Source organism: Mytilus edulis, chromosome 13 (genome assembly GCF_963676685.1).
Source record: "Mytilus edulis chromosome 13, xbMytEdul2.2, whole genome shotgun sequence".
NCBI lineage: Eukaryota > Metazoa > Mollusca > Bivalvia > Mytilida > Mytilidae > Mytilus > Mytilus edulis.
The window spans coordinates 25626639-25698727 of record NC_092356.1 but is presented as its reverse complement, the minus strand read 5'-3'; the positions used below and the strand labels follow the sequence as shown (position 1 = coordinate 25698727).

At 31.5% G+C, this 72089-nt stretch overlaps 3 protein-coding genes across 3 annotated transcripts; all 3 read left to right on the top strand.

Moving 5' to 3' along the window:
* Positions 1-4258: 4258 nt before the first annotated feature.
* LOC139501478 (uncharacterized) lies at positions 4259-24456 on the top strand. The gene is made up of 11 exons (XM_071290554.1): positions 4259-4434; positions 7069-7166; positions 8467-8625; positions 11402-11480; positions 12877-12965; positions 17156-17251; positions 17531-17689; positions 18303-18384; positions 19569-19657; positions 22401-22484; positions 22946-24456. Exons 2-11 carry the CDS (start codon positions 7116-7118, stop codon positions 23990-23992), a joined length of 1935 nt encoding a protein of 644 aa, XP_071146655.1. The 5' UTR covers positions 4259-4434; positions 7069-7115; the 3' UTR covers positions 23993-24456.
* A 7248-nt stretch (positions 24457-31704) lies between these two features.
* LOC139501569 (uncharacterized) lies at positions 31705-43089 on the top strand. The gene is made up of 6 exons (XM_071290686.1): positions 31705-31816; positions 32752-32910; positions 34280-34367; positions 36696-36790; positions 38007-38090; positions 40771-43089. Exons 1-6 carry the CDS (start codon positions 31805-31807, stop codon positions 41854-41856), a joined length of 1524 nt encoding a protein of 507 aa, XP_071146787.1. The 5' UTR covers positions 31705-31804; the 3' UTR covers positions 41857-43089.
* A 19760-nt stretch (positions 43090-62849) lies between these two features.
* Positions 62850-70968, top strand: LOC139500887 (fragile X messenger ribonucleoprotein 1 homolog A-like). Its single transcript, XM_071289778.1, has 4 exons — positions 62850-63240; positions 65514-65592; positions 67182-67276; positions 70833-70968. The coding sequence occupies exons 1-4, from the start codon at positions 63103-63105 to the stop codon at positions 70926-70928; spliced, it is 408 nt and encodes a 135-aa protein (XP_071145879.1). The 5' UTR covers positions 62850-63102; the 3' UTR covers positions 70929-70968.
* The last annotated feature ends 1121 nt before the right edge of the window (positions 70969-72089 follow it).

Genomic DNA, 72089 nt, shown 5'->3' with positions numbered 1-72089 from the left:
GAGAAACATTGATAATGAATTATTCACTTGAAAGTGAATAATTTGACCTCATTGAATTCGTATTCATGTGACTTTTAATTTAACCCCTTAGCTAGGGATGGATAACACATAAATTGTGTGTGTTCGGTTACTTAAAGGAAAAAGAATGTCAACATTGACAGTGAAACGAAGGTTAATCATTTATTTGATTGACTCGATCCACAAAAATCGTTTTTACTTGTATAAGGGATCGAGTCATTTATACATATATGTTTGATCTATAATATAAAATTAAACATACCGATAGAATTTAAAATGCGCGATTCAATTTCCATCTATATCTATATGCATGTTCATATCGCTAATTTGACCATCAGCGTTCTTCAGAGGTCAAATCGATAGTTACTTAGATGGCGTCAAAACTAAAATACACACGAAACGAAGCTACAAAAATCCGGTTCATGCCTTGAATCATTTTATATCGTGATACATTATATTGTGTAGTGTACTGTATCATTATTATATGATTCATCGCCCTGTACGAATTATCGTTGGCTATTATATATATAATATATATACAGTTCATATCTTAACTTTATTTATTCCAAACAAAACATCATTTGTCATGAGTGAAATCGCCAAGTATTGCTTGATCATTCCTTTTTCCACTACCACCGGTTCGGTTGTTGAAGTTATGATTTGGTTTATGTTTTTGTGGGTATTATCTAGCGAAAAGACAAACTTTTGGTACTGTTATGAACCTGATAGTACATTTTGTCTACATTTTCAGTTTATAAAAGGGCCCAATTTTTATACGACCGCGAAAATTAAAACATTTTTGATTGTATATTGGTATCACATCGTCTGCGTCGTCATCAGCATTCAGGATAATAACTTTTGTATAAGTAAATAGAAATCAATAAAATTTTGATACAAGGTTGTAACCACTAAAGGACGGTTGGGATTGGTTTTGAGGGTTTTGGTCTGAACAGTTTAGGAATTAAGGGTAAAAAGGGGCACAAATAAACATTTTTCTTGGTTTTCGCACAATAACTTTAGTATAAGTCAATAGAAACCTAGGAAATTTACACACAAAGATTTATGACCACAAAATGAAGGTTGGGATTGATTTTTGAAGTTTTGGTCTCAACAGTTTAAGAATAAGGGACCAAAAGGGTCCAGAATTAAACTTTGTTTGATTTGATAAAAAAAATGAATTATTTGGGTTCTTTGATATGCCGAATCTAACCGTGTATTTATATTCTTAATTTTTAATCCCGTTTTCAAATTGGTCTTTACTAAGGTCCAAATGGTCCAATATTAAACTAAGTTTGATTTTAACAAAAATATTTGGGCCCTGTTTTCAAGTTGGTCTACATCGGGGTCCAAAATTAAACTTTTTTGATTTCAACAAAAATTGAATATGTGGGGTTTGTCTGTCATGCTGAATCTAAGCATGTATTAAGATTTTTGATATTTGTTTTTTTTTATCAAATTGGTCCACATTCTTGAATTTTAAAGGGTCGAAAATTGAACTTTATTTGATTTCATCAAAGGTACCAGGATTATAATTTAATACGCCAGACTCGCGTTTCGTCTACATAAGACTCATCAGTGATGCTCAGATCTAAACACCTTTCACGCCAAACAAGTACAAAGAGCATTGAGGACCGAAAATTCCAAAAAGTTGTGCCAAATACGGATAAGGTAATCTACTCCTGTGATAAAAAAAAATGAATTATTGGGGTTCTTTGATATGCTGAATATAACCATGTATTTATATTTTGAATATTGTACCATAATAGGTAAATGTCCAATGAATATTTAAAGTTCTTAGACCACATTCATTCTGTGTCAGAAACCTATTCTGTGTCAACTATTTAATAAAAATCCAAGTTCAGAGCTGTAAAAAGCTTGAATGTTGTGTCCATACTTGCCCCAACTGTTCAGGGTTTGACCTCTGCGGTCATATCAAGCTGCGCCCTGCGGAGCATCTGGTTTACAGAAGTTACATCAGTTAGAATACTTGTGGTCATATTCAATTATTTTATGCTCTGCAGTTTTACTGACCAGTACATTGGATGTCTAGGTTTTGTCTAATGAAGAAAGATGATCGGTGCATCAGACGATGTATTTCAGTATCTGGGTGTAAAAGGTAACATATATGAGTGAGAAAGATCAGATGTATTGTGTTGTTTTTTTATCCACGATTGGAATCTTTTTCATTGAATTCCTGATTTAACATAATGAATGTGAAAACCGGGTTTACCAAGCGACGCCGGGCATACATATTCTAGTATAAATAATATATACTCAATGTAGTTAAATAATGTAAATAATGTTTGAGATATTTCAGTAGCAGTTGACGTTTACAAAGTACAAATACAAAGAATAAACAAATATGACTGTGTATCTTCATTGCGAGTAGGTGTATTATTACTCTTATTGATATTGTAGACTTGAGTCTACAAGTCTGACACAAATGTTTAACCATTAATCAAAGACATTACATAATACATTATATGAGCTGGGTCGGATAAAAATCGACCTTTTGCAATGGTAATCTATACATCTGTTAAATTATTTCGATTTTCAAACATGTCTATGCAATGTCTGTAACTGTGTGATACTAGATTACAAAAAAGACCGAAAATTCATCTATTTTTTTGTATTTAAAATTGAGAATGGAAATGGGGAAGGTGTCAAAGAGAAACAACCCGATCAAAGAGCAGAAAACAGTTGAAGGCCACCGATGAGTCTTTAACACAACTAAAAAATCCTGCACCCGGAGGCGTGCTTCAGCTGACCCTTAAACAAAAAATGTGTACTAGTTCAGTGATAATGTACGTCATACAAAACTCTGGAATATATAATTAAACTAAAAAATATATAAGCCTTTCAAAGGCCAGAGACTCCTGGCTTGGGACAGGCACACAAAAATGCGGCGGAGATTAATATGTTTTGAGAGATCTCAACCTTCCCCTTTACCTCTAGACAAAAGACAAAAGAAAAACAAAACACACAACAATACGCAAAGTAAAAAATCAGTTTAAAAGAAGTCCGATTCCGATGTTAAAAAAGGTAACAAAACACTATTCTAGTAAGCAAAATGACAATGATACATAAATTAACAAAGGACTACAAGTAGTTAGTAACTTACATGCGCCGGACCTCAAATAAACTGATTGAAAGATTAAGTCTTCGTCATATCTTCAAAGGAGTGATTTTCCTTTAACAAATAAGGATTTGTTCTATCTTTTATGTTTTGAGAAAACACTAAAGATGATAGAGAGAAACTAAACAGACAAAATGATAAGAATTACAATATCAGCAAAACAGATTTTTTTCCAGGAATTCTATCATTGTCAACAATGAAAGAAAATGTCCTTTGTTGAATATGCACATATACCTAGGTGAGAGAAAAGGCCATTTAGAGCCTCTAGTTATTATTATTACACTATAATGACCATTATATTTTTGGAGTTTCCTTTGCGGCCATTAACATGCAGAATATGTATAAACAAGAACTATCTTTAAAAAAGATATCCGACGTATTTAAATTTGAGTATATGTTTAAAACTATCATTTCGATAACCTTCAGAAGCACAAAGATACCATTTAAATAGCGTTTTCTCTGTCTGTGTTCAGTATTCTCGGTCCTCATATCTTTCTGTTTACATTCACTAAAACCCCACGGAAATCTCACATGCGTAGGTGCGTTCTAAAAGTCATGTACGTTCGTACAACAAAGTTTACATTAAAAATTATATAATTGTCCCGAATAAACAGCCGTCTCGGATGCAAAGAGCTATTGGACAATTATTTTAATAAAAATATAAATCTTTGTAAGATCTAGTTCAAATATTTATAGTTTTTCACTTGCTTTCCATCACGATATAATTAACGAGACGTTTCTTCAAACACAACCAAATCACCCACCATGACAGCATTTTGTCCAATCACAGAAAGGATTTTCGAGCAAGCGTATTCTGTTGCCATAGTTAAGCGTCCTTAAGTTCAAAGGGCACAAACCGAAACCAATACCGACTACGTCGGAAAAACGTCTACTACCAAATTGTGTGTTCAATCAATCAAGCATGCATACGTTTGTTGTGTTAACTTTTATTTGTTTGCAAGTTTTAATATATTAAGTTTGTTCAATAGAACATATAAATCATAAAACAAATATTCAATAACATTCTTGCTTTTCACTGTTTAATTACACGCAATGTGTATTTTTATTCATAAAATGAAATTCAATACTATTTAATGCATACTTAATGTGCAGTTATCGATCTCATCGAAAATGTTCGTATTTCAAAATGTTTAAATACTTTTTTCTTTCTGATTTAATTTGGTTCAATACAGTAACAAAGAACTGTAAAGACTGTTCTCTTAGATTGGACAAATGGCCAGTGCATGAAAACTGTGTAGTACTACTTAAACATTAATAAGGTAAGAAATGCGGATGGTTTATTAACTAATTTTATCAAACACAGGATCTTTGTTTTATCATTTGATAACCCTGGAATATACAATCAGGGGATTTGTAAACTAATTCTTAGTTTCATTGATTATGTATGGTAAAATCACTGATAAGTTTCAGGGATTATATAAGATAACTTAATTGATCATCTACTCATTTCTTTAAAATAGCATCTTGTAATTTTAATGAAGAGATGGGTAGATTATAAAATCAAGTAAACATAAAAATACTTCGTTTGACCTAATATGAAGGTAGTGTGTTTTCCAGCAGGGATAAGAATACTTGATATTCTGATATATTTTGTATTGATTACTGAGTGTGTGTAAGTATTTATAAGTTCCAGTAACGTTTTAACACCAAATATTTTACACGGATAGTTGATACAACACTGAAGTTAAGGGCCGGGTTTAATTTGGTTTTTGTTCATAATACTAGTAGTATACACATTACAGTACACCCAATCATGGCAGTAGCTAGTCAGTAAGTTTACAGTGTGTTTCAATTAAAATTACTTTGCAAAGATTTATTCGAGATAAATACAATAAAGTCCTATAGTGAACTCTGAATGATGACTTAGACGAAAACACACACAACACAGAATACTGGTTTTCCGTTCGATTCAACTTCCAAGCAACAACACAAGAAATCCAATAAACATCAAAATGGTAGTACTTCAGTCATTTTTAGTGAACAAGGAAATATGTCACCTCAAATGACATCTGAAAATTTTAAACAAAACCAAGAACAGCAAAGCAGGACATCATATCCGTATCCGTACCCTCCCCCCTTTTCTTTGACCCCTACCTGTACATTTTAGCCAATAAACACCGCCCGTTGCGGATAGTGGTGTTTTCAGTCATATTGAAACAGCAGAAGACTGAGTAAACTTGAAAGCATGGATAAAAAACTGTACTGTCGGCCTCATATCTTGACTTACATCTAGAAATTGACATTTCTAAGTAGCAACATTCCAGCAGCACCTACATTACGGTGTATACATCTCCCAATTGATACGATATTCCCGTGCTTGCATTTCCTATCATGCTTTTCTTGATAGAGGGTTGTTTCTCACAAGGAAGATATTAAATCAAGGGTTCCAAATGGTGATGTTGAAATCATCTCTTCGTAAGTTTTATGGACGCCATCACGAGTTGGGCCATTCCAGTTAATTCCTGACAGGTGGGGATGGATGGGGAGAATTTTGTTTATACGTATCAGAAAAAAACATCATGAAAAACTACCTATCAGATCTAAGAATTAAGACCTATCAGATGTAGAATTTCTGTTCATATTGGGTGGATGGGCTTTCATGGGAAAAAATGATCCTATCAGAATTTTTTACTGCAAGGATTGTACCCATCAGAATTTTAGATACAATACCAGATAATGCATTTTACGTAACTGTCTACATTCAAAAGCACCCCTAAGATCTGACATAGGCATTTTTGTAACCCCTAAGATGTAACTATTTTAAATTATTTACTGCTGCAAGACCCTCAGAAGTTTATTGCATATAAGTGTACGTGTCAGACGAAAAACCCCAAATTTTCACCCCTAAGATGTATAAATTTTACACCCCTCAGAAAGGACCATCCAACCCCCTTTAGCAGATATTAACTGGAATGGCCCGTTGGTTGACCGTTATGGAATAACCGTTTCACAAATAATATCGGATATGTTCCTAACGTCGTAACTACAATTCCCTTTCCTTTCATAAATGTGACCTACCGAATTGGACTATCTACCGGATTTTTTTTATCTCAAAAGCAACACGACGGGTGCCACATGTGGAGCAGGATCTGCTTACCCTTCCGGAGCACCTGAGATCAACCCTAGGTTTTGATGGGGTTCGTGTTGTTTATTCTTTAGTTTTCTATGTTGTGTCATGTGTACTATTTTGTCTGTTTGTCCTTTTCATTTTTAGCCATGGCGTTGTCAGTTTTTTTTCGATTTATGAGTTTGACTGTCCCTCTGGTATCTTTCGTCCCTCTTTTAAAGGGCTCACCGTGCAGTATACGCCAGATGTGCTCGCTAAAAGGAAACAATTGTTCCCAATTCTAAAAGAACTCGTACGTAACAAGCTGAAGCAGCGATGATTAGAGGTAATCTCATCAAACTGCCGAATTCAATAAACTGACTGCTGAAAAGTACTAGTAATTGCTTGTAATGTGAATGGTGGTAATCAAAGTAAACTTGATAAAATTGCAGTTTTGAATATTATTTGCACATACGATATAGTTTTTCCTACAGAATATTGGTTTTATACTGCTTTTAGTATTACTATTCCTGGTTATCATTGTTTTTGTATGCTTGATGAAAGTCTAAGGAGGAGGTATTGTAATTTTAAAAAAAGAGTGTTTTTCTTATTTCATATCAAATGAAAGGTGTATTCATGATACAAGTATATTGTTGAATATTGAAAAGGAAATTGTTACAAATGATAAAAACTTATTAATTGTCTATATTATATACTCCCAGTCAGATCGAATTCTTAGTTTGAACCTTGAATTTAACACACACAACTTTTGAAGAATCAATTTGTGTATTTGTGTATGCATTGTTTCTTTATGAACTTAACTACCTGTAAACCTGTTTTGTTACAGGCTGATTTAACTCTGATTTGTGTTCAGATCATGATATAAAAACTGAAATGGAATATAACGATGCAGAAGTTAATTGGCCAGATGAGGCTGTCTATCAGGTAAGCTTCAGGATTTTAAAAAAGATTTTCTGATACATTTCATTTTAAAAGTAAAAAAAATAAATACATGTACACTATTCAATATTGGTCTGAGTGGTTTTAGTATCCCAGGTTGAAGTGAAGAAATTTTAAAGTATGAAAACGCCTTAAGATATATAAAAGGATAATTGATAAAAAGAAAAGGGCAGGTGGATACAGTCTCACAGTATTTGATGAGGTATGCAACCACCTGATTTTATTTCAATATATATATAATATGTTTAAAACAGCTGGGACAATAAACATATGTAAATATTTCATTTTAATTCTAACCATGTTTAGAAAATTAAGATCATAATAAGGTGCTTAAATAAAAACAATTAAGAAAAACAAGCCAAAAATATACAGAATAGGTGGCTAAATATAAAAAAAATCAAAAAAAAAACAAGCAAAAACTATACAGAATAGGTGCTTAAATATAAAGAATACAGAAAAACAAGCACAAAATATACAGAAAAGAAAAAGGCCTACATATCATACAGAATGCAGAAATGAAGAACCCCTTCCAGACCCTCATGAAAATGATTATTTTCCAACTCTTTTCGTGAAGACAAATCCGTATATATATATATAAATACATAAATAACATCGTTACATAGTGATCAATATGTTCTTTACATTAGCATTATTTTTCACATTTGAAAACATATCACTCGCATGTAATCGATACTTTCATTAGACAAAAGTTCAATTACTGATAACATATTGATTTTTATGTCTTTTTTTAAACCTTGGTTGGTTTTTAAAAAAAAATATAGATATTACTATTTAAAGTAAACCATTACCTTTCAACCGTTGAATTACGAAAATGGATACCAAGGTAGGTTGTGAATTTTAAACATGTTAAAAAAATCATAAACATAATCCTTCAGAAAACAAATTTTGAAGTTTAAAAAATAAGCTCATATAGTATGAATGTATTTTGTTCACAAAGGAAACAGTGTCTGTATTAATAAACACATTCACAGAATTTCCAATTTTTTACTTTAAGAAGAGAGATGTTTTGGATTTGAATAAAGTTAAGACAACCAACATCTTTGGACATTGAATATCCTTATGTTGCTGTTGTCTTCGGTTCGATTTTTCTTTAGACATTTTGCTTGTTTTTGAGAGCTGTTATTGTTGTTGTAATTAATTTTTATATAGATTTTAAAGTATTATGATGTGGATTCAAGGAAAGCAGAACAATCAATGATGTTACATTAATTGCACGCAGTGCACAAAGTTACATTTATGGATATCTTATGATATTTTTTTGTAGGCAGTTTATAAAGAAACATTCACGGTCCCTTTAGACTTGGTAGGACTGGCTATTGGAACAGAAGGGGCAAACATCAATAAATCCAGACAGATCAAAGGAGTGGTGGATGTTCAGAAAAAGAAAAAGGCAGGTGGATACAGTTTCACAGTATTTGGTGAGGTAAACAACCACATGATTTTATTTCAGTATATATATAGTTCAGGTGAAACAATAAACATATGTAAATATTTCATTTTAATTTTCACCATGTTTAGAATATATCAGATTTAATTCCATTGATAATCTCTCTGTTGCAGAAAGTGGATCGTAGTCGGTGAGATCAATATAATATATGGCATAGATTGTTTTGGATTCATATAATGCTATGATGTCTTGGTGGTCGGCGTCGTTGTGTAAGTTAAAGGTGAATAGATCTCTATGAAGTTTTACCAGAAGGTTCAATACAATAAATAATGGTTAGGATTGAATTTGGGGGTTATGGAACAAATGATTTTGGAATTAGGTGCAAAAACTGGGCTAAAAACAAATAGTTTTTAGTTTCCGGACCATTACTTGTAAGTGTATGGTTCTCTACATTTGTACCACAAGTTTCATTTCACAAAGGGAAGGCTTGAATTGGGTTTTGGGGAGCCGCAAATGTACAGTAATTAAGAACAAAAAGGTGTCAAAAGCAAGCATTGTTTTGGTTTCAGACAATAGCTTGTGCATCATGTGTATGGATCTCTCTAAAATTTTGCTACAAGGTTCGATTTTTACGAAAGGAATGCTGAGATTGAGTTTGGCTGTAATGAATCCAAAGAGGGGTGAGACTTTGTTGAATATGCATATAGATTAAGGTGAGCGACACAAGCTTTTTAGAGCTTCTAGTTTGTCTTGCTTGCGATGCATATAAGATGGTTACTATCTGATGGTCGTTAACTATGTGTGTAAGTCTTTTGTTTTAGATTTAGAAGACATGTATGCTTCTCACCTTGTCTGCAGGACTTTTTTTGCAGGTGCCTTATCTTACAAAATTTTCATCTGCACAACTTTTTGGAATTTTGGATCCTAAATGCTCTTCAATTTTGTACTTGTTTGGTTTTATAAATATTTTGATATGAGCGTCACTGATGAGACTTATGTAGACGAAACGCGCGTCTGGCGTACTAAATTATAATCCTGGTACCTTTGATAACTATATATGTCCAATTTCCTGAACCATATACGTTTGGTTTAGTTAATGCATGAAAAAATGATTATAGTGTTTTACTCATGTGATATAATCACTTATTATGAGTAATGAGCAGGTCCGATAATTATATTAGGTATATCAAATGAGTTTCTAGCAAGGTTGATCTGTCTGTCAGACAGGGTTCATTTGAAAAGTAAAATCACAAAAATACTGCCATATTCCTGACTTAGTACAGGCATTTTCTTATATTATTACAAAGTATGAGTGACCTTGACCTCATTTCATATATAGATTTTTAAGTCAACTCCATTTCAAAGATTCTATAAGCAAAAATTCAATTTTATTTGTTGTATTTGTTGTTTTTTGTCATACCAGTCTGGAAGTGTTCATCTGCTCTCAAATTATAACATGGTCGATTAATCAAAGTTTCATTTTCGTGTTTACTTTTAGCAATGAACCAACTATATGTTTTATATAATTTGTTTGAAATATGTAAATATTTGTCTGCCAGGGTTCATCTGACCAGATACTGATTTTCATTATCAAAAATCAGACATCCTGTATGGTCAATTCTAAGACACTATTAGCAATAGGTCAGCTATTTTCAAATGATTGATTTTGGTTTATTTCAGTCTTGTAAGGTTCATCTTACCTTGCCATTATTTTCATGGTGCATTGTGTTTAAATTTAGAGTTTTTTTCATTACTCAGACACTGTGAGCAACTAACGAACTATGTTTCAATGATTCCAATGTGTGTAATGCATGTCTGTAAGAGTGCATCTAGCCATTTACCTCTTTTTATTAAATGTTTTTTTGATAATGTTTGGTTTATGTGTGATTTCAACGTTGAGGGATCTTTATTGTTTGAAAATAAAGTGACGTCTACAAAATGCAAACAAGTTTTGTTTTATGGATAATTTTGACGAAATAATAATCTAAGAATAATGCCAAAAGAATAAAGGTACAGAATAATGCCTTAAATGGGGTGCTCAGTAAAATCATCAGATATACCAGGATTGACATTTTGCATTTGCACTAGACGTGCGTTTTGTCTACAAAAGACCCAACATGGATATATCATATTCAATATCATACTTGTCCAAACACTCATGAGGTTTATGGGTCAATTATAAAAGCAATCATAAATAATTGACATTTTATATTTACTCATCATTAAAATCATCACAAAATAATAATTTATTAAAAAAAATCACGAATTTATATTCATGGACATATTAATATTTTAATATAAACAACTAAAAAACATAATTCTTCAACCTGAATATATAAATAAAAAATGAAAAAAAAATTAGGTTGCAAGCAAACCATCGAGGGGGCGTATGTGTCGAGTGTGAAGTTGTAGGGTGCGAATGTGTATTGGGTCGGAACATACCCGTCATTAATGTCAGAAGGCAGAACAATCATTTACTTGTTTCCTGCTTCCTGGCAGATAAAACAAGATTAGTTATGTGGTAGGTAAAACATAACTATATATTCTTTGGCCTAATTTAGAACTCTTTCTTGCCAATGTCGTGAAGGAACCTTAGTCGGTCTTTAAGTATTATTTTTATCAAAATGACTTTTGGTACTATTTAGCATTTTAATATTACAATATACTGTATGTGTCTCAAGCGTTTTTTTTTTCTGGATTTATCTTCATCAGTTATGTTCAATGCTGAAAGTAAACGATTTATAAGGTACTGAAACACCTAAAACTATGCAGAAATGAGAAAGATTTTTTTTATGTAATTGTCATCTTTCAGTCGCCAGAAGCAATTAAAAAAGCCAGATCTGTTTTGGAATTGAGACAAGAGGATTACACAATACCAAAACATTTAGCAGGTAAACCTTCCACATGTTCAAAATGTAAAGGCTTAATTTAAATATCCTAATTTGGCAACATTATTGAAGTTCGTAAAAATGGTGAGTTTGCAACAACATATTTTTTTACTATTGGCATTTAATGGTATATATCAAAATGCTCTGTGGATGTTCATTATTTGTTACAATATTTACATATTTTGTATCACTCAAAATAAATGTTATGATACATTTTTATGAACTGTTGTTAAATGTTTGTAGAATAAATGTTCTGTATTTGATAATTTGTCATTGTCAATTGAGAATTTTATTGTTGATAATACAGTTTTACTTAAGGAGGCTCGCGGTTATAAAAAATTCAGAAAAAAATTAGACATTTATTTTTCATTACAAATTTTATTTATTACCCTTAGTATTTGTTACTTTATCTCATGGTACAAAAATCATTTAAAACAAATCAATTCGTGTTGTCCCCAGATGACTTTTAAAATGTATATATTATTGAGAAAGCTCCAAAGTATATCCCTTTGATGCAAAAATGCCATTTTTTGGCATACAAATTGAAATTTCAACGGTGACCTTTTTTTTTATTATAATTTTCAAATAAGCAGTACTTCAACTAAACTTTTGTAAAATTTAAGCGATTTCTGTGATTAAGTTCTTTTTTCATTTCGATATTACCTCTATTTTACCTATTAGTTAAATAGAAAAAAGTGCCTCTACGAAAATGTATGTTCTTTCGAAGCCAGATTGTGAGCGTAAATAAACTATGACCCCATGTTTTTATTTTATTTTTCTATGAAGTATAAGATGAAATTCTTTTATGGAAAAATATAGCAAAATCCTATATTTGAAAAACAATTTGATGTAGACCCGCGAGACACTTTAAGGGATGAAGAGTAGAGACGCCAGTACAATACATAATTGCAATTATAAAATCCAAAATTGACAGTAACAACTTTTCAAATACAGTACTGTTATTCTTATTGTAATGCAATACTCCTTAAAATCACAAGAAATAAACATTTCAAATATCCTGACAGTATTGACCGCTGCCAATGACTCCAATCTTCAACTGTGATGTAGCATTATACATGTAAGAGGTTGTGGGGAATTTGTTATGGTAGAAAATCTAGTTTTACCTTTGAAGAATTGCAAGTTGATGGTAAATTATTACATTAACGTGTACATGAATGAACTCCCAAAAAATACAGATTTGAAATTGTTTACGTAAGATAGGGGTTTTGTCTACAAAAGACTTGTCAGTACCTCACAAATAGAAAAAAGGAAAAGGTAAAAAAAAACTACGAATTTGGCGAGCATTTAATAAAACTTATTCAGACAAACAGCTCCTGTAGTATAATGTTCGGGTAACACGTGAAGGAATACAACAGATATTTTTTTTACCCTATTGTAGGTCAAGTAATTGGAAAGTTTGGACAAGCTATTGAGGGAGTGATAAATAAATCCTTGGTGAACAGAATTAGTGTGCAAGATGAAAATGATGTAATATTATATTACATATCATATCAATAGGTGCCACTGCTGAAGTTTAAATATATGCATAGTTAATACAAATGGGTAAAACTCAACTTACTCCTAATGGCTACAACCATATGAATGATCACTTGGGCTTTTAAAACTACCAGTTTGAGGCCTCTTGTGGCCTAGTTTTTTTTAATACAAACAAAACTACCATCATTTGGAGATACTTTAAAAGTTATGTGTCCACTTTTTCTGAAAAATATTGAAATAATTAACTAGTTTCTCGAAACTAGTGTTTGCTTAATTTACCAATTTTAGGAAGAATAAGTTGGCTTGTCTTTGTCTCTTACTGATCTCAAACAACTGCAACTAATGCCAACATCAGTGTACAGCTGTTTAAAGCTTTATATTTCCGAAGGTAAAATACCTGGATGCTTCAGAACTTGTACAAAGTTTCCATAGAGAAAATGTCCAATGTCCTTGACCCCATTTTATATGTCAGCAACTACTTGAAAAATATTTTTTTTTGTCAGGTGAGTTTTAACACTCATTATGAGTAATAAAAGAACTATATTTGGTATGTGGATTCCTTGCACAGTCTTGATGGTCATCAAACAGAGTTACTGACTTTGAATTTATTTTTATGGTTCATCGGTCATTGTTAAGTTTGCATGTTTTGGTCTGAGTTTGCTAGTACTATAAGCAAAAGGTCAAACACAATTGGTGAATGGAATGATTGAAAGGGGTACACATTTTTCTGGCAGGATTCATATGACCTTGAACTTTGTTTCATAGTTCAAAGGTCAATACTATATTTTTGTGTTTTGGTCTCTCTTACAGCAATAAATCAGCTATAGTTTGTGTGTAGTACAATTGTAAGGTGTACATGTCTTTACCTCACCTCATAATGTTTTTGCTAAACACATAATACTGTTTTGAGTAAGACAATGCAGCTTGATATTGTAGTTTTTCAACTTGATTGGGCTTTATTTTTAAATATGTTTATTGCTTTATTAAAATTGAAAGAAAACAATAAAGTGTGTTTTTACTATCCTTATCTTGTATCTGTTCAGTTTATACCTTTTTACAAGAGCACATTGATGTGTCTTAAACCTTAAGCTGATATTTAATTGGTTAAAAAAAATGCTTTGATCTGTACTGTATATTCTCAACATTGGGTTCATGCTCCAAAGTGATAGAAAACTGGTATTACAGGATCTAAATATTTAATAACACCAATATATACAGAGGTTGGGAACAGAAGAAAAGTTATGTGAACTAATCTTAACTATCAGTAAGAGGCCTCAAATTATGTAACATTGTAACAAACAATAAAGTAGCAACATTTGAAAATAGTTTAAGTATGTCCCCACTCAAGATGAAAAATGTTTATTACAACTTTTTATACTGTACGATTTGTTCCAGGGTCTTTCTGTAATTCATCAATTTGACACAATACGAAACATACTTATGCTTTACTTTTGATAGCCTTTTTTTTTAGTTTCAGTGTTTGCAAGTTTTGTCAAATCTTGTTGAGTGGAGTGGGATTTATAAATTTTGTCTGTCCAATACTGAAAGGAGCATCAGCTTTCTTTAGACTTAAAAAAAGTTTTTAAGTTAAAAGTTTCAATATAATCAATATAGTATGCACAAGTGCACACATGATGGCAGATTAATATCTTCTTAAGCCCTGTGTATAATATATATATTGTAGCAAAGTGCCATACTGTGTTCAGTTTGTATATTCGATTATTTGTTAACATGAAGTTATGGTTTCATTAACCTGAGGCATTGTACTATTTATTATTATGTTGTGACCCTTCTAGAATATATACCAAATAATTAGGGTTCAGCCAGTTTTTATCTGCAATTGTGATGTCATAAGGAAGGTATTGTGAACTACTTTCTTTCCTGTTGTTGTTCAGTGCATCTTTTTCTACAAAGTTAGGTGTGTACAGATTGAACTTCAGTTCAGCTGATGATGTGTAAAATAACTTTAAAGGAATAAATACTGAAAAAGAAGTATATTCAACGACAAAATTATTTTCATATACATATGTTTTATATGACGTATTTTTTTTCCAAATTTGATGTCTTTCTAAAATAATGTAACATTTCACATCTGTTTTATACTTTAACCTTAATAATGCATCCCTAATTTTTATTTACTCTGTATTTACATTGTATCACATTTCAAATTTATTCGTAAATTGCGTGTTTATTTGTGTCACTTCGGTTTTTGATTGATTTAAGTCTTTCCAATTAATTTATTATAGTACATGTATGGCTTTCTATGTTGTGATATTATACTACTGTTTCAGAAAAGGGGAGAAGGTTTGGTACCGTTAAAACGTTCAATATAGCTGCAATTGCTTGCACCTTTCCTAAGTCAAAATTCTGATGTTCATTGGTTGTCGTCTGTTAGTGTTGTTTATTTAAAAGTGTTTCTAGTTTCTCGTTTTTGATATAGATAAGACCGTTGGTTTGCATGTTTGAATGGTTTTACACTAGCTCATTTTTGGGAGAGTTGTCTCATTGGCACTCATACCACATCTTCCTATATCTATCAATACTTTCTAAGAATCATATAATAAGTGTGTTTTAAAAAAAAAAGGTACTAGTATTCTTGATACATTATGCATGAAACAGTTAAAAGGTTTAAAAGAGGATTGCTGCTTAATATTTGACTATTCATCCACTGAATTTAAAATCATTAGCAATTTTCTTTATCTCTAAGGGCATCATAAAACCAAGTTTGGATGGAGAGTTGTCTCATTAGCACTCATACAACATTTTCCTTTATCTATTCTACTTGTTAAAGAAGACATATTATGTTTGTTGTTGTAGTTTTTTTTTAGGAAAAACTAAAAATGCAAATAATCTTAGATAACATGGAATATATTTACCAATAGAATAACAGAGGACTGTTACAGAAAAAATAAGTTCAATATTGAGTGGGCAGCCCTTCATTTGTAGTCGCATAGCCCATTTTTCTGTCTATCTGTCTGTCCATCGTAAAATGTTGAACAATAACTCAAACATGATTTGAAACTTGTTGTTGTTAGTGTTACTTTCTATTGACATAAGCTCCCTTTTAATTTTTATAAAGGAGTAGGTCCGGTAAGGACCGATTTTGGCCTCAGGTTTTCAAATTTCAAATTTCAGGTTAATCTAACGAAAGATTTTGGACACTTTTTAATCACTGAAGTGTCTATTTCAATTGATTCAATTAGTTTATGTGAAAGATTTTAACTGATTAAGTCACAACAAACGCTCCGATTCAAGCTTAAATATGAAAAATCTATCAAATATGCCAAAAACGTCACTTTTCAGTTTGTTTTTGTCAAAAATGAAAGAGGCCGCATTCGTGTTCATCCTCAACCTTTATATGTGTTATGTATTATCATCAAATACAACTTACATCTCAATATTATGAATGAGCACGAACGCGGCCACTTTCAATTAAGACGGTAACCGTCGAAAATTTAACTAAAATGCTGAAATTGTGAAGATTTCAGTAATTTAACATGAATTTATGATGCTAGTACCCGATATATGTGCCTTATATTGTAAAAAAAAGCCCATATTTATGTAGCAGAAGCATTCTTCATTCAAATAAATAGCTAAACTATTCTATTTTGGGGCCAAAAAGGTGTCTTACTGAATCTACTTCTTTTTGATTAGTGTTTTCCGCGTTATAGGGTTTTGTTAATTTAAAAAGGGGGGTTTATCAAGTTTGCTGACCATTTTTAAAATTGCTGCACGAACAGTTTGCTTGAATTCTTTTTGAATTGATTTTATCTAATGACGTAAGCTCCTTTTTAATTTTTATAAAATTCTGATTTTACTTTTTGAAATTAATGGATTTTATTGAAAACAGTTTTTTTCAGTTGTCATACAATAACTCAATGGTGCTTGAAGCAGATTTCAGGAAACTTTAGTGAATGTCTATTGGAATAACATTCCTTTAGTTTTTTGTAGAGTTGTCATTGAACATTTTTTTCAGAAAAAGAGACGGGTGTATCATCTCCTCATGGCGCAGCTCTTTATTAATTTGCAAAAAATCAAGAAAGATTACACTGTAACATAAACTAGACATTACAAACATTTTACCCACATTATATTGTATGAATAATATTGTATGGATACTATTAGGAAATTAGGAAATATGAATAATTGAACTTTTCAAAATATTTATATCATAATTTTAGGATGTAATCTTTAATATTATTGGGCCACCAGAAGCCATAGAAAATGCTAAATTTTTGCTGAACAATAAACTGGAAGAGATTTTAAACACGGATGAGGTAAATAGTTTCAAATATTTTGGTAGTCAACATTGTAAAGTCTCTTAGCACTTTACCAGTGGAAGATCTAAAGCAGGATAAAAGCATAATTATTATTAATGATTTTTTGGATGAATGGATCAAAGGTGAAAAGATGACAGTATTTTTTGATTTCTTTATAACTGACTGAAAAGCATAGTCCATTTTAATTATTTAAAAAAAAAGTTCAAAGAAAGCAGAACAAGCAAAACATAATTTTACAATCACTATGCACCAATTGATATTTTATTGTTTTTGTAGTCATTTTTTACTGAAACATTCATGGTTCCTTTGGACTTGATAGGACTCTCCATTGGTACCAAAGGAGACAACATAAAAAAATCTAAACGAATAAGTGGAGTATTCTCTGTTAAATATGAGAATCAGCAAGATAGTTGTAGATTCCGAATACTTGGTGAGGTAAATAAGAGGGTCTTTATATTTCAGTAAAGATACTATATTCAAATTGATTTGGACCATTGAATATGCCTAATATTTCCATAAGATCCATGTTTTTAGAATTAGTTTTGTTTAAAACATAAGATGCAAATTCAGTAATTATGTGTGTACATTTATTACTGCATTTTTTAAGAATGGACAATATTCAAGATTGATTATATTGATTTCAGGAAAATCTGCATATAACTATATAATTCAAAGTAAAAGTTCTTATTATTGTGATACTAGCAAAGTGACATTATTCACATTAACATAACCCTAGCAATAATTTCTGATTTACAGTTTTACATTAATGATATTTTGTATGGATATTGGAAGTATCAACTAACAGTACAGAATGACGTCACTGTCCAGTAATCTTTCTAGATGATTACATCCTTATCTATCTAAGTTTTCCTTTCATTTAGGCATTTACGTGAAAATTACCTTTTGTGGTCAACCACATATTACTAAGTCAGCATAAAATTTATTTTCATAAGTCCTTCTCCAAATATGGCCAACTGATGTGTTCATATTAACTTAAAGTTTTATGTAGTCTGTCATTTATCTTCTCTGAATTTGTATTTGTTTTTAGACATTAGAAGCTGTTAAAAAAGCTAGATCTATATTGGAATTGGGTCAACATGCTTATAGAGTACCAAAACATTATATAGCAGGTAAACATTTTCAGGTATTAAAAATTATTTAAAAGTAAATGAAATAAAAGACTACTATATCTGGCTTTCTTGAATAAATGTGAATGAAACAAATGCTACAATTCATGTAGTAATATCCATGCAAGGATTTGATTTGTTTCAAATTAATGTGATGTTTCACTTTACTTCCTTTAGTTATTGTCATCAATTGTTTGTCTGTGTTTGTTGGATGGTATTTGCATTAGACTGTGTTGTCTGTATTGTATTGTTTATTATATTGTTTTGTTTTATGTGTGCTTGCGGACAAAATTGTAGGGAAAGTATATTTGTAGCGCTTCATTTGAACTGTTATTACATAATATGTATTTTCATATAAAGGTAGATCATAGGTATAAGTTACCTCGCCATAATGAAGATTTTACTATGATCTTTTCAAAAATATTATAATAAGTGTGGGTCACCGTGCTATTTTTCAAGTTGTGAGTCGTTAAATACTGCCTAAATTTGCTGAGAATGATCATGAAAAAGCATATTTTTGTGTATAAAAATAAATCTATGAGACAGAATTTTGAAATAAATTGCGAGAAGATAGGTTTTACAATATGTTTGAAGAAAATAAAAATAAAAAATGGTGTCACGGAACTTGTTTTCTTGCTACAAGTAAAAATTCTAAATTTCCCTATCATTCCAGTATAATTTCTTTACTAAGAGAGTTATCTTTCCTCAAATTGCTAAGTTGAAAAAATTGATTCTAAAACACAAATGTTTGGTATTTGTTTAGATATTTTGATTAATGCTAAAAACAATCAGCAAGTTTTCTTCATATTAATAAACATTCTAACCAATAAAATTGCACATCTGTCTACAAATTTGCAGATTTTGGCAAATAACTAGACTGATTGTGTTCTGCGACATTACAATCCAAGATAGCGGTATACCATGAATCTACCTTAAATGGGTTGCAGTTTGTTTTAACATGAATAAAAATAAAAGACAACTGAAATTTAACTGAAAGTAATGAGTACGCGATAAGAGGGTTAAATGGTTGTTAAATTCATTTTTACTTCAATTAATTGTATATAGTCATTCATTCCACAAAGGGGTAGATATTTTTACGGAGTACTTACAAAGGGCTACTACAGCATGTGTATTTAAAACACTTGTATATTGTTCGAATGAATAATTCATCTATTATTTTTTTTTAGGTCCAGTTATTGGAAAGTTTGAACAAGCTATCGAAGAAGTGTTAAATGAAACCATAATAAGAACAATAACTAAACATAAAAAAAAAGATGTAAGATTTTCATGATAAGTTTATATCATATAAAGAAACATGCAATATGTGCTACTGCAAAATATACGAAAACAAGCAAGTTAAGTTTGTTAACATTATCCCATTTCATTTTGTTACAACTGATAAATGATCAGTTGGCCTTTAACACTACCAATACATGGCCTTACATGGATTATGATTTATTGGAATACAAGCAATTTTTCACAAACATTTGGAAGAACTGTATATGCATTGCAGAACTGTTTATTTTTTCCTATTATCTATTTTAAAAGCTTTACCATGTTTATGATCATATGTTCCTACTTAAACGCTATTTATTCGTTTTTGTCTCATGTCAATAATTAGAGTGGGGATTAAGAAATTCTGCCTGTCTAATGCTGTAAGGACCTCCAGCTCTCTTTGCACTTTCATAAAAATCACATCAGCAATATTTGGCACACGTTCCAAAGTAATGGTTGATATATAAATTGTAATGCCCTGTCTTTAATAGAAAGGGGTAGGCATACAGTTTTTAGTTTCAATAACTGTATGTTCATCCATCATGTGTCGGGTTAACATTTTGTTCCAAAGTTGAACAGGAATTTGTGGTCTCTATACTTTGGAATTCAGTACTTTTGTTTATTATTGCAGATACAATGCTCTGCCTATGATACTCAGAGGCATACTGAACAATCATCCTTTCATCTGATCTGTATCACAATCGATAAAAAAAATGTGTCCATAGTATTCGAATGCCCGACTCGCTCTATCATTTTCTATGTTCAGCGGACCGTGAAATTGGGGTTAATTCTCTAGTTTGGCATTATAATTAGAAAGACCCTATCATAGGGAACATGCGTACTAAGTTTCAAGTTGATTGGACTTCAACTTCATCAGAAACGTCCTGAACAAAAAACGTTAACCTAATGCGGGACAGGTTGACGAACCGCCGAACGGACGGACGAACAGCCGAACGGACGAACAAACCCACAGACCAGAAAACATAATGCCCTTTACTATCGTAGGTGGGGCATACATATATAGATTAGACAGTTTTTATCGAAAGAATCATGTCGCCGATGAGCCGAGACACATCATCATATTGTTTTGGTCAAACAATTTGTGAAGATGACCATACTTATAAAATGTGTAATTCAGTAGATCTTTCTGAAACTTGTGAACATGATTTAATATCCGATGCGTTTTCAAAATTCATTACTCATCAACTAACCTTACGGTTTACATAAGTAGTACAGCGTTGGTACCATTAGTAAGCAGGAACTCAGACATTTACTTTTTTCAGCTCACTTGATGGCTGCAATACCAAATGAGCTTTGTTCATTACTTGATGTCAGTCTTCCGTCGTCTTCATCCTTTAACCTTTACAAAAATATAATCTCCTTTAAAACTATTTAGCCAAATGTAACAAAACTTTGCCACCCACATTTTTTGAATATCTAGTTTTTAAAAGTTTAGATCTACCTTCTGGTTATTTACATGTAAGTCAATATTTTTTTTATAGAAATTATGACCCTTAAATGTAAAATTTTTATCATATTTGGTAAATTTTGTTTTCTTTTTTAAAAACTATCATATTAATTTTTTTTTAAAAAACTATAAACTAGACCAGATCTACATTGCGGAAATCAATTGACAACTCCATATTGGAGTCATTGCTCTTCAATTAAGCGTTTACACATGTGTCTTGCATTTTTGCCTAATATTCTAAAAACTGTAATATACGGAAAGAAACTTTAAAAAGCCCAAATGATCAACAAGTCAAGATATAAAATTATCAAGTATGGCTGATATCTTTTGTCGTATTATTATTGGAGTTATTTTCCTTCAAAGATGTTTTTATCATTTTGAGTTTGTGTCGGTTATCCTGAAAAGTGCATTAGATACAAATGTAGATAGAATCTTTAAAAAGCCAAAACTATCAGCAGAACAAGATCTACAAATATTTCAACATGATTGAAACCGTCAGTGATTTCTTTCATGACGATTTTCCACACAAAATTGCTATTCTCGAAGATGCAGGAGAACAAAAAAAGTAAAATCACAAAAATACTGAACTCCGAGGAAAATTCAATCGGTAAGTCCCAAATCACATGGCAAAATCAAATGACAAAACACATCAAAAACGAATGGATAACAACTGTCATAATTCTGACTTGGTACAGGCATTTTCAAATGAAGAAAATTGTAGATTGAACCTGGTTTTATAGCGCTAAACCTCTCACTTGTACAACAGTCTCATCAAATTTCGTTATATTTACAACGATGCGCGAACAAAACAGACATAATAAATAAAGAGACACAGGCTCTTTATAGCCTCTTGTTTGTATTTTACTAATTCATTGAGTCATGTTATGCAATAATCCTTCCTTACACCTTAAAACTGACAAACAATCAAAGGCGAGACAAAGGTTTCTGTGCAAGCCTTGAAATATTTTACTTGCTGGCTGACGACTTTTTATTACTAAAGAACTATATTCAAAGCTGATATATCAAGTTATCTTTGTCCAGTACCATAGCTGCAATTATACGCCCAATCTTCACATCATTTCCATCAGTGTTTTGAGTTTTGTCATTACTTTTATGTTATCTTGAATTCTTCATCAAGGGAAATTTAAAAGAAAGGGTATTGCAATTTAAGTAAGAAAATACATTGGTTTTAATGAAATCATGTCATACTAATATTAAGAATCTGAAAAATGCTGATAATTAGTGTTTTTTCAATATATCAAAATTGTAATTTTAGGATGTAATTTTGACAATAATTGGTCCACCAGAAGCCATAGATTATGCTAAATGTTTGTTGAAATACAAACTGGATAAAACTAAGGTAAGCATGACAGTTAAACATGTTAAATATTTGTTTATATATGTAAATAACATTACGTCATATTCTTTACACCTTAACATGTTTATCAATGGAACATTTAAAGACGGAGACCAAGATTAATTATTTTGGGATAATAGATTAAAGTTCAAGATAACAAATACTAAACTTGAAAAATTTGGTCCCTTGATGACTGTTTGAATTTTCTTTGGTGGATCGAAATGAAACTTATGTAGATGAATATTTTTAGTATGAACAGAAAGAATTTTTTCAACTTGTAGGTCAAGTTCAAGGTCACAGCATATAAGTAGTCCAAATTAGATAGCGTTGATCTACAAGCTCTGAGCATCTTGTCTAAATCCTGGCTCTTTTCAATGAATTATACATCAATATTCGACTTTGTAATTGAGATAGATGAAGGCATGTCAAGATTGTAATCATAATTGAAATTTATGTCCTTGTAGAGTATCAATTTTAAAAGGAAGGACGAATATAGTAGAAAAGAAACGGATATAAATAAAACTGCAGAGAAGGATGGATATAGTTCAGAAGAGAATGATGGATATAGAACTGATGAGAGTGATGGATATAGTATACGTACAGTAAAGAAGGACGGATATAGAACTGAAGAGAAGAATTGGTATAAAACGGAAGAGAAAGATGAATATAGTACAGTAGAGAACGAAGTATATAGTACATTAGAGAATGAAAGATGTAATACAATAGAGAAGGAAGGATATATGACTGGAGAGATTGATGAATATAGAACAGCAGTGCAGGACGGATTTAGAACTGAAGAGAAGGATGAATATTATACAGAAGATAATGCTGAATATAGAACTAAAGAGACGGATGGATGTAATACTGTAGAGACGGGTGCATACAGTACAGTAGAAAAAGAAATAGACTTGAGCAGAAAAGATAGAAACAGAGGCAAGGAAGATAGCGAAAGTACGTTCATAGAGGAGCAAATGCCAAGAAGTCAGGAAGGACAGAATTCTTTATGCTCAGAATCTGATTTAAGGTCAAGGCAACCTACATATACTAATTTGCCAATGCACACTGTTGATAGCGCTGTTCAATCGGATCCTTCATTCGCTTTGCTTACACAATGTGAAGTAAAAACCAGTTGCTCCAAAAATAAAAAGAGAAAAGTAAAGGTGAAAAATAAATTTGTTGAAACAGATCACGGACAAACAAAACTGACAAAAGCAAAAATGCAGGACAATTGTCTAGGTAAATATATCGAGGCAGCCATACAAGTTAAAGGTTTAAATGCTGGGTTGAATTATGATACTCGGCCAGCCTGTGATGATAACAAAGGAACTTGCATAAGCTTGGATTCGCGTGATATTTCAAATTTGAAAGAAGAAATTAGTGTTGAAAAATGCAATGGAAACGAGATCAACAGAACAGATAAAGAACAGTCCTTCGAATCTCACAATATAAAAGACTCATGGGAAATGTGGGATTCTGATGAAGAGCCTAGTTTCAGTACAGAGTTAGAGTAGTTAAAAATGGATGAAACAAGAACAAGTAATTGATTATGTAATAGTCTAACGAACCAATTATTGTCAGTTCATGGTGACGCAAAGACATCGGTTGGTGGTTGGTGGTGAAATAGATTCTAGTAATTGAGCCTTTGAAAACCAGTTCTTATCTGTTGATGATTGTACAGTCTTATTAACTTGAAAATACAAATAATTTCAAACATAAAAAGTTTGCTTATAATAATGTACAATAAAGATAGTTTACATAAAGGAAAAATAATTCGTCTAATGTTTGTTTAGTATATGTCATTTATTGCTTATGCATTTGATTTTTGCCATGCAAATATTTTAGATGAAGATTTAAACAAGTTTTAAAAACTTGATCTTGGGGACAAACTGTTTTACTGTGAATCATTTATAATTAAAGCATTTAAGCATGTGAAAACATACATTCGATATTTTTACTATACTATTTTGGATTATATGTTTTTCCGACGTAGTCGGTATAATTTCGGTTTGTGCCCTATGAACTTAAGGACGCTTAACTATGGCAACAGAATACGCATGCTCGAAAATCCTTTCTGTGATTGGACAAAATGCTGTCATGGTGGGTAATTTGGTTGTGTTTGAAAAAACGTCTCGTTAATTATATCGTGATGGAAAGCAAGTGAAAAACTATAAATATTTGAACTAGATCTTACAAAGATTTATATTTTTATTAAAATAATTGTTTCTCCAATAGCTCTTTGCATCCGTGACAGCTGTTTATTCGGGACAATTATATAATTTTTAATGTAAACTTTGTTGCACGAACGTACATGACTTTTAGACTTTTAGAACGCACCTACGCATGTGAGATTTCCGCAGGGTTTTTGTGAATGTAAACAGAAAGATACGAGGACCGAGAATACTGAAAACAAACTGAGAAAACGTTATTTAAATGGTATCTTTGTGCTTCTGAAGGTTATCGAAATGATAGTTTGAAACATATACTCAAATTTAAATACGTCGGATATCTTTTTTAAAGATAGTTCTTGTTATTAATGCATTTTGATCAAAATGTGTGACTGGGAATTGTATGCTCACTAATCTATTACTTAGCAGTATAATAGTACCTGTTTGTAATTAAGCAATTGACATTTAATTGAGAACAAAAATATAAATTATATTTAATGTAGAAGCAAACGAAGCTTTAAAAACTGTTTATGATGTACATACTGGGTCTTTCATTTCTTTGGAATTTGTGACATTTTGGTTTGTTTGACATGTTAAACTTTCTAATAAATATTAAGAAATAACTATTGTCTGAATTTTTGTATATGTTATATTTAGCATAAACAGTTTTATGATTTAACACATAAATACTGATACCAGTTATAATTAAAATAGTTAAGTTAACAAAAATGTAGAAAAGCAAAATAAATAAATACCAAACTACGGGAAAGTTCAAAACGAAAAGTCGCATATCAAATAACAAAATACAAATCTTAAACACATCAAAAGAATGGAAAACAACTGACATATTCCTGACTTGGAACAGGCATTTCTTCATGTAGAAGATGATGGATTAAAGATAGTTTTACAGCTAGCGAAACCTCTGACTTACATGACAGTTGTATATAATATATTGCGGATTATTTCTTTAAGATGATCTTTTAATTTCACATATAGAATGGTGGTATAAAGAGTTGAAAAATCAAAGGTTTCGATAGAATTGATTTCTGAGAAAGATCAATTTTAAAATTACCCAGAAGTTCTTTATTTTATTTTTTTAAATCCACATATGGCTTATTTCACTACTTCTAACATAGGATTCTGAAGACTTTTTTCACTGCGACCGTAATATTTTGGCAATCTAATAGACAATAACTTTGTGGAACATACATTTGAGCTAGTAACGAACCGATGTTTGGTTGAATATTTGCAAAAGCTTAAGTATAAAAAAAAAACAATGCAGGTTCTGAGATTTGCTGTGTAATTAGATATTCATTTAACCCATGAAGGACTTATGATTTGCTTAAATCTCATCCTTGTAACATTGGCTACGATGACAACTCAGACCGTCTGTAAGGACAACTCGGATCATCAACAAGACTACTTAGACCCTCAATAAGACAGCTGTGACAGTCAATTATAACAACTCAGACTCAGTATAAAATAAGACTTTTTACGAAATAAATGATTTCAGGAAAAAAAACCCACCATATAATTCCAGCACTAGTTAAACATAAGAGGTATACAAAATCAAGACAAGTATTACCAATGCATTTCAACTGATCGGCCAGAGTTTACGTTTTAATTTGCATAAGGACAGTCTATTTGAAGATGCGTGTGATAAGGATGATGGCCGTTATAATTTTAATTGATTTCTAAACCTACAAAATGTTTCAGTGTAACCAAACGGATATACAAATGAACTGAGTTTATGATTTGGGACGAATAACTCGACATTTCATGGTGAGTTAATCCCGACATACCCGTCTATATACGGACTGGTATTAAATAAGCGAACAGGTTAAACCCCGCCCAGTCAAGTGGAATAAATCAAGTTATAAATCATTCACATATCTCTGCAACTTCTGCAAAGCGTCTGGTATGTTGTCTGCCAGCAAATGCTCCATTAAAAAAATCTCTGTATTAAGAGTGTTTATAGTTTGTTTAAGCTGAAAGGGAATACGAACACCGAGTTGCTCAAATCTTTGTACGTTTTTTAAATCGAGTAAGTCGGTATTTATAATTAATCTCTCAACGACATGTGTTGACCTTTTGTAATAAGTAAGTTTGTTAATTGAATAAGGAATATTTTATTCAAAATGTAGAACCCCTTTGATGACTTAGAAATACGAATCTACATGTTTAAAAATAAAAAAAATTAAAAACATGAATACAGTAAATTCACCCTAGACTTATGTTTTCCTAATGAAAAATATATGTGCGGTTCCATTTCATATCTCATTGAATATATATATGTTTACAGTTTCGTCCCATATTTCTGGAATTGTAAACGCCATAGCAAGTTTTTTGAATGGTCACACAAGGTACAACTTTTTTATATTTATTTATGACTTTCTTCTTGACTAAATATGAGCTTGTGTCCATTTCACTGCATTTCCTGGCTGAAAACAAATGTTAAGTTTAAACTATAAAAACAGTTTCTGCTAAGTATTCTTTTGTTGGTTTATCTTACGTATTCATATTTAGATTACTTTATTAACTTTGAGCCATATGACTCATCGGTGTATTCAAATATATGACAAACAAAATAAAACACATGTTTTAATAACAACAGGTGACGTCACAAATTTCATCTTTACAAGAAACTACTTTTTTTTATTAATCTATAAGATCTAGAACAATGTACATGTTTTCCTAAGTTTGAAAGCTGTTTGTGTTTTTTCCTAGACAATAAATCTATTTACTTAAAAAGTTAATTAACCTCGTATTCTTAAAATTGAAAAATTAGTTCAGGATAATTTTAACCCTACAAATAAAAGTGTAGTGTTATAAACTATTTAAGTTTCAATGTACTGCTTGAGTAAACCTGGGAATAATATATTGAACATATTAGAGAAAATAATTATAATCTTTAGAAATTTTCAACTACTGAAAGCTATTGCTGTTCTTATTTTTTTTCTGTTTAATCATCTCAAAATTTGTTATTACATATTTTACCAATTCATGCTATCAGGGACAAAGAACACATTTGTATTATATGTCTCGGATGATGATTTACATGTATCTTTAAAAAAAATAATAATACTTTTTTATAATTTGTGTATTGAATTAAAATCATCTCAAACATATTTTACCTTTGTATTCTATTCATTTAGAAAAGATAAGTATATTTTCAGTTTTTATAATTTGTTAAATAGACTATTATGCATTAAATACTTATGCATTCAAATCTTTTCAACACTTTCGGATCATTACAAAATCTCAAATACCGATTTTGAGACAAATTTTCCACAATTTACACATACATGAAATGCAATAGACAACATAGGTTTTGTATTGGAGGTAACGCAATTGTTAAAGTACGAAATGACTAGCTACTTCATTATAAACCAGAGTCATATAAAACATTATATCATATTTCTGCTATAAAACGTTACAGTTATCTCAGATGAATAAGCAGTATAGTTGATCAAAGACTTTTAAAAGTAAAGGACCCAACTTTAATTTTTTATGCAACAATTTTGAACTATGTGATCAATCCGGATTTTAAAAAATTTAAGAATTTTAAGCTTGAGATATTGCATGAAACTAATTACTTATTATAAGTATTGTGTCTATGACTTCCAGAAACATTGTATAATTCATGCATTATTTCCCCATAAAAAGATAACATATTGGTTAAACATCTTCTTTTTTTTCAAATATAAACTTCTGTATAGCTCCTTAAAGTTACGAAGCTGTATTGTATTGTAACCAGACAATAACTCTATAAACGTAACACGTTAATTAAACTCTCATTTTTAAAGTTGAAAAATAAGTTAAGGACAATTTAAACCCTGCAAACAAACATGTAGTGTAGTAAACTATCTTAGCGTCAATCTGCTGCTTCAGTAAACCTGTGAAATATATATTGAGAATTATAGTATAATAATAGTTCCGGATAAAACCAATTATAATCTTTAGAAATTCCCTACTACTAAAAGCTTTTAATTTTCGTATATTTTTTTTAAATTTCTATCATACGTTCTATAACCTATTTTACCTATTTATGCTATCAAGGACATATAATACATTTGTATTATACGTCTCGAATAATGATTTATCTATGAACAAATATATATCCAGTTTGTATAGATTGTTAAATGGACCACTATGCATTGAATATTATTGCATTTGAACCTATTAAACACATATATTGGGGCAGTATGACGGGTCTTTACTCTCTTTATTTATGCATTTTTGTTTTACAAAGTCTTCAATATCAATGTTGGGTAATGATGTAAAAAATAAACACAAGCAAGAAATGAAAAGTAAAGATAGGTTTAGATATGTTCCTTACGTCGTAACTACAATCCCTTCCCTTTCATGAATGTGACCTACCGAATTAGACTATTTACCGGATTTGTTATAACATGAGCAACACGACGGGTGCAACATGTGGAACAGGATATGCTAACCCATCCGGAACACCTGATATCATTCCTTGTTTTTGGTGGGGTTCGTGTTGCTTATTCTTTAGGTTTCTATATTGTGTCATGTGTACTATTGTTTGTCTGTTTGTATTTTTCATTTATAGCCATGGCGTTGTCAGTTTATTTTCGATTTATCGAGTTCGACTGTCCCTCTGGTATCTTTCGTTCCTCTTTTAGTCTATGAGTTAACGAAATCATCAAAGTACGAAATGACTAGCTACCACCTTATAAACCAGAGACACATAAAACATAATAATATATGTCTGCTATAACTACAATCCCTTCCCTTTCATGAATGTGACCTACCGAATTAGACTATTTACCGGATTTGTTATAACATCAGCAACACGACGGGTGCAACATGTGGAACAGGATATGCTAACCCATCCGGAACACCTGATATCATCCCTAGTTTTTGGTGGGGTTCGTGTTGCTTATTCTTTAGGTTTCTATATTGTGTCATGTGTACTATTGTTTGTCTGTATGTATTTTTCATTTATAGCCATGGCGTTGTCAGTTTATTTTCGATTTATCGAGTTCGACTGTCCCTCTGGTATCTTTCTTCCCTCTTTTAGTCTATGAGTTAACGAAATCATCAAAGTACGAAATGACTAGCTACCACCTTATAAACCAGAGACACAAAAAACATAATAATATATGTCTGCTATAACACGTAATAGTTACTAGTATCTCAACTGAAGACACAGTATAGTCGAGTAGGGTCCAACTATAATTTTTGATTCAGCAATTCTGGATCTATGTGATAAATGTGGATTTTGAAATGGTTCAGAATTGAGATATATTATGAAACTAGATACTGTTTTTATCACTTGCAGAAACTTGATACAGCATATTTTGTTGTTCTACTGTCAACCTTCGCATATTATGCATGCCTTTTTCCCCTTAAATAAATAAAATATTGGTTAACATCTTATTTTGTCAGATATACACGTATTTATAGCTCCTTCCTAAATCAAAATTGATAATCCTGAACTAACTGTTTAAGATAATATAGCTTTATTAGCACTAACATTTTAACAATAAATTAACACTAACAATTACCTTTAAAACTTGCTCATTAACACTACTTCTTGAATATGTCGACAAATAATTGGTCGAATTTAGGCAACCTTTCCTTCGATGAAAACCTGCTTGTTCTTTTCGCAGTAGGTAATCAAAAGAGTATGCAGTTCGTCTTATAATACTTTAATATCAAATTTAATCAGTTGAAAAATATTTTATCAGTATCTTTTGCTTGAATAGTGTAAGTTACTGAATAAAATTCAATTGGTACAAGATTAAGTTTCGGTACTTATAAATCTTCGGATTTCAAATGTTTAGTTTTGAGCGATCCTGATGAAGGTATATCCAAAAAAGCGCTTCGGACGCAAGAAATTATTAAACGTGTTGTTTTCAATTTTTCAGTATTGATATCAAAGTTGATTTCCACACTTTTTTAAATTGCGTTTATTCATTTTTTTCCCTTTAAAAGCAAGTACTGATACAATACAGTATAACATTATTTACGAACAATTGTAATCAAAGGTTGGAGCATTTGGATTTTGGATCGCATCTACTGAAATGACAACCCTAGTAGGCCACAGTTAATACATTTTATATTAAACAATTGAATATTCTTATACACAATTGATGGGCACTTATTGAGATTAATAGTATATCTACTATAATCACTTTTGATCTACAGTTATACAACATGAACCATAGATATAAATAGGGTACTCTTAATGTTTTTTGCATCGTGGTTTAAAACCTGAAAATGGATTATAAAGATGCAGAGGTAAATTGACCAAATAAGATCTCTTATCAGGTATGCTTCAGAGTGGTATATTTTATTTGGTTTGTAAGGTAAAGAATAATAGAATAGAACATTTCATGGTAAGTCGGGTAACTTGTAACATTACAAAAATAAGCTCTTGAGAGCTATTTGTCGACATTAATAACAACAATAAAACATAAAATATTAAAACGTATATGACATATAAAACATACGCATTATACATACTAAGTAAGACAGCTATATTGCATAACCAAAAATGTTCATATATTAAAGCAAAGTAGAAGCAAGAAAAGACTTAAACTAGATTACCAGCACATGCAATATAGATTAAATAAATAAAGCATAACTAATTTTAAAAGCTGCATTGCATAGAAACATAAATATAATTAACAATTTGATCTGCATGAGTTGCCATTATTCTGTTGTTGATCATACTTTGTAATTATCAAAAAACAAAATAGAATTAGAAAAAGCATATTGGTTTGTTTTAATATAAATAGTAGAAAAAAAAACAAATATTAAAAAAAAAATAATAATAAAAACAATTGCCTAAATAAAGGTTATCGAAAACTGAAATGAAAACCTTTCCCCATCCCGAACCTCATGAAAATAACCGTATTTTCAACTCCATTCATGTAAAGAAATCTGTATGCATATATATATATATATACAATTGTTAAATAGCGATCAATATGTTCCACCCAATTAATATATATAAAGCATACATTTCATTTTTTGAAAATAAATGACTCACACGTGATCAATCCATTTATCAGACAAAGTACAAATAGTGATAACATGTTGATTTAACTGACGATTTTAAACCTTAAGTAGTTTTAATTATCATAAGTAAAGTCAATAATTATCCGCGACAGAAGAGTTACAAAAATGGATACCAAGGTAGGCTTTGAATTTTAACAAACTCATAAACATACATCTGTAGAAAAACATATATTCTTGTGCATATAGTATCTCTGTATTGGTCAACATTATAGTACACTTTATTTATCATTCATAAAAAGTGTATATATATATACATGTAAGAGTGATATAACTACGATTATGATTAATATGATTAGAATATGATAGACAAAACTATTTTCAAAATAGTCGAAAGCACTGAATTTAAAAAAAACGAAATTGTCTTAGACAATGCTGATATAAACCTTTGATATAGACACAATAAATATCTTACAAGTATTTTACATGAAATAGTCAATGGCAGCCTTCATGCTACAATACTGAACGCACAGAAAGACTGATAGACACCGGATATTTCTTTGTCCCTTACAAAGCGTTGTTTGAGAACAAAAATCGTATCCCGTTACAATTTTACATGTTTTATCAACTTATACTATTTATATCAGCAAATTCTGGAAAAATTTGGAAATAAGTGCCTATTTTCCAAAGAGTTATGCTCCAAGGGAATACTAATTATATGGAAAATTGCATTGTTACAGTGCTTTCATGGGAACAGTTCTTGTCACTTTTTATTGTTATTTATATTAACCATTTACATCAGCAATTTTGAAAATCGGTGTCGATCAATTATTTTGTTAAAGACTTACACTTCTTTGAAACATTGATAACTGTAAAATTGCATTGAAGAACATTCAGACCTACACTCCGATAAGAAATTTGTAAAGATTTCAAAATGTTCAAAGATAAAAAACCCACCTTTACTTATTTTCTTTTGCATCATGGTGGACTTTGAAACTCGATTTGATTGAAGTCTTATGATGTGAATTCAAAAAAGACAGGAAAAAACACAATGTTACATTAAATTGCGGGTACTTAGTTGCAATAAGGGATAATATTTGATGATTTTTTTGTAGCCTGTCTATACACAAGTATTCATGGTCCCTTTTGAAATGATGGGACATGCCATTGGTAAAGGAAGATATAAACTAGATAAATGTATAGAAATTAAAGGAGTGTTGTCAGTTACCTATGAAGAACAGCCAGATGGATACAGATTCACAGTAATTGGTGAGGTAAAGAACTGGATTTGTATTTCAATATCAATAATCCGAAATGTGTTGAACCATGGAATATTTGACTTGTAAAGTATTTGTGAGACATAGGGATGTAAATTCTGGGAGGATAGGGTGATTTTTCTTCGTTTTTAAGGGGGGGGATAAGGTAATTGATAGTATAACATCAATTGCTTAAAAGAAATATTTATTATTTTAACAATTCTCATATATTACAAGTGGAGTGTGTATAATAATTACCAGATCTATATATTTTGACCTCTACCTTGTTTCATTTGTGAATGGTCATAGTTCTATTTCTGAAATACTATAAGCAACAAATAAACTATATTTGTTGTACGGAATGTAAAAAAAGATGTTCTGTCTGTCTCGCAGGATACATTTTACCATCAATGCATTACGTGGTTCATTGTGCAAATTAAAATTTTAAATTTGGTACTTTTTTTACAATAATTTTAATAATAGGCCAACTTCATTTTGTGTACGGGCTTGATTGTAATGTGTACATGTCTGTCTGGTTAAGGGTTCATCTGACCCAAATCCCATTTTCATTTTTCATTTTTCATTTTTCATTCATCAATGACACGTTATGCAATATTTCCACTACTATAGAACTATTTCGGTGTCTGGCAAGGTTTCACTGTCTGACCTACACCCATTTTCTTGCTTCTTTGTGTACAAGTTCCCTCACTTCCATATACAATAAACAATAGAACAGCTATATTGGATGTTTGTAACGATCTTTATATGTACTACCTGCCAAACTACATTCGACCTTGACCTTTTTCATGGATCATTGATTATGTTTAATGTATGCGATACCTGTAGTAAAACCTTTATCTTACCACAAAATACAATCATGATCAGTAAAACACATCACCACTAGTATTTAGTGGGGTTCGTGTTTCTTATTCTTTAGTTTACTATGTTGTGTCATATGTACTATTGTTTGTCTTTTTCATTTTTAGCCATGGCGTTGTCAGTTTATTTTGGATTTATACCCTCTTGTATCTTTCGACCCTCTTGTACATTCTAATCTTTGAACCATAACGTGGAACAGTTTAAAAACCCAAACTAAAACTAAAAAAAAAACTTTGTTGATAGCGACATAGACATCAGCGATAACATCTCGTTAAAAAACTTTGAGGTTTAATAAAAAAAAAACTATTGACCCTATATTCATAGTTTCACTGAATTTTGAAATTTGACTATGGTGTAAACACTTGTCCATAAATATTTATGGCAACCTCTGAAGTTATAATTAAAACTTTATCTAACCAAATGGCAATTATATATGATTTATTATTTCATTAAGATAATTGTAGGAAATATTACAGAAGTGGTATCTTATGGCGTTTGTCTTTTTCAGTCAAATAAGGCAGTAAACGAAGCGAGATGTTTATTGCAATTTAGAAAAATCATGAACAAGGCTTTCACAGTGCCAAAACATTTTGCAGGTAAAGATTTATTAATACTAAAAATGTTTTGTCCACAATATGAGAGTTAAAGAGATTTCGACAGACCGGCTTGTTTTTCCAATTTTGGTTTATTATTTCGATTTTCATGTACAATTTAGATTTTCTAGATCATAAAACTTTACCAAGAACTGGGAGTACAGACAACTTTACTGGAAACACCAAATCCAGAATTTTGATCTGGTTTCCGCTCTTATCCTTGTGTGTAGCTTTATAAATACTTTGATATGAGCGTCACTGATGAGTCTTTTGTAGACGAAACTTGCGTCTGGCGTACTAAATTATAATCCTGGTACCTGATAACAACTGTTTCTAAATGTGATTAAACTAGTGTTGTCAAATCGTTCTCCTTTGCCTAACCGGTTACTTGGATAATCGTTCGATCAATTAATCGGTTAACCGATAGTTTTAGTTGATGTTTGAAGACTTATCTATAGTACCCTACACATAGATATGAGAAGATGTGGTATTAGTGTCAATGTAAAAACCTTCAATCCAAGTCATATATATACGTTTTTATAATACGAAAAAAGCTTGTTAATCGTACGATCACGTATACATTGATTACATTCACATTGGTTTGCATTTCACAATTTTTGAGTTAGCATTTCGCATTTTCGTTAAAAGTATAACAAAGCCTTGCCCGACGGAGATTGCACATTCAGGCGTAGGTCTACATAATATAAGAACAAACATGAAATAAGGAGGTAAATCGTAAAATTTAATCGTATTACTGATTTAAAATTACTATCAAAAAACATGTATACTAATTATGTTACCTTAAGATCTTGTCCCGAGCTGAGAGACAAGTTCTAATTAATTTTATTCGGATTAACAAAAGCAATCAATATACTGGACAATTGATCTGTCAAAATAATGACTACGACGACAATGTTTAAAGAAAACTTAACTATGTAATGATTTCAATACAAATTTATATCGAATCTATCAAAATTGAAAAAAGTCGGTGTTCGGTCGGTTAACCGTTGACAACACAAGATTAAACGTATACATTATGTTTTTAATCACGAAACCGACTTATCTATATGAATCCTACAACCAGTATAATCATTGTGCAGATTGGCCTACATATAATCAACATTGCTAGCCAAGGGTTACGATCCACTCCCCACCCCTCTACCCTTGGCAGATTTTGTAAATACAATGCTAAGCCATCTAACGGTAGTTAGATGAGAGGAGAGGAGTGGATCGTTACCCTTGGCTAGCGAAGATGATATCTAATTAAAACCCTTCAATAAAACTGATAGCCAAAATGTTAATGCATACACTTGCAGGACAACTAAATGTCAATGAGACTTCAAGATTTGTTGCAATTGTTGTCTCAAGGTTTTTACCTATAAACATTGATAAATGATGTCTCAAACCCTAAACGTCCATTTATAAATATTTATGGCAGAACTTGTCCCTTTAACTTAAGGAAGCTACATGTAGCTATGGTGCTGTTTTGAACTTATCAGAACTATTTCCTCAGAGATCTTAAGATCTCCTTGCTTACATTCTACAAAGGTTTAAGAACAGTTATGGAAATCTTTTAATCTAACATCGATATGGGATTTCAAATTTAAATTTGTAAAAAGCTTAAATGGTTTACGAACTCGATATTTTTTTAATGAAAAGAGAATACGGTTTAATCTTGATGCATATTTTAAATTTATACTACAAATTATACTTATACATTCTCCCATTATTCAACTGAATTAACAAGGATGTGCTCCTTGAACCATAAAAAACTGAAAGATTTTTGAAGTAGAACAAACCTCTGTACAATGTATTTGACACTATTTGTGACTTTGAATTTTCTGAAAACTAAGGCTTTTCTACCTCAGGAATAGATTATCTTAGCTTTATTTGGCAAAACTTTTAGGAATTGTTGGTCCTCGATGCTCCTGAACTTCGTACTTGATTTGGCCTTTAAAACATTTGTTGATTCGAGCGTCACTCATGAGTCTTTTGTTGAAGAAACGCGCGTATGGCGTTAATATAAAATCTAAATCCTGGTATCTATGAGTTTAAGTGGACTCATAATACTTAAAAAAATCAAATCAAGCGAAACAAATTCAACACTTTAATTATTGAAAATGTAAATTTATGTTTAAAATCTTTCATGATTGTACATATATGTAACTGTTGTAACACGAGTTATGAAATATAATGTTCCTACCCTTGTGTTTTGTTAATCCAGTAAAAATGAGGAACAACAAATATTTTAAACGACCAGAAACTTTAAATATTTACAGCTGATTTGCAAAACGTCTTAATTTTAACATGTTGAATTTCATATCATTTTAGGTAGAGTAATTGGAAAATGTGGACATGCAATTAGGGATGTGATAAAGAAGTCCTCAGTAAAGGAAATTGAAATACAAAATAAAAAGGAAAATGCTGTAAGATTATATTAGAACATTCATAGTATTTAAGTGTGGAAGATATTACAATTTGCCTCTGTCATTACTTTGAAGTTGTCACGCTTACCTTTAGAGAGGAGGTTGTGTTTAAGTTCCTTGGCCTGATGAAACCGAACTCTTCTTTGCTGAGCACACTGCAATGAAAAGAAGTAGCAGATGATTATTGGCTTTCACTCAGAATAATGCTTCTGGATAAGATGAAACATCTTCCTTTAGACTGATCCTTTTTGCTTTTATCTGCCTTTAAGTTTTACGAAAATCTTCATTTTTGTACTGACTAGGCTATAATGTCAAAATGTTTAACAATCCTTATTTCGGTATATAGAAGTTCCATAGATCTTGCCTGCCAACCAACATGGCTGACATTGCTAATTATAGAACAGAGGTACATGTAAACTGTGAGTTTTGTATATCATTTTGAACACTGATATATAAAGGGTGAATATCTGACAGGGCAGAATTGTAAGAATGATGAGATTTATCTACTACTAATTTACATTAAAACTGTTAAACACTTATAAGGGTATTAGCATTAATTCCATAATGAGTTTTTACATTTTATTCTGCATTTTTGATCTTTAAACTGTACCCAAAATTGATAATATGACGACAAGTGATGTTTTTAGCGACCTAGACTATCCATAAAGGTATTACACGGTCGGAATGATAAAATATTGGTATTGCTGGAATTTTCAATTAACTCCTTATTCGTGTTATCAGCCTTATCGAAAATTTCACATATATGTCTTAAATTTTATGCAAAAAAAAACGGAAATAGAAAAGAAAATATTTAATGCAATGTTAAGATTTTCAAAATAATAGGTAAACATGTTAAAAATCATCAGTCCCTTCAGTATTAGAGTTATTACACTTAAATTGAATTTTACCCATGTTTACATTTTATGTTTTAGAGGTAATTTAACTAGGGTCGTATCAACTTTGTACTCGTATGGCTTTCTCACTATTTTTATCTGAGCGTCACTGATGAGTCTTATGTAGACGAAACGCGCGTCTATGGTATTAAATTATAACCTTGATACATTTGAAAACTGATTCATTGCTGTTTTATCATGATTTAAAAAAGAAATGCTGTTATAAAGGAGTTGACAAATCTTTAGGTATATCAGACAATCATACAGATGAGTGGCTATGGAACTGATTCAATATGAATCTAAATTTGATCATTTAATTTTAGGTTGTGATATTTAATATAATAGGTTCACAAGAAGCAATCCAACGTGCTGAGCGTATGCTGAACATTAAACTTGATTCGATTGAGGTATGAATAGAAATAATAAAGAATTAAGTTATATTAAGACATGTTTAAGGTGGTCTTAATTAAATTCTTAATTACTTGTCAATTTTATAGCTCATATTCTATTTTTTTTTCAACATCTATTAAAAAGTATTTTGAAATGTTCGTTGACAGCGTCGTAGACCTGATTTTAACCATTTTCAGAGAAAAAAACAATCGTTGTTGTGGGCACGTGCCTCTTTATTACTGATTATGTCATTTCACCATTTGGTCTATTGGGGTATGAGGAATTTATTTATTTTCAAATCAAAATGTTTAGGGTAAGGGGACTAGTAGACGTTAAATATTCATTGGTGTTATGATGCCCAAGGAGATGCAGAAAAATACTAATGACTTTAATGTCGAAATGTGAAAAATCAAATATTTAGCAGCAATTTTCTGTGACTGTATCTTACATTAATTTGTAGGATCCTTTACTATAGATTATTTAGCTGATCTGTAAGAATAACATTGGCATGCCTTATTTATCATTTACTGTAGTACGACGCTTGATTAAAAACTGACGTGAAAAGGTAACACCAGGACACCAAAAGCTTAATTTTTATGAAGCCCTGGTGGTCGTGTTGTCTAGCGGGACGGCTACAGTGCAGGCGATTTGGTGTCACGATATCTCCGTAGAATGGGTTTGAATCCCAGCGAGGGAAGAACCAAAAATTTGCGAGAGCAAATTAACAGATCTAACATTGTTGGGTGGATGTTTAGACGAGTTGTATATATATATATATATATATATATAGGCGTAAAACATAATTTTCACATGTGCAGATATATATATTCTGAAATATATATATATACGTGTATGTCCTCATTGATATTGAGGTAACCATGTCAATGCTCGATGTTTATAATTTTTGAAAAATGGCAAACATATATGCATGGAAGTGGATTATGGGAAGTACATCAAATACTTTATATGGAATTGCAACCTACTCGGCCATATATTATTCACACAACGAGAGGTCAGAAAGTCTTAAGTTTGATGTCTTTATAACTAAATATAGACCAAAATTGGTGCAGAAAAGTTGTTCTCTGATGCAATTAACGCAACAGTAGTATACCCCTATTCTAAAGTCATAAACGATTGAGATAAAATAAATCTGGGTTACAAACGAAAACCATGGGAAGCACATCAACTATAAGAGGAAAACAACGAAACAACAGAAACACTAACGTGTAACAACACAAACGACCATGCAAAATACATAGAAGCGAACTAATAAATAACAACTGCCATATGCCTGACTTGATACAGGAAGGAATTTTTCTATGATTTCTACCTTTCATGCATATATATGGACACCTCTCCCTATTAATTTTTAGGTTACTATGTACAAGGTCATTATCATTGCAAATAACAGTATTTTATGAATTTAAAGCTTAAAATTGATTTCTAAATTATATTCAAATACTCCAAAAATTGTATATCAACCTTCATTTTCTAAATTCTCTTCATTCAAACGAACATAAATTGTTGCTTTATTAGACTATATAATTTGTGTATACCGTCTACCAATTTTTTTTTTATCTCATTCATATAATGAAATGACTAAAATCATTAAAACGGGAAAAGAACGGTCTAATCTAAATATTATACGAAAATCGAGAAACATTTATCCTCAATGCTCTTCAACTTTGTACTTGTTTGGTTTTATAGATATTTCAAAATGAGCGTCACTGATGAGTCTTATGAAGACGAAACGCGCGTCTGGCGTACTAAATTATAATCCTGGTACTTTTGATAACTATTTACACCACTGGGTCGATGCCACTGTTGTTGGACCACATCAACAAACGACATTTACTGAACATCATGTTCCTGGCTTATGACAGGTGGAAACAAATGCAGCGGGTTTTAACATTTTTAAAAAGGTACAATGTACCAACCTTCAACCTTATCTGAAACAATAGTGTAAACATGTGCATTGAAGACCCATTGGTGGCCTTCAGTCGTTATATGCTCTATAGTCGAGTTGTTATCTCGTTGACACATTCCCCATTTCTATTTTCAATGTAATGCTAAAGATAACAACAAAAAAAGAGTATGCCAGAAAGTCTCTTTTAGTTATCTTCCTTCATATTGCTGCTCCATGTGTCATGTTCGCCTAATAGGGAAACACTTTTCAATCCCAATTGCATAATAAACTGTACATTCTTCCAACAAGTTCAAATAACACTTAAAAACATGCTAAAGGTAAACAGAAAAAGAGTATGACAGCAAGTCTCTTCGATTTATCTGCCTTCTTGTTGGTGTTCCATCTGTTGGAAGCCTAATTGGGAAAACACTAATCAACCAACATTGCATAATAAACTGTACATTCTTTAAAAAAGCTCAAATATCACACACAAACATGCTTAGGGTATGAGAAAGAGAATTTCAGCAAGTTTCTTTGAGTTATCGTCCCTTTTTACTGGTGTTCATCTGTTATGAATGTCGTATTGGGAAACACTAATCCCGCATCATTCATCCATTGCATTATACACTGTATATTCTTAAAACATGGTCATGGTTTGCTCTGAGCATCCTTTTTCAATGTATAATGCATAAAACATCAAAGATACTAGTACATTTTGTACGACGACACTTATATAATACTTAAGCATTATTGGTGCTTGCAATAATCTATATTTATCTATGTGATTTCAGTTAATCTACAAAAAGTTTAAAAGAAGTTACGAAGTTAATGCAGACAAAAAGCAATTCATATATAATTTTGGAGGAAGTTCTTTTAAAGGAAAGTATAATATGCATAGAACATGTAGAAGTCAAACACAAGGTAAAAAACCATCGAAATCAAAAACTACCGATGAGGATTGCTTTGTGTTTTTTCTCGAAAACAAGATTTTTAGGAGAATAGATTATGTTAAAAAACAAAAACAAAAGCAGCGTGCTCTTCTTAAGCTCGGCAAAGGTAATGTTAAAATACAGCCTCAAGGTCAAAGACAATTGAGTAAACGAGAACTTGATATTGACTTTCAATTGCACTCGGTTCCTTCATTCACAGAGAATAAACAATGTGAAGATCAGCATAAATGTTCTAAAAAGAAAACAGTAAAAACAAACTTGAAAATTTATATTATTGAAACAGAACATGGACCAATAAAACTCTCAAAGGCAAGATTTCACGATAATTGTCTTGGTAAATATATTGAGGCAGCCATTAAAAATAAAGGTTTGAATGGAGCATTGACGGCTGCTTCTTGGACAGACTGTGATGTCGGCAGTGGAACTTGGATTAGCTTGGACTCTCCTGAATTTTTAAATGAGAAAGGAGGAATTTGCTTCGAGTGTATAGAAAATGAAAGCAACAGAAGGAGAGAACAACAGCTCCTAGAGCATATACAGACACAGGTTAAAGCCAAAGTAAAAAGAGACATTATTGATCATGGACAAACAAACTTTTCAAAAGCAAAATTTCAGGACATTTGTCATGGTAAATATGATTACAGAGGGACTGGCATTATCTTGGATTCTCATGAGTTTTTTAATAAAAAAGGAGAAATTTATTTCTTAAAATGCAAAGAAATTGAAAACAAAAGAGATGATGAACAATCATGGTGGATGAAGCCTCAACCGACAAAAGACTCATGGGAAGAGTGGGATTCTGATGAAGAGTCTAGTATAAGTACAAAATTAGATAACTTTAAAATAAGTGTTAGTACGGAATTAGAGCAGTTTATGAAGGATATGACCAATGCAAGATATAATTGTCCATCTGATAGTCTGATCTGATGATGAAAAAGAGATCGGTCGTATATAATGTTGACGATTGGTGGTAAAATAGTTTCTGGAACTTCATCTTTTGAAAACCAGTTCTCACCTGTTTATGGTTGTACAGAGGCATTTTAGCTTGAAAATACAAATAGTTTCAAAAAAAATATGCTTATAATAATATAAAAAAAAATAATTTACATTTATTTTATGGAAAAATATGTCCGATAATGTTTCTTTATTATGTGTCATTTATTGATTATCTATTTGATTTTTTCCTTGTACATATTGTAAATGTTGAAAATGAAGATAAAAACCAGTTTTAAAACTTGATTTAGGGGAACACTTTTATATTGTTAATATTTTATAATTTAAGCATTTAAATATGTCAACACATATTTTCCTTTATAAGTTTTTTTATAATTATATTGTTTTTTATGAATGCATTTTGATACATATTATGTGACTGGGACTATTATATATTAACTAAAAAAGTAGGTTCAGTAAGACCCCTTTTTGGCCCCAAAATATAGCAGTTTTACAAAATTGTTAAAATGTAAACCTTTAGTTATTTATTGGACAGTAGAATGCTTCTGCTACATAAATGTGGGCTGTTTTTGACAATACAACGCACATATATCCGGTACTAGCACCATTAAGTCATGCTAAATTACTGTAATCCTCATAATTCTAGCATTTTAGTTAAATTTTAGACAGTTTTCGTGTAAAACGAAAGTGGCCGCATTCGTGTTCATCCTTAATATTGAAATGTAAGTTGTATTTTATGATAATACATAACATATATAAAGGTTGAGGATGAACACGGGTGCGGCCACTTTTATTTTTACCAAAAACCATCTGAAAAGTGACATTTTTCGGCATGTTAGGTAGATTTTTCATATTTGAGCTTGAATCGGATCGTTTTTAATGACTAAATCTGTTAAAATCTTTCACATAGACTAATTAAGTCAAATAAAATACACACTTAAGTGTTTAAAAAGTGGTCAAAATCTTTCGTCAGATGAACCTGAAATTTGTGGCCAAAATCGGTCCTTACCGGACCTACTCCTTTTTATCTAGTAATACAATAGTGCCAACCAGTGATTACGCAATTGATAATAAAATGAAAACAAATATAAATTATTTAAAATTTAGAAGCAAATGCAGCTTTAAAAGTTGTTTATATTATGAAGTACGTAAATTTGTAACATTTTGGTTAGTTAAACAAGTTTTTAATAAATCTTTGAAAATAACTATTGTCTGAACTTGTGTTTATCCTGGAATGTTATATCTAGCATTGTCTAGCAAAAACAATTTACGAATTAAACAGACGAATGCTGACACTAGTTATGATGACACAAGCTAAGTGAAACAATAAGAAGAAAAGCAAATTCAAGATACCGAACTAAGAGAAAACGAAAAGTAGCATAGAAAATGATAAAATCAAAATCTTAAACACATGAAATGAATGTAAGACAACTGACATATTCCTGACGTGGTTTTTCCTCATGTAGAAGTTGATTGATTTAAGATAGTTTTACAAATAGCGAAACCTATCACTTATATGACAGTCGCGTATAATTTCATTATATTGTCAGCAATGTGTTAGAAAAAAACCCAAAGGTAAATAGGAAAAAATGTAAAAAATTAGGGTTCACCAAGGAACACTACAACTATAACACTATGAGTTAGGAAATGTATATCCAATTTGCAGGTAAAGGTATATTGCTGCTAAGATGTGAAACTTTATAATCTTAATTTTTTTTAAATCGTATTGTTTATCATAAATAAAGTTACTGTGACGAGCCCTTACGCTTATGTCAAATTCGAGGTATAAATCTAAAAATGAACAGCCGAAGGCCACCAATGGGTCTTCAATGTAGCGAAAAATTCCCGCACCCGTAGGTGTCCTTCAGCTGGCTCCTAAAAATATGTATACTAGTACAGTGATAATGGACGTCATACTAAACTCTGAATTATACACGAGAAACTAAAATTAAAAATCATACAAGACTAACAAAGGCCAGAGGCTCCTGACTTGGGACAGGCGCAAAACTGCAGCGGGGTTAAACATGTTTATGAGATCTCAACCCTCCCCCTATACCTCTAGCCAATGTAGAAAAGTAAATACATGTATAGTGCTGCCTACCATTGTAACATTAAACAGCATTGTTTTTTTTGTTAGGCAATATTTCAATTTCACATACAGGGATGGTGGTATATACATGTAGAGTTAAAAATCAAAAATTGGATATAACTGATTTTATAGGAAGATAGAGATTGCAAATCATCCTGAAGTTCTTATGATTCCAAAAAAAAAATCTACATATGGTTAATTCCTTTTACAAGTAGATAGTTACAATGCATTCGGAAGACCTTCTTTAACTGCGGACATACTGTTTGTGAATATAAAAGACAATTACAAATGTACTATGTAGAGCACGTAGATGAGCTGGTAATGTACTGTTGTTTATACATGTTATATGGAAGTTTGTGAAGCTTATATTAAGTATCCAAAATTAGAAAAAAATAATGCAAGACCTCATGTTTGCTGTTCGATGTAATGTTCATTACACCCATGAAAGACTAATGATTTGTCAAAATCCGTCTATGAAGACAACTTGGACCGTCTATGAGGACAACGCAGACGGTCAAATAAGACAACTCGGGCCGTCTATAATAACAAAACAGACTAAGTATGAAATTAGACTTTTGACGAAATAAATTAATTTATATTGCAGTCTAGCAATTGGCTGATCAATAGGCTTACATGCAAAACAGGTGATCTTTGACAATTTTTATCTATAAAATTCTAAATAGAAAAAAAAAATGTGATTTAATCGAGAGAAAAAAGGGAGGGTGGCCACGAAGAATACAATTTTAAGTAACCCTGAAGTAAAATCTATTTTTTCTACTTTCTGCTTGCTGTTATTACTAGGCCGCACCACCTCAAGTTAACATGATATCCTTCCACTTTCCTGGTTAGTTGTCCCCAAAAAGATTTTTTTAAATCTAAATGTATGTTTCATATCAGTATAAATTTTTAATCAAACAGAAAATATTTACTATTTTATTTCACTCAATGTTTTGACTTGCACCGGAAACTGGATTTGTCATACAAGACTGGTGCAATGAGGGACGTATTACTGTGTCTGATGCACGTCTCTAATAAAGTTTTGAAGACAATTTGAGTATTTGTTGTTTCTGTTGTTTGAAAGCTGTATGATGAAATAATGTTTGAAATGTCATCAATGTTAAATGTTGAACGGAGTATTTTAAAATTATGTCGTATTAGTCCAAGCATACTCCAGTTTCAAAATAAAACTGTACCTGCAATATAACACCTTTTTTCATCAAAGAAATAATTTCCAGTCAAGTATAGCAAGAAGTTATATAACTTAAGCGCTAAGTAAAACATACGAGATTAACAAAATCAAGAAAAGTAAGCCATGCACATGAAATACATCTAATTTGAGCACTAAGCATAACTAGTAACATGATATACAATAATAAGGAAAACGTTCTCTAATAAAGTTCTCATGTCAAACAGTATTATTTTATTAATACTTCCTAAAGCACTTAAGTTCTAACTAAGTCCTTCATACAATGTACTTAAACGTACGGTCTATCAATACGTAAACACTTCTTTATGAGGTAACTGACTGTCATGTCTTTTTATGGCTCACATGTGATCAATTCATTTATCAGACAAGATACAAATACTGATAACACCTGGATTAAAGACAATTTTAAACCTTGTCTGGTTTTGATAATTATACATTAAGTTAACAATTTCCTTCCTACAGTGGTTTTCAAAATGACTACCAAGGCAGGCTGTGAATTTAAAAAAAACGCATTAATATACATTTGTATATTATTGTGTATGATTGTATACATGTATAATGTACATTTAGAAAATGTATCAATTCTAGATTAATAGAATAATTTATGTCTTAATTTTGTCAACATTATGTACACTTTATTTATCATTCATACAATTTGTACATGTAAGAGGGCTTTTACTACGCAATATTAAATATGATTAATAATTATAATGGACGTAAAAAAATAGTTCAAAAGCACTGAGTTAAACAGAATGAAAATTGTGTCAGACAATGCTGATATGATCCTTGGATATAATTTGTTTTTAAATATCTGGCAATTATTGTACAAAGTCATGTGAAATTATACTTTATGCTTACAAGACTGAGCGGACAGGCAATAGAATAGACCCCTACAAAGCATTGTGTGGGAAACCAATGCATCTGTTTTTATAAAACGTGCTTCACAGTTAGCAATCTCCAGTCATGTGATTATATAAACTGATCAACAATTAACACTGTCATTAAAGTGGGAAGTTTGGCATGCCACAAAACCAGGTTCAACCCACCATTTTTTCATAAAATGCCCTTACCAAGTCAGGAAAATTGCCATTGTTACATTATAGTTCGTTTCTGTGTGTGCTAGATTTCGGTGTTGTGTCTCTGTTGTGTCGTAGTTCTTTTATATTTGATACGTTGTTGCCCTTTTTTAACAATCAATGGAATTTTCCCTTCAAATTGTTAATTTAAGGACAATTGCACTGTTATAGTGTACACGTGACAGTTTTTGTCACATTTTTATGAAAATTATATCAGCAGTTTAGTTCAGCAATTTTGGAAATCAATGTCAAGTATTTCTGAAAGAGTTATGCTCCTTTGAAATATTAATAGTAGGGACAATTGCGTTGCATGTACCCACAAACCTACATTCCTGTAAGATATTTGTAAAGATTTTCAAAGAACAAAACATTTTTATAACCTTCAGTTATTGACATTGGACCGTTAAAATGTGCATTATGGTGGATTTCGGAACTCTGTTCTTCAGTTAAGATTTAATTTAAGTACGATGATGAAAATTCTAGGAAGGCAAAACGAGGAATAATACAATTTTTTAATAAGAGACATCTGATAATATTTTGCAGCCAGTTTATTCAGAAACATTCATGGTACCTTTTTAGTTGATGGGACTGGCCATTGGTAGGGATGGCGCCTACATTAAAAGATCCAAAAAAAATAAAAGAGTGCGGTTTATTATAATTAAGAAAAAGCCAGACGGATAAAGATTTAGAGTTATTGGGGAGGTAAAGAACTGAATTTGTATTTCAATTACATTTTATGTTTGGGTTGGATTGATAGATGAACATGTTTGTCTGGTTATATGGTTCACCTGACCTTAATTCCATTTGCAAGGGTCAATGTTTTCTTATATGGTTTGTTTCTTAGAAACTTTAAGCAATATGTAAACTATAATATAGAATAATTGTTAGATGTATATAACTGTTTGACATGGCCACATGTCTAACTAATTATCAGATAAACCCCATCTTCATGCCCCTTTGTGCACTAGTGAAGTTTTCTTTCAAAACAGTTTAGATGAAATCAAACAATGAATTGATTTTGGACCCTCTTGACAAATTTTATTACGATGTTCAAAATCAAAAAAATAATTACATGGTTTTGAACATAAAACAGACTGTTAGTTATCTCTTTTGAATTTGTTTGCACTTGTCATTTTGAGGACTTTTATTTTTAATTATGCAATATGGGTTTAGTGCATTTTTGAAGGCAATACGACGACCTTTAGTTGTAAATTTCTATGTAATGTTGTCTCTTGGTCAAAGTTGTTTTATTGGCAATCATACCATAGATTCTTTTTTATGTCCCATTTATGGGCATTATGTTTTCTGGTCTGTTCGTTTGTTCGCTCGTTCGTCCGTTTGTTCGTTCGTCTGTTCGTCTGTCCCACTTCAGGTTAAAGTTTTTGGTCGAGGTAGTTTTTGATGAAGTTGAAGTCCAATCAACTTGAAACTTAGTACACATGTTTCCTATGATATGATCTTTCTAATTTTAATGCCAAATGAGAGATTTTCACGGTGCAATGAACATAGAAAATGATAGTGCGGATTGGGCATCCGTGTACTGGGGACACATTATTGTTTATAATAAGAATGATTTGTCATATCAAAGAACCCTCATAATTCTTTTTAATTTTTTTTGTAAATCAAACACAATATAGTTAAAAACCCCGATTTTGACCAACTTGAAAACTGGGTCTAATATCAAAAATCTAAATACATGTTTAAATTCAGCATATAAACAAATCCAATGAATTCAATTGCTGTTAAAATAAAACTAATACGTCACTGTGTGTGATGTCATTTGCTGTCGTTAATGGAAGATGTTTGTTGTTTTTCTATTGGTTACATGTTGTACAATGTTGTAGCGACTATTGTTTTGTTTTCTGTGCCGAGTGTTGTGTTTGTTTGTGTTGTGTTTCTGTAACGTAGTGGTATCATTTTAGCAATATTTTTGTATCATTTCAATATAAATGAGAGGTTTGGCTAGCCATAAAACCAGGTTGAACACACCATTTTTTTTCTTAAAATTACTTGTACCGAGTCGAGAAAGTTGTAGTTGTTCAAACAGTTCGTTTCTATTTATGATGCATTGACGTTTGTTTTGTTACACTTCAGTGTTTCTGTTTTTCTGTTGTTTTCCTGTTATAATTGATGCTTTCCGTGGTTTTACATTTTTAGTTGTAAACCTGAATTTTTTCTATCTCAATCGATTTATGACTTTTGAACAGCGTTACACTATTGTTTCCTTTACATAGGTTTATTATTGGACCCTTTAGACTTTAATGTGAACCAATTCTTAAACCACTCAAAATTAAAAAAACCAAAAAAAACCCACTTCAGATGAGAATGATGACAACATCACCGTACCATAATAGGGCTGCAAAAGTTTCGCACTTGTATCAAAAACTATTACACATTACACTGTATAATCAATGATGTTTGCAATGTACTAGTTTTTTGTATGAATCAAAAGAAACGTCGTCTACGGTGTGAACACTTGTGCTAAATATATAATATGTAGACCACTGATGTGAATTTTAAAACTTTTTTTCACCAAATTGTCTGTCAAATATGATTTGTTATTCTCCTTATTTTAGTCCTATATGGCAGTGAATGAAGCTAGATGTTTATTGGAATTTAAGCAAAAGGCTTACAAAGTACCACAATTTTTAGCAGGTAAACGATTTATAAGAAACTGTTCAAAATGTGCTTTTAACGCTGAAAGTTTTTTTTATTAATATGTAGTTGAAAGATATTGTAACAGACCAGGGAACTATTTCGTTATGGGGTATATTACCCCGATTTCCTAGATAATACATCTTTACCAAAAAACTAGGAGTACACATTTTTTACTGGATACACCAAATCCGGTATTTTAAATGGTAGATATCTGAGCCTGAGTTTGATATCAGATAATCATATTCTAAATGTTTAGTACAGTAGGAAGTTTTGAGTATGGTGGTTGTCATGTGTCCAATTAAAAATGTATGGTTCTATCCTTTTTATGCCCGTGCCGTAATGTTACCCTTGTACGTCTGTCCGTCTGTCCGTAACGTAAATATCCAAAATTGTGTGCCAAAACCAAATGTTATAAAATTCATTCACAACGCTCATCACCACAAAAAAAAACCCAGATCAAGTCCGAAATTTTTGTTGCGTCACTTTTAGTGTTAATGAGTTATACGCCTTTATAAACATAAAATAAATTGAACTTGTGTTTCTGTCCTCTAACTTGTGTTTATGCCTCAATCCAATGTTACAAAACTTATAACTTGTTACACAATACTTATTACCACAAAAAAGTACCAGGTTAAAAATTGGGTAGCGTCACTTTTTAAGAAAATTTTACCACCAATTTTTTCTATAAGGTTTTTATTTAAGTTCTGATGGGAAAAGGTCATGGCAATACATGCAAAATTTATTGTTCACTGTCTTCAAAGTGAGTTTAAAAGAACATTTAGATTATGTTAGTTATATGATTAGGCATGTTTTCTGTATGACAGTCCTTTTTTACATATCAATACAAAACATTGGTCCGGCAATTATTGTATTTTTTTCCGACTCTTTGTCGCACAAACTTAATCAAAATTTTGGGGTTCGAAATTGGGTGGCCGTCACTTTTACTGTTCATGAGTTATGCCCGTTTTTACGCATAAAAATTTATTACTTTTTATTTCCGTTTTATAGTGTGCCTCAAACAAAAATTCAATCCTAGATCACCCGATTTGTGTTCATTGTTGTCGTAATGTCCACTATAGGCAATGACAGATCTCGCAAATTTTGATGTTATAATGTACTGTAACATTATCTTTTTATGTATTTCTCTGTTCTTTTAATGTTCTTTCGTTTATTTGTTCTGTATTCTTGTCACATAATGTTATTATTTTAGCGCATAACTTTCATCATTGCGATATAATCGGGAGGTTTGACTAGCCATTAAACCTGTTCAACCCACCATATTTTTCTTAAATTGTCCTCTACCAAGTCAGGGGTATCAACGTTGTCATCAGATAGTATGATATTATAAATGTTGGTGTTTGTTTTTGTTGCAATTCAGTGTTTCTCCTTTTTCGCTGTTTTTCTCTTGTAGTTGATATGTTTTTCTTGGTTTTGATTTGTAACCCAGATCTATTTCCGTTTAATGTATTTATGACTATTGATTGAACAGCAGTATACTACTATGGCCTATACTCGATATCAAGTTCATCTATTAGATATAGCCATTAGAATATGTTTCTTTCACTAAGCATTAACACAGTTTAATATAATGCTATGCTAGTATTGTATATCAGAAATCTTTTCTAAGATTTTAAAATCTCCTTGCGTACAATTTCTTCACATGTTATAGACCTGAGTTATAAAATCTGTTAATCGAGCATCGAAATGGCTTTTCAATTTATTTATTTTTTAATCTTTATTTAGCTTTGCTAACCCAATATGTTTATGCAAAGACTAATTAATACTTTCACTCGCTCATGTTATCTTTTATGTGCAACTGAATTCATAGGGTTATTATTAAAAGTCTTAATTTAATTTTATCTTATTCAAGGTAGAGTAATTGGAAAACATGGACATGAAATTATGGAAGTGAAAGATAAATCCATAGTGAAGAACATTACAACAGATAACGAAAAGGAAAATGCTGTAAGATTATATTAATCTATAATATGCAAAGTATTAAGAGGTGCATCTCCTGATACTTAAGTGTGGAAATTACTACATTGTTGTCTTATTGGTCTTAAGGTAGTATGTTCACATCTAGAGAGAAGGTTGTTGTTAAGTTTTCTGTCTTGATACAACTAAATACAACTGTATTTGATGCTTCGTCGCTTAGCAAATGCATTGAATTGGAATAGCAAAGAGATAATGTTTTTCACTCAGAATAATGTTTTCCTGTATAAGGTTACATATAAACATCTAGACTGCTACCATATGCACTAGCACTTATGTAATATTTTCCATTACACATCAAACTTCAACCCATTATCATCATATCAGCAAAAATAATAACATGACGTCTGCACATATTATGCACATATTTGTCCTATATGGATGCTAAATAAAAAAACTTTACACATCTGATCTCAACCATTTTAAGGATGTGTTATACCAAATTGTGAAAGCAAGATCCTAACTAAGTCATTAGTTCTGAAGTCATAGTTACTAAAATAGATTTTTAACACACACTATTCCTGTCAAATATTCCATCTAAACATGCTAAAGTTAAACATAAAAAGAGTATGCCAGCAAGTCTCTATAATCTATTTCCCTTCATATTGGTATGCAATCAGTGGTGAAGCACTAATCAAGCACCATTGCATATATAATAAACAGTATATTCCTGAAACAAGCTTACAGTTTGATTTGAGCATCCTCTTTTAAAGCTATGTTCAATGTTTCATGCATAATGATGCATCAAGAATACTAGTATAAATTCATTATTAGAGATTGTTTTAAAGCATATATATCTTTGTGATTTTAGTGTATCAACAAAAGACTTGGACGACGTAATGAATCTAAAGCAGACAAAAAGAAATTATCATCTAATGGTGGAGAAGGAAATTCTTTTAAAGGAAAGTATGATATTCAAAGATGTCAGACACAAGGTAAAAAAAAATCTCGCTCAAAAGCTCAAGATGAGGATTGTTTGGTGTTTTTTTCTCGAAAACAAGATGTTTAGGAGATTAGATTATGTTAAAAAACAAAAACAAAAGCAGCGTGCTCTTCAAAAGTTAAGTAGATGTAATGTGAAAATTCAGCATCAAGATCAAAGAAAATGGAGTAAGCGAGAACTTGCTATCGACTTTCAATTGCACATTTGTGACATTGTTCACTCGGTTCCTTCAATCACAGAGAATAAACAATGTAAATATCAACAAAAGTGTTCTAAAAATAAAAATGTGAAAGCAAAAGAAAAAAGTAACGTTATCGAAACAGATCATGGACAAATAAACCTCACAAAAGCACGATTTCATGACAATTGTCTTGGTAAATATATTGAGACAGCCATTAAAAAAAGAGGTTTGGATGGAGCATTGAAAGTTGCTTCTTGGACAGACTGTGAGGAAGACAGAAGATATAGGATTAAATTGAAATCTCCTAAATTTTTAAATGAGAAAAGAGAAATTTCCCCCAAAAAATGCAGAAAAAATATTGGCAACAAAAGGGATAAAGCGTCTAAACAGAAAAAGGAAAAAGTAAAAGTTAACAAAACCCAGATTGAAACTAATAATAGAAAAACAAAACTCACAAATGCAAGAATTCGTGGTAAATATATTGAGGCAGCAATACAAACTGAAGGTTGGAATAGAACGTTAATGATTGGTACTTCACCAGACTCCGAAAATTACAGAGGATCTTGTATTAGCTGGGATTCTCCTATGAATGCAAATGAGAAAGAAGACAAGTGTTTCGAAAAATTCAAAGAAAATGAATGCAAAAGAGACGATGAACAATTTTGTTTAGAGCCTCAAGAGACAAAAGATACATGGGAAGAGTGGGATTCGGATGAAGAGTCTAGTATAAGTACAGAATTAGATAACTTTAAAATAAATGAAACCAATGCAAGAAGTGATTGTTTATCTGGTAGTTTAACTAACTAAATATAAGCAGTTCACGATGAAACCGTTGCATAAAACGTTGGAAGTATACTAGAGAATGGAACTTCAAATCTTTAAAACCAGTAATCGTCAGTTGAGGATAGGGCTTAGGCTTTGGAAAAAGGAGCATATATAGCACTGTTCATAAAATTAGCTTACATTAAATGCTGATTGGTGTTCATACATTTGATTTTCGTCCTTTGCATGTTGAAGATGAAGATTTTAAATAAAATTGAGAATGGAAATGGGGAATGTGCCAAAGAGACAACAACCCGACCATAGAAAAAAAACAACAGCAGAAGGTCACCAACAGGTCTTCAATGTAGCGAGAAATTCCCGAACCCGGAGGCATCCTTCAGCTGGCCCCTAAACAAATATATACTAGTTCAGTGATAATGAACGTCATACTAATTTCCAAATTGTACACAAGAAACTAACATTAAAATAATACAAGACTAACAAAGGCCAAAGGCTCCTGACTTGGGACAGGCGCAAAAATGCGGCGGGGTTAAACATGTTTGTGAGATCTCAACCCTCCCCCTATACCTCTAGCCAATGTAGAAAAGTAAACGCATAACAATACGCACATTAAAATTCAGTTCAAGAGAAGTCCGAGTCTGATGTCAGAAGATGTAACCAAAGAAAATAAACAAAATGACAATAATACATAAAAACAACAGACTACTAGCAGTTAACAGACATGCCAGCTGCAGACTTCAATTAAATTGACTGAAAGATTATGATTTCATCATATGAACATCAGGCACAATCCTTCCCGTTAGGGGTTTAGTATCATACCATCATAACATATATGAAAAGAATATAACCCGTGTCATGCCAACAACTGGTTTTTGAATAAATGTGTTTAGTTCCGATGCAAAGTCCCTACCAGTGAATCAATATTAACGCCAAAATATGCAATCTTTAATGACCTGACAACAGTATCGTAACTATATCCCTTCTTAATAAGTCTATTCAAAGGTTTTGTTAGTTTTTGAGGTGAATACTGACACCTTTGTGCTTTATAAAGAATATGTCCATAAAAAATTGGATGTGAAATACCTGAACGTATAAGAAGTCTGCATGTTGAGCTATATTTACGAATGATGTCCTTATACCGATGATAAAATTTAGTAAATGTTTTGACTAGTTTTTGATATCGAAAACCCTGGTGTAATAATTTTTCAGTAATACATAAATTTCTCTCGTTAAAATCTAAAACATTGTTGCATACACAAGCGAATCGTACAAGTTGAGATATATAAACACCGTAAGATGGTGACAAGGGAACGTCACCATCTAAAAGTGGATAATTAACGATAGGAAATGAAAAATCATCTCTTTTATCATAAATTTTAGTATTCAGCTTTCCGTTAGTGATATAGATATCATATCGAGGAAAGGGCAGTGGTCATTGTTAGTATTAGCTTTATTTAAAGTAAGTTCAACAGGATAAATTTCTTTAATATACATACTGAAGTCGTCATTATTGAGAGCCAAAGTATCATACAAATATCTAAAAGTATTATTAAATTTGTTTATCAGATGTTGTTTCGATGGGTCTTTGCTTATTTTTGTCATAAATTGTAACTCATAGCAATACAAAAACAGGTCCGCAATAAGTGGTGCACAGTTAGTTCCTATTGGAATTCCGATAATCTGACGATATACGGAATCCCCAAGCGAACAAAAATGTTATCTAGTAAAAATTCAAGGGCATATATAGTATCAAAGCATGTCTAATTGACATAGTTGTTTTGTTTATTGCTACTAAAAAATGACCTAAAAGAGTTTGAACATATATATTCACATTCTGACTTTTTAAATGCCCATTTAATTAGGCGTGTGAATTTTTTCTTAATGAGAATGTGAGGCAATGTGCAATTAAACAAAAGCCTGCTATGTAAATAATTTTTAGTTTCAAAATTGTATAGTATTTTTTATTGTAATGATAGTGTAATGCTATGGAATTGGTTTTGCTGGGTACCTGTGATTAATGAAGTTATTGTAAAAACAAATATGCATTTCATTCATTAATCAAGTTCATATTATGATGTTATTTGTATGTTACAGAGTATTGCATTTTTGGGTTATTTGTGACATTTTGATTTGTTAAACATGTTAAACATGTTAAAGTTCATAATACATATTTGGGGAAAAAAAAACTGTCCGAATTTTTGTATTTTCTGGAATAAGGTCTTCAGCAGAAACAGTTTATGAGAATTCAACATTATAACGGATGCAAATTTTGTTGACCCAATATACAAATTTGAGTTTGCTTCAGTTGTCGAATTTAATTTTTTTAGCAGTTGCCAGTCAGGGAAAAAAAAACCAAAAAAACAACAGAAGAGCAATACAAAGAAATTTTCGTTGAATCATTTGCTACTTCTTCTCTTTTCACCGAGTTGTAGTCTGGTGTACATCCATCCTGTATTTATCTTATGTGTTAAAAAGATGCATTAAAAAAATGTTTGCTATGAAGAATAAAATGTCAGGATAAATCAAAGTGGAACGTTCATTATATTTAGTATTATGAAACGCCATATGCATTGAAGTGTATTGTATAGTTGCATAACGCCTTCGTCATCATAGAATCCAAGCTTTAAATTTTGAACATTGATGCACATTTCGTCCACAAAAGACTCATCAGTTACGCTTGAATAAAAAAAAAAACACAATGTACGATTTTGAAGAGCATCGAAGACCTAGTATTTGAAAAAAAGTTCAGGGGAAGAAATCCTCAGTTTTTCTAAATTTCAATTTTGGAAACGAGTTGTTATGTGTGTATTTGTCAAATACATGTCCAATAAGTTCTTTGGCAATATGTGAATGAACTTTAAATTGTTTGTCACACTTTTCCGTGAACTACTGAACTGATTGAATTCATATTTGATCAGCAGCTGAACATTAATGAGTATTAACGTCGAATATAAAACATGTTCAGATCAGCCAGACACCTACTACTGTTTTTATTAATACAACTGAATAACCCATGTAGATGTTTCTAACACGACAACTCGTACATAATTGTTCATCGTTTCTGTTCTTGAATAAAATAAAGGCAACAGTAGTATACATAAAGGCAACAGTAGTATACCGCTGTTCAAAACTCATAAATCCATGGACAAAAAACAAAATCGGGATAACAAACTAAAACCGAGGGAAACGCATTAAATATAAGAGGAGAACAACGACATAACACTAAAATGTAACACATATAGACAAAATCCCACGAGAATAACAAATATAACATATATATATAACATCAAAACCAAATACATGAATTTGGGATAGACAAGTACCGTGACACGTCTTATCGCAATGTGAATTTACACTCAAAAATAAGAGAAAACAAACGACACAACGTTATAATGTAATACACACAGAAACGAACTATAATATAACAATGACCATATTCCTGACTTGGTACAGGGCATTTTTAAAGGAAAAAATGGTGGGTTGAACCTGGTTTTGTGGCATGCCAAACCTCGCACAGTATACCACTGTTCAAAACTCATAAATCTATGGACAAAAACAAAACCGGGGTAACAAATAAACAGTAATAATTTTAAGTTATTATCATTATCCCATGAGAATGTGGTGTGTCAGTGTAAGATCATCAATAAGGCTGGAGGGTCCGAATGGGATAACTATTTTCTCAGCTGAATAAATGGTAGTTAAATCACTTCTTGGGTCCAAAACTAGATCCTGAGCCTAAGAAAAAAATAAACACAAGTTGTCTCCCCGTGCTAATCATTTACTCCTATGTTACACTTGGGCTCATGGTACGTTTGCCGGTACTTAGAGTATTCATTTAGGCGACGGATCGTTCTTGAAAACGCCCTGATCTAGTAAAACATAAAATCACAAAAATACTGAACTCCGAGGAAAATTCAATCGGAAAGTCCCTAATCACATGGCAAAAGTAATATATTCCCCTACAATTAAATCTGTTTTTTCAAAGGTTTATCTTCTTGGTGTATGCAGCATTGTTCGTATGTCTGTTGGAATGTTTAGTATTTCCAGATGTCTTATCATGTCCTCTCTTCCTGCTGGTATCTTCGGTACTTTTATACTAAGCAATGTTGATTTTTCCTCACTGCATTAGACCTGTTGTAACCTGTCCTTAATTATATCAATTTTTTTTTTCGGGGGTTATGTATATCAAGTTCTACAACCTAATTTATCCATCTAACTTGCCATATTCAGTTTTGTAGACATCTTGACTGCACTTCTAACATCCAGCATTGCTATGTCATTTTGTGATGTGGCCACCTCAGCAGCATTTTTCGCACACTGATCCGCTATCTCGTTCCCGGATATATTAGCATGACCTGGAATCCATGATAGGGTAGTTAGTATCCCATGTCCCAAAAGTGTCCCCATACTTTCTCTAATGTCTGTTATTGTGTCAATGTTGTTGCCAATTCTGAGTCCTACAGTGGTCTGACTTCCTGAGAGTACTTTGATGTCAGATAACTGGTCCATCATTGTTGTTATGCAGTGATCCAGACCTATAAATATAGCAGGTATCCTTGATTGATTGAAACATTACAATTGTTGTCCTTTTAGTGCTAATGTGAAAAGTTTAAACCAATGATTTTCAAACTGCATCACGTTTGCATTAGAAGTCATATTTTAACTTTTGCCATTTACAAGTTATTGCCCTTTATTCCTCACAGTAACCATGACATTTATAAAGTTAATAAATCATAGCTTAAAGCTGTTATCCGGGCTGCCTAACGTTCATAATCAGGCTAATCACATATAATCAAGTTAAATCTCCAGTTTAAAAACCATTTCTTAATTCTGAGCTATACTCACATGATACATACATGTATATTGGCAATTATACGAAAGTTAAAACCCTTTTACTTAAAATGCGAAATTAGGTAATGTCTAAATTTTAGTGTATGATGGTGTTGAAAATTTCTGAGGTTAGCAGAATAAATAAAATTGAGAACGGAAATGGGGAATTTGTCGAAGAGACTACTTACAGAAGCTAGTTCCAAACAGAAAATGACATGATGTTGGTTTTAAGTTAGGTTGATCAAGTTATTATTACTTATTTTGAGATTTATGCAGATATCATATTTTTACTAGATAATAATGGTTTTGTTTTGATTCTTGGAGAAAAGGTACATATCAAAATACAAACCTTTCCTTAAATACATACTGGGTAGAGTGATTTTATACATGAAGGTTGATTACTCATAATTTCAATAATTCTGAACTCAATTTTTTTCTGACTGTTTTTGCATTAAAAGATTTATTTCTTCTGTTAGTATTACTATCACAATTTGAGCATATAAATAATCTTCAAGAATTTTGGTTCTTAAACATTATTTGCTTTCAATTATTCAACTTTGATATTTTTTAATGAATATTAATCCAGAAAAAATGCTTCAGACACAAGAAATGCATAAACCTGGTGAAGTGATGTTTCATTTTTTATGGATCAAGGTCAGATTATTATAGGTATCTTCTTTAGAATATTAAACCAAAGTCACTAGATGTGTAGGGAAAGATATAAAAGTTTTTATGATAATCTCCGGGTTATTACAAATATTCTTGAGTATAAATAAGTCTTAATGCACTGTTAAGTGTTAAATGGGAGATGACTTAGAAAGCATCAAATATGATTTTATTTTTAATACTGGTCTTTTTCTATGCATTTGACAATTCTTCTAGCTGTGTTTCCAACATGACGCAATTACCTACAAGCTGTTTACTTGACTGGCGATCTTAGAACTACGTCACATTCAAAAAGGCATGTGATCTATAAAATTGTACAAAACATTTAAAAGTGACCTGGTGACGTGATTTTTCTTATTGTGATCGTTTTACCTATGGGTTTAACACTACTGGATATAAATAGGAAGATGTGGTATGATTGCCAATGAGACAACTCTCCAAAAGAGACCAAAATGAAACAGCAATTAACAAATATGGGTCACCGTACGGCCTTCAACAATGGGAAAAGCCCAGGGAGAACTCTAGCTAGCTAGCTGTCAGGCAAATTAATTTAGTCATGTGCACCACTCGAATTAAATTAAGGTTCATTATAAAACAAATGGTTTGACCTGATGTACGTAAAAGTGCTTTCATAATTGCTATTGTTATTAAATGTCGTTTGTCATTTTACCTATCCAATTCCAACAACAGAAATACACGCATGTTGCAATTAAAAAAGGGCTCCCTTAATTTCCAATAATCATGAGACTCATGTAGCAACTAATTAAATATGTGTCTGAGTGCAGAGCAATATTCAGTGTATGTCATATTGGTATAACACAAACTTCTGATCCTTTTGTCATGATAATTGTAATAATGTGAGGTCTAACTATACCAGTAACAGCTTTATTATTACCTTTTGAAAACTTTATACCTAGTTTGTATATGGATGGTGTTAGTTATAGATAATGCATATTTTAAGGTTTTTCTTGTCGTAGAACACACCGAGGGGTGTCAGGATTGATCAAATGAAAGACCGACCTGAGGGAGGTCTTTCTTTGAACAATCCTGACACCCTGAGGTGTGTTCTACGACAAGAAAAACCTTAAAATATGCATTATGTGACTTATATACCGTCAAAAAAATATTAATTTTATAAAGATTTGTAATTTAGTATCCTATTTTACCGACAACACTAAAGTGGGATATTCCTTTCTAATGCGTTCAGGTTTTAATACGCCCTGCGGCTCATTTAGAATGTGAAATAAAACTCACTAAATAATTTAGATACAAACTTTTTTTAAATTATTATCTATACACAATAAAAATATTAGTAAGACACAAATGTATTGTTACCATCCGTTAACGGTGTATGACAAATACAAGACACATTGTAAGTTATTTATTGTACGACTTAGCTTATGGAAAAGGGGGAGGGGGTATATTTTTTATTCTATTTGTTATGTTATTTCTTTCGCGGAAAAGAGGTTTATTTTTTAACAATTTTACTTGAATCGAATGAAAAATTCAGAAAGATTGTCTTTTGAATAGCAATACATTTTATTAAAAGATAATCAGGATATAATTATATACCCTCCGCATCCTACCCTTTTTTGAGTTACGTTAATGTTATTCAATAGAATATAAGATTATCTTATTAGTTGATCATTTGATAGAGTAAAAGGTATAAATAAATTTTAAAAAGTTAAGAACTGACACGAAGACGAATATAAATACATGTAGGTCACAATATGATTTTCTATTCAGTGTATATCGTTCTGAACATGCATGAAATATTTGCCACTGGACGTTAAGCAAGCAACCAAAAATCAATCAACCTATTCAGTTTGACTCGGTAAGATTTTCACAATCTTACACACGAATATGATAAATCTGGATTTATTTTATGAAAGTCTACATTAAAATCCATCTGACATATATGATAATGTTTCTTTATTGTAGCGATAAATTAACAAAACTTCACGTTATTTGTCTCTAAAATTAAAATGCGGGACTACAATGACGGTTTCTTTTACACCTATCATAGATTGAACTTTAAAAAATAAATTTCCAAATCGGCAACAAAAAACTATTAGACGAATAAAGTTTTGAAGTAAATCATAGATTGCATTTTTATCAATGAAAATAATGACCTCACACAGGTCATTATGTTATGCCTTTGAGCATATTGAAACATGGTATCGTCCGGGTTGATTCTGAAAAAGAATGACCTGTCGTTCTGAAAGAAAATAACTCCATATAGGTATATAAATGAATATAACACAATTTCAGATGATGCAATTTATGTCTGCATTATTTATTTAGTAACTACTACTGTTGATAGATCTGCCTTATTAGATAATAACTCTGAAATGTGGACAGATCGTTATTTCAAACGGGAAATACCATGTTACATATGTAAAGGAGCAGATGTACATGTAAATCGGCAAGATTAGAATTCTGATCAACTATGCTTCAGAAGAGTATACTTATTTTGGTTTGCCGGTACGTTTCATTTGAAAATAGAAAAACGAATCTTTAATTCGGTCAGCCGGTGATTGTAGTATGTCAGATTGTAGTGAATTTTGAAGGTCTGGATAAATGTTCATATCTAATTTAGAGAACATAATGGGGGAAAATAGAAAGAAGAAAGAGAACAAGACAAACAAATGAAAAAGGAAATATTGGGGTGCTTTAAATATTAAGAATGTAGGAAAAACAAGCATTTGTAAACACACAGAAAAATATTATTGTTTTCTGTAAATTTAGAAATGTTTGCGAAGTTTTTATTATTTCGAAAAATGCGACTATATTATCATCACAATAATTAAAACTTGACTAAAAATGATTTCTGAATTTACAGTATTACGTAACACAGAAATAAAGACCTCTCCCCATCAAGACCCTCATGAATATAACCGTATGTAATATTCTTTTTATGTAAACAAATGTGTATGTATTAAGATAAAATTGTTACTTAAAGCTATCAATATGTTCCCTTCATTGTTAAAGCATTTACTTTCCTATTTTGAAAATATATAACTCACATGTGATCAATTATTTGTCAAAAAAAAACAAATACTGAAAGCCTATTGATTTTATTGACATTTTTAAACCTTGTTGGGTCTTTTGAATAACTAATGGCGAAGTCGAAGATTATTTATCAACATAAAAGAAATACTGAAAGCATATTGATTTTAATGATATTTTGAAACCTGTTTTTTTAAAAAGTTGTTATAAGTGAAGTTAACGATTACCATCCGACAGTAAAGTTAACAAGATGGATATCGAGGTAGGCTTTAAATTTAAATAAGCACTCATTTACCCAATTTTTTAGAAGAAAAAAATCCATTGTAAGCATAGTGTATGTCTTTATCTAGTCATCATAATAGTAAACTTTTTATGGTGTATTACCAATGTTATTTCAACTGATCGGGCGAAGCTTAAATTTCAATTTGCATAAGGACAGTCTATTTGAAGATGTGTGTGATAAGGAAGAATGCCGTTATAAATATCATTGATTTCAAATCATCTATCAGTGTTTCCAAACGAATTAACAATGACAATAACTTGACACTTCATTGATGAGTTTATCAGTAGATGGACTGGTCAATGATGAGTGAATCGTTTTGACTCCGCCCAGTCAAGTGGAATAAATCAAGTAATAGAGATTTGTACATATAAGATTGCTATTATTTCTTATTTCTCATGCACATAACTCTTTGAAACATAGTTGAAAGGCACTGCATGAAGGTGGTACCTAACAATACAGGGAGATAACTCTGTAAAATCAGCTAAACGTTTTTATTACGTTGCGTTGTTAAGGGAATAATAAGCTTCTCAATCATGTCAATGATCAAAATAAGTGTTTGTCAAACTGCTATATACAGTGTAATTTTTTTGATAAAACGGTTGGTTAAAATGTTTTGAAATTTTTATATTTTTGTAAAAGAGTCAAAGTAAATTCTTTGTCAAAATTTTAAGAAAATTAAACGAGCCAAATTAATTTTAGTTAAAGTGTTGGGTACCACCTTAAACAGAATCAGAATGGTCTGCAACAAAGCTGACATAAACCTTGGATATAAATTTCTGAAATATTTGGTAAGTAATATACATTTGAAAGTCAGCTTTATGCTTATATTAGTTTGTCCTCTACATATCGATTTGTGTTATTATAAACTTGCTTCACTGTTAGCAATCTTCAGTAATGTGTAGACAATCAGTGGAATTGCTATAAGTCTCGCCATTTTTTATTTTGTAAAGTAATACTATTTATATCACCGATTTCACAGAAAAGTGTGAAAATAAGTGCCTATCTCAAAAGAGATATTCCCCTCGGAAATATTAATCATATGGAAAATTGCATTGTTCATGTTATTACAGTGCTCTAATGTGTACAGTTCTTATCCCATTTTATGTAATTTGTATCAACAGTTTATAACAGCAATTTTGGAAATCAGCTTCGATCAGTTGTTGTCAAAAGAGTTATGCTCCTTTGAAATATTTGAAATATGGAAAATTACATGGCAAGTGCATGCAAGCCTTCATTCCTCTAAGAAATTTGTAAAGAGTTTGAAAGAACAAAACAATAGTTTCTCCTTTGGTTATTGTCCTCTGACAACTAGAATATATGCATCATCATGATCATGGGGGACTTTCGAACTCGATTTGTTCTTTAATAACTATTTAATTGAAGTATTATGATGTGAGGCAAAACCAGGAGTAATACAATTGTACAATATTATTGAATGCACTTTAAGTTGCATTAAGATATATCTTATGTTTTTATTATAGCGTGGTTATACAGAAACATTCATGGTCCCTTTTAAATTGATGGGACTTGCCATTGGTAGGAATGGCGCTAACATTAAAGAATCCAGAAAAATTAAAGGAGTGCGGTCTGTTAGAAATGAAAAACAGCCAGATGGATACAGATTTACAGTAATTGGTGAGGTAAATAACTGGATTTGTATTTCAATATCTGGTATAATACAAACAGTCTCAAACGGCTCAATGTGTTTAGTAACATTTATGTGACATAGACATACACATCAGGTCCAAAAAACGGGGAGGGAAGAATAATGCATTGCATCTCAGTTACATATACTAAATGATAATTGCTTAGATAAACAAATTTTGTTTTAAAACTTTCTCACTTATTACAAGTGGACACTTATATCGAGTAAATAGAAAAATTACAAGGTCTCTCCATCTTGACCTTTACCTTGTTTCTTGGACTAGTGCAGTGGTCAAGGTTCTGTACCTCGGATAGTTTAAGCATCATATTAACTATAGGTGTTGTATGAAATGTTAAAAGGTGTATTTGTCTGTCTGGCAGGGTTCATTTGACCTTGACCATTACATTGTTCTCATTGGTTAAAGTTGTGTTTTTAAGTGAGATCTCTTTTTAAAATATTTTGCAATAGGCCAACAACATTTTATGTATGGGTTCAACTGATAGGTATATATGTTTGTCTGGTTATATGGTCCATATGACCTTAATTCCATTTTTAATGGTCAATATTTTCCTGTTTGGTCTGTTTCTAACTGTTAGGTGTATGCAACTGTCTGGCAAGGTCACATTGTCTACTAAGCTATATACAATCTTCATGCTTCTTTGTGCGCTAGTAAAGTTTTCTTTCTAAAACGTTTTGATGAAATCAAACAAAGGATTAATTTGGACAATTTAGACCAACGTTGATCAAAATCCCAAATTTAAATACATAGTCTATTACTTAAAACAGACTGTTAGTTTTCTCTTTTGAATTGATTCTGATTTCTCATTTTAGGGCCTTTTATTGTCGCCTGTGCAATTATGGGGGGGGGGGGCTCATTTTTTTAAGGTGATACACTGATACACTTTAGTTGTAAATTTCTATGTAATTTCGGCTCTTGTTCGAAGTTGTCTCATTGGCAATCATACCATATATTCTTATTTTTGTATTTAGAAAGAATTTGAAAACTAGGTCTTAAACCATGTTTATATTCAGCATATAAACATTACCAATTTATACAATTTCTGTTAAAATAAAACTAATACTTCACTGTTTGTGATGTCATGGGCTGTTGTAAATGGAAGATGTTTGTTGTTATTCTGCTATCGTAGTGACTATTGTGTTGTTTCTTTGTGTGTTTTTCTGTGCTGAGTGTTCTTGTGTTTGTTTGTGCTGGATTTCTGTCACGCATTGTATCATTTTAGCAATATGTCTTTAACATTACCATACAAACGCGCGTTTAGGCTAGCCATACAACCAGGTTCAACACATCATTTTCGCCGAGTCAGGAATATGGCAGTTGTTAAAATAGTTCGTTTCTATGTATGATGCATCGGAGTTTTGTTTTGTTTGTGACAATCGATTTATGACATTTGCACAGCTTTATACTTCTGTTTCCTTTGTTTAGTTTATTTTGGGACCCTTTTGACTTGAATCTGAACCAATTTTTAAACCACACTCAAAATTAAAAGTGTAAATAAAATTGAGAAAGGAAATGGTGAATATGTCAAAGCGACAACCACCCGACCATAGAGCAAACAACAGCCGATACCATTTCAGATGACAAGATGACGACAGTACCATACAATTAGGCAACAGACCACAATTAATGATCCCGCTTTTCGTTGTACACGAACATAGTTCCCTATAATTAAAGCATACTTTTATTTTCTTTTTCACTTCCACTTTCTCATACAATTCTTGATTTTATGAGTTTGAAATGAAAAAAAAGAGAGTCGAAATAATTTTTGGATATTTTATTTTAACTGATTGTAATATAGAAAGTGTTATTAGACCAGGTGCAAAAAGATAATATTTACAGTTTTCGGAATATCTCTTGACCTGTCTTATTGGGTATGGATGTGTATAAGCTAAATTTGAAAGGTATAAACGGGCAATGTTTCTGAAAGTTGGATATATTTTTGGACTTGTTCTGTGCAATACATACACTCAAAATTTGACCAAAAAAAGGGAATTTCTTTTTAATGCGACTAAACGTTATAAAGGCTTAATTGACGAATATATTGCGGTCTGTGGCCATTATAGGAATGCAAAAATGTTGCAGTTGTATGGAGAAATATGTTACATTACACTGTATAATCACTGATTTCAGTTATGCATTAATTTTTGCTATGAATCAACGGTGTGAACACTTGTGCAAAATATATATGGTGACAACTGAAGTGATTATTAAAACGTTATCGCACCAAATTGTGATTTGTCTTATTTTAGTCACACAAGGCAGTAAACGAAGCTAGATGTTTATTGGAACTTAAGCAAAAGGCTTTCACAGTGCCAAATCATTTAGCAGGTAATGATTTATAAGTGACTGTTCAAAATGTGATTTTAAAGTTTTTTCATTAATATGGAGTTGAAAGAAATTGTAACAGACCTGCTAACTATTCCTTTTTGGGGTACATGTATATCATCCCAATTTCCTAGATAATAAATAATTTCATCAAAATACCAGGAGTATGCAATTTTTGCAGGAAACACCAAATGCAGTATTTTGATTCTAAGTCATGAAATCTGTTAAAGTGGTACCCAACACTTTGACAAATTAATTTGGCTCGTTCAATTTCCATACCATTTTGACAAAATATTTACTTTGACCCTTTGAAAAAAATTTTTTTTTTTCTAAAAACTTAAATAAATCACTTTCTTGGAAAAAATTCATTGGGTATATTGCAGTTTGACAAACATTAAATTTGATCATTGAGAAGCTTAGTATTTCCTTAACAGTACAACGTGATTAAAACGTTATCTCCATGTGCTGTAAAATTCCACCTTGAGAGAGCATTGGTATGGTTTTTCAAATTGACAATGTTTGAATTGGTGAACATCTTTCATTGGTTTTGCTAACCCAATATTTTTATAAAGTAAGAAGTTTTTGATGGATATTTCAAATAGATACTTTCACTCGTGATCATATTCACATTATACAACTGAACTTATAGGGATGTAAATGTGTTCCTGTCTGTCACTTAACAAAAAAGGTTTATACAATAGAACATTGATAAGAGAAGGTAATTATCATTACAAACCTTTGGAATTTCCCACTATAAATTGATTAATAGTGCTTAAAATGATTCCAATCAAGTAAAAGAAATTCACTAATTATAAGTGAACACATTTTACTTATTGAAGATTTGAATTCATTTTTTAAATATTACATGTACAGATATACATGTATACTAACTGTTGCAATATGTATTATAAAATTAATGTTCCAACCCATGTGTTTTTGTCAATTCAGTTATGATGAGCAAACACAATGTTATCTAAATAATAAGGATGTTCTTATCCCAGGTACAAAACCCTAGCCGTATTTGGGACAACTTTTTGGAACTTTTGATCCTCATAGCTCTTCAACTTTGTACTTTTTTGCCTTACGAACTTTTTTCGTCCGAGCGTCACTGGTTAGTCTTGTGTGGACGAAGCCAGCGTCTGGCGTATTAAATTTTAAACCTTGCACCTTTTGTTAGCTATTACCCGTTTGTTTCTCTGTCCTATATGTTTCCCATTTTATGAATTGTAGTCCTATCATGTAATGTTTTCATCTTAATGTTATATTTCACATTGCCATAAAAGCGGAGGTTTGGCATGCCACAAAACCAGGTTCAACCTATCATTTTTTGTATTAAAAATGTCCTGTACCAATGCTGGAAAATGTGTTTCTCTTGTGTCGTAGTTCTCATCTTATATTTGATGTCTTTACCTCAGTTTTAGTTTTAGTAATCCGGATTTGTTTTTTCGCAATCGATTGATGAATTTCCAACATCGGTATACTACTGTTGCCTTTATTTATCAAAACAAACAAAACAACTTTACATTGTTGCAGCTGCTTTGAAAAAACTCTAAATGATTAAAAGTCTTAATTTTGATTTTATTTTATTTTAGGTAGTATAATTGGAAAACATGGACATGAAATTAAGGAAGTGAAAGATAAATCCTTAGTAAAGAACATTACAACAGATAACGAAAAGGCAAATGCTGTAAGATTATATTATGATATGCATAGTACAAAATGTATTAAGAGGTGAATCTCCTGATATTTAAGTGTGGAAATTACTACATTGTTGTCTCATTGGTCTTAAGGTAGTATGTTCACCTCTAGAGAGAAGGTTGAAGTTAAGTTTCCTGGCTTAATCAAAATAAATACAATAGTATTTTGTGCTTCATCGATAATCACAGTGCATTGGATTGGAATAGCAAAGAGCTGATGGCTGTCACTCAGAATAATGTTTCTGGATAAGGTGACATTTATTCATATAGACTGCTACCATATAACTTACCGACCTACCTATCATCTTCGTTCCTGGTGGAGCATAAGGTCGCCACAAGATTTTTCCATCCAACTCTGTCTTGAGCCTTTGTTTCGGTGACTCCGCCAGGTGGTTTTGGGCCTTCTTGTTTGTCTCTCTTTCGTCCATCTAAGAGCTATCCTGATGATATTGGATACAAGCATCCTGAGAACATACCCCAGCCATCTGAAGTACCTCTGTGGAATTTTTTTCAGAATACACGAGGACTCATTCATTTCTAGGAGATGCTAACCAGAAGATTTTGCAGATTCGCCTCAGGCAAATGTAGTGGAAACTTGAGAGCGATCTTATATCTGTTTTCGTTATTCTCCACCATTCACTTCCATACAGAAGGACACATTTAACAGTACTGGTATATAGCCTTATCTTTGTTTTCTTTGTTTGGACGTAGGGTCGTAGTCTTTGAAATGCAGATTTTGCTTTGGCTAGCCTACTTTTAATATCTTTTTGTGTTGGATCTTCTGTACTAGCCACAGTTCCTAGATAAGTAAATTTATCTACCTGTTGGATTTCTGTACCCTCAGCTTTTAGTCTTACGTTTGGTGTTGTGTTAAGTCGCATTTCTTTGGTCTTTTTTGCGTTCATTTTAAGTCCAATTTGGCTTGCAAAATGGCTCAGCCCTTTTCCTGCATATGATCTTGTTTTGATGAAAGGAGTGCTTTATCATAAGCAAAGTCAAGGTCCTCTAGGGTTGTAAACATTCACCATGTGATGCCTCTTTTTTTCAATTGTGGTCTTCTGCATCACCTGTCCATTACAACCAGGAATTAGATGGATGAGATGAATCAGCCCTGTCTTACTCAAGCATTGTCAAGATTTTACTTCAAACCAGTCAGTTTCATTGTTGTTAAGAATCACTGCAAATTCAAAGTTAGTATACAAGCATTGTATCAGTGTTACGATCTTGTTTGGTACTTCATGTATGATAAAAGGATTGCCCATAGAGTCCATATGTAAACTGTCGAATGCTTTCCTGATATATAGAGGTGTCTTCCATTCTATACACTGCTAAAACGATGTTTCTAAGGGCAAAGATCTGATCAATACATCCTTTCCCTTTTCTAAAACCAGCTTGTTCCTGTCTTAACCTGTCATCCAGTTCGGAGTTTATCATATTTAACAGTATTCTGCAGAATATTTGACTTAGGATTGAGAGTAATGTTATCCCTCTCCAGTTGTCACAGTTCCCAAGATCACCTTTCTTCGTTAGTTTAACGATAAGACGTTTTGCCCAGTCTTCAGATATTTTATTTTCTTCCCATATGTCTTTTAAGAAATCATGTAGTATGACTGTTGCTGGGTTGATGTCAGCTACAATTCCATCTATGCCTGCTGCCTTTCCGGATTTTATGGATTTTATTGCCTTTGTTATTTCAGTTGTATCAGTTCTAATATCTAGATCTTCAAAATGTTGTGCTCCCAGAAAACCATTTATTGGTTCTGTTCTATTAAAACAATCTCGAATTATTGTATTCAACGTGCAGCCTGTTCCCTTTCAGTTGTAAAGATCTTTCCAGTTTTGTCTTTAACTGGAGGTGGTTTGGATTGACCACATATTTCTTTCGTGATCGTGTATACTATACTTAAATCACCTCTTGTGGAAGTCATTTCTGCTTCTTCAGCTCGTTCTTCCAGATGGTTTCTTTTATCTTTCTAGCTCTTTTCTTTACCTTCTTATCTGTCTCTGCATATTCTTTCTGTGTTTGTTCTTTTAACCTTGGAGACCTAGTGCTGAGGACCTTTTGACTATACGAACTCGACATAGGAGGATGTGGTGTGAGTGCCAATGAGACAACTCTCCATCCAAATAGCAATTTATAAAAGTAAACCATTAAAGGTCAATGTACGGCCTTCAACACGGAGCCTTGGCTCACACCGAACAACAAGCTATAAAGGGCCCCAAAATTACTAGTGTAAAACCATTCAACCGGGAAAACCAACTTATATAATATTTTCCATTACCCATTAAACTGTAACCCATTATCATCATCTGAAAAAAAGTCAATTTATTAAGCTTGTGGCTATAACCTTTGGTTTCTTTAAAACTACTTATAATCGAGGAGCAACCAGCTTAAATGGCATACGGTTTTCAGTTCATCTGAGCCGAAAGGTCAAACTATTGCTATAAATATATCTATCACTTATTTTTCATTCTACCTTTTTCCTCCCACATCTGCCTTTAACTTGCACAAACACCTTCATCAATAAACTGACTTGGTTATTTTCCTATTGGATTCAAACTTCGCAACAATCATCATTCGGGTAACTAGAAGTTCCTGAAGTCTTGCCTACCAAAAAACCTGTCTAACATAACTAAATATAGAACAATGGTAAACCTCAAGTTTTGAAATTGTTGAGAATTACGTACCAGTACTGCTCATTTACACAAAAACTGTCTACTGGTTTTAGCTTTTTGTGTAAACAGCAAAAATGATTACACGACGACATGGTGGTTTTCAACGAGCTTGACTACCAATGAGAGTCAAACACCGGCGGAATGAGATCATACTGTATCCCTGGAATTTTCATTAAGCTTCTATATGTGTTATCCTCCTTATTTATTATGTTTACACACATGTCTTTTATATAATGCAAAATTATATAAATTTAAAAGAAATAGAATTTACTTCAATAATGATCAGAAATTTAAGATCTACATAATTATTGGTGCATGAGGTGAGCATAACCAAAAAAAAAAAAAACATCAGTTGAATTATCATTAGAGCTTATGCCCTCAAATTCAGATTTTACCTATTTTACATTTTATGTTTTAGGGGTAAGGGTCTTATGTTTCATTACTGTTTTATTGTGATTTTAGACATAACACTGTTATAAATCAGTTGTCAAAGTATATAAGAAAATTAGGAATCAAGGAGGAATTTCAGTGGCTAGTATGGTCTCATTATGACTTATCATCTTTAATTCAAACTGAATCATTCAAACTGAATCATTCAGCCTGAATCATTCAAACTCAATCATTCAAACTCAATTATTCAAGCTGATACTTTAAACTGAATCATTCAAAACTGAATCATTCAAACTAAATAATTTAAGCTAAATCATTTAAACTGAATCATTCAAGCTGAATCATCTAAACTGGATCATTCAAGCTGAAACTGAATAATTAAAACTGAATCAACCAAACAGAATAATTAAAACTGAATGAACCAAACAGAATAATTAAAACTGAATCAATATGTATTGCATCTTATTCATTTAATTTTAGGTTGTAACATTCAACATAATAGGTCATACCGAAGCAATTGAACGTGCTGTACTTATGTTGAACCATAAACTGGATGCAATTGAGGTAGAAAAATAATATCTAATTATTAAGCTATTTAAAGGGTGTGTAAATTATTATCCATATATTTTTGATATGTTGTTCTCCACTTCAAAATATAATAAAATATATTTTGAAATGTTGTTTTACAAAGCCGTAAACCTGCTTTTATCATTTTCTGAGAGAAGAAAAAATATAGTTTTGTGCCTTTTTATTTCTGCTGACCCTGAAAATTATGTGTTATACATAATACAGCTTTGTCGTCCTCAAAATAAAACTTCCGAAACAAACTATTACCCAGTTGTTTTTGTGATATATAATATGAAATGCACAAACTTTGTTTAAATCATGTTTGAGCTTTTGATATTACCATTCGAGTAGGGTCTTAACTTTAAGAATTTATTCGGAGCCCAGTATTTTTGTGATTTTACTTTTTTCATATACAATAAGAAGGTGAGGTATGATTGCCAATGAGACGGTAACCAACCAGGAACAAATGAGAGGTCACTGTAAGTTCATAACAATAAGAATGGTCTACATTTTAGTCCAATTGCGACCATGTTGGAAATCGCTTACAATATAATGATTGACGTCCTACATATGGTAGGTTCTCAACATTTCAGGTTTATACAAAATCTTATATACCATAAATAATATCTTTAATACAAGGGAGAGGTAAAACTCATTCGATATTTGTACTAGAAAGTTATCCTACATTTTTAAGTAACACCAACTATCGGTAGCAAAGACACTGGTCATTAAAAAAAATAATGTATACCTTAATTGATCATTAAGGAATACAGGGGAAAACAATACTGAGACATTATAGGCACCTGTGATATCTAGACTTAAATGTGGCATGGTGTTGGTTTTAAGAAGTTATCATTTGAATGAAAATGAATAAATTTTACTATTGTTCGATTGTCTAATGACAAATTTTAAATTCATGCATTTTTCCATATATTTCCATTGTCACATTCTGCTTATGCTATTACATCACAGTATGAGTCTATTTAAGGATGTCAATTCACCAATTAGTATATTGGGGTATAAAGAATTCTTTTACTATTGATTATTAAATCAAAATGTTTAAATGTAAGATGACTAACATATAATAATAGACTGAGCTGCACAACATTCAAGTAACTGATGTTTTCTCTTAAACATTTTCAGCGTTATGATGCCCCCGGAGATGACGAC

Coding starts and splice junctions, on each gene's coding strand:
- LOC139501478 (XM_071290554.1), top strand. CDS start 7,116: ATGGAATATAACGATGCAGAAGTTAATTGGCCAGATGAGGCTGTCTAT. Junction 12,966..17,155: donor GTGTGCAAGATGAAAATGAT/GTAATATTATAT, acceptor TCATAATTTTAG/GATGTAATCTTTAATATTAT. Junction 18,385..19,568: donor ACCAAAACATTATATAGCAG/GTAAACATTTTC, acceptor ATTTTTTTTTAG/GTCCAGTTATTGGAAAGTTT.
- LOC139501569 (XM_071290686.1), top strand. Junction 36,791..38,006: donor AAAATAAAAAGGAAAATGCT/GTAAGATTATAT, acceptor ATTTAATTTTAG/GTTGTGATATTTAATATAAT. Junction 38,091..40,770: donor TTAAACTTGATTCGATTGAG/GTATGAATAGAA, acceptor ATGTGATTTCAG/TTAATCTACAAAAAGTTTAA.
- LOC139500887 (XM_071289778.1), top strand. CDS start 63,103: ATGGTCCCTTTTAAATTGATGGGACTTGCCATTGGTAGGAATGGCGCT. Junction 65,593..67,181: donor AGTGCCAAATCATTTAGCAG/GTAATGATTTAT, acceptor ATTTTATTTTAG/GTAGTATAATTGGAAAACAT. Junction 67,277..70,832: donor ATAACGAAAAGGCAAATGCT/GTAAGATTATAT, acceptor ATTTAATTTTAG/GTTGTAACATTCAACATAAT.